Source organism: Rhinopithecus bieti, unplaced genomic scaffold (genome assembly GCF_001698545.2).
Source record: "Rhinopithecus bieti isolate Rb0 unplaced genomic scaffold, ASM169854v2 scaffold_32012, whole genome shotgun sequence".
In the NCBI taxonomy this organism is placed as follows: Eukaryota; Metazoa; Chordata; class Mammalia; order Primates; family Cercopithecidae; genus Rhinopithecus; species Rhinopithecus bieti.
The window spans coordinates 3,619,246-3,691,334 of NW_016814432.1; the positions used below are offsets into that span (position 1 = coordinate 3,619,246).

Below are 72,089 nucleotides of genomic sequence, written 5' to 3' on the forward strand. Positions count from 1 at the left end.
CTACCATCTTAATTTTTTTTTTTTTTTGATGGAGTCTCATTATGTTGCCCAGGCTGGAGTGCTGTGGTGCAATCTCACCTCACCGCAACCTTCGCCTCCTGGGTTCAAGTGATTCTCGTACCTCAGCCTCCCCAGTAGTTAGGATGACAGGCTCGTGCTACCACGCCCAGCTAATTTTTGTATTTTTAGTAGAGACAGGGTTACACCATGTTGACCAGGCTGGTCTCCAACTCCTTGCCTCAAGTGATCCACCCACTTGGCCTCCCAAAGTGTTGGGATTACAGGCATGAGCCACCACGCCCAGCCCTTAACCATTTTTAAGTGTGCAGTTCAATGTTGCAGTAAGTATACTCATAATAGTGCGCAGCCATCACCACCATCCGTGTTCAGAACTTTTCATCTTGCAAAACTGAAACTCTGTCCCCAGGAAACACTAACTCCCCATTCCCCCCTCCTGTAGCCCCTGTCACCACCATTCTACCTCCTGTCTCCACGAGTCTGACTTACTGTAGTGCAAGGGACTGAATGTTCATGCCGCACCCCCTTTCTCCACAAAGTTGCATGTTGACATCCTGACCCCCAAAGTGATAGTCTTAGGAGGTGGGGCCTTTGGGCGACAGTACAGTCAGGTGATGGGGCAGGGCCCTCATGAATGGGATTGATGGACTTATAAAAGAGACCCCGAGGGATCCTCGGCCCCTCCCACCATGTGAGGTTGCAGTGAAAAGGCAGCAGGGACCAGGAAGAGGACCTGCGCCGGGCACCCGGGTCCCTTGATCTCATACTTCCCAGCATCCGAACAATGAGAACTGAATTTCTGTCACTGAGACGCTACAGCCTATGGTATTTTTCTACGGCAAAGCGGAACAGAATGACAGATACGTGGGTGGTCAGTGGAGTGACGCCGTAGTTGTGCTCTGGTGATTGGCTGGGTTCACTGTTTCGCCCTCCAGGGTCCTCCAGGCCGCGGCGCGGGTTTCCACGCCTCTCCCGCCCGCCCCCAGCCCGCGGGTTCAGCCATCCCGGAGCGCGCCGGCTCGCTGGGCGCGGGTGCTGGGCACTGGTGCCCTCTAGCGTCGCTGGAGCCAGGGCCGCCCCGGCACAGCCGGGGTTTCTGCAGCTCAGACCCTGCCCTCTGGTGCCCTGGGGTGGATCGCACCAGACCCCTCACCTCCTTCCCGCTTCCCTGTGTTCACACAGGAGGGAGACCCGGACTCTGCACGCGCAGGGAGAGGGCTGCTGAGCCTGGGGATTTCCACACGCTTCTCTGAGACTTAGAACGTTGGCTGGCTTTTAGCAGCTTTTCTGGTTGTTTTTTGTGTGTTTTTTTCCCCCATAAGTTAACATTAAGTATTTAGAGAAAATGGGTTTATACAGCTGACATAATGTCTGACTTTGATAATGTTTGTCTGCTGGACTTTCCCGTGTACTCCACGGACCACCAGGACACCACTCAGGGCAGCCCAAGAGTGGCTGGACGCAAAGCAGCCTGTGTGCGAAAGAGTGGTTCACTTTCATTCCCGGTGAGCGCCCAGGACCAGCCATCCAGAACATTCCTTTTCTTGTTCAAACTAGACACCCCTGGAGATGCCCAGGAACAGTGGAATGAAACTTCGTCAGGGAAATGGGCCTGGGAAGGACATGGGGAGGATTAGAGACTCCGGACTGTAGTGACTATTTCCCCTCCCGCATCCCGCGCTGGCCAGCCGGGGGGTGCAATGCAGCGCTGACCCTAAGGATACCTGCAGATGCAAGCGCCTCTTCTTTAAAGAGGAGTGGAAACCAAGCAAGGCGGTGCACCTCTGCCAGCTGAGCCCTACTCCACTCAGGACGTTTTAATATATATATATATGCACACACACACACACGTATATTATTTGTGTGGTAAAATATATATCATAAACATCACCCTTTTAACGATTTTTAAGTGTGCAGTGCACTCTAGGAACCTGGAGTGGACTGGTATAGTATCTGTCTTCTTGTATCTGGTTTATTCCACTTTGCATAACAAAGGTTCATTCATGTTGAGATGTGTGACAGGATTCTCTTCCTTTTTTATGAGATGAGGTCTTGCTGTGTTGCCCCAGCTGGAACACAGTGGCTGTTCACAGGCGTAATCCCACTACTGATCAGCACGGGAGTTTTGACCAATTTCCTTCCTAAAGCAGAGTAACATTCCATTGTGTGCACAGACCAGTGAGGAAATTTCAACCGAGCGCAGCGAGTCTGTTAGAGAGGTCATCCAGGCAAATCTGGTCTCCCTTCCTTCTGCTTTCTGGTCTTTGCTTGGCTTTATGTGGAGGGGTTTCTTCTCTTTTCAGGTCTGTAGTCCGGTGAGAAGGCTGAGGTTAAGCCCTGTGGCTGGTCAGCAGATTGGGACCATGCTGAGACAAGCCAGGCAGCTCTGGCTTGTGGGTTCAGGGGACTCCAAGGAGGGAGGAAGCACTGTGGGCTGAGAGGGAACCCACGGCTGGGTGAGTTTCTTGGAGGAGGAGGCAGGGCTTGAGCTGGGAGGAAGAGGGTCGGATGAGTTGAGTAAGGGAGGGGGACACAGGGAGGCAGAGTGGCAAACTGTCCTCATAGGTGTAAGCATTTATTTCCAAAGCTTTCCTCAACGGACAGTTTAAAGGTGACCTCTGCTATCTCCTTGGTCAGTTTGCATGAAACAGCAGAAAGCCAATTTTGAGCTCCTGCGTCAAAAAAAGCTATGAGCTCTGAAGGTGGAAAGATTTGGATTTTTCTGCTATTATACTCTGCCACCTTGGACATGTTTCTTAATAACTTGAGACGTATCTATGGAATGGGCACACTCATTCCATATTTTCAGAGATTTTGCCTGATTTTTAGAGATTGAAAATGACGATCCCAGTTTGGACAACATGCCTGATTTTCAGAGATTTGGAGGGTATTAATGAATGTGAAGTTGCCCAGTACAGTGCCTGACACACAGAGATTCTCAATAAATAGTAGAAATGGTAGGAGCAGAAGTAGTGCTGATAGTGACAGGAGAGTAATAGAAGATTAATTCATTCATTTAACGCATACTTATTTCAGCCTGCTCTGAGCAGACATCAGGTATCGTGAGTGAGACAGGCAAGACACATACACTGAGGAGCTATGTGAGGAGGGAGACGGTGTGAAAGAACAAGATGATAAGAGCAACCACGATTGTAAGGTTGTGATAAATAAGATGATGCACTGAGAGTAATGCCACGCCTTTCCCTGAGGCAGATAGCTCAGGCAGTCAGGGAAGACCTCTCTGCGCTGTGATGGTCAGGGCTGGGAGGGAGAGCTGGGAAAGAGCTTGGTGCCTCTGAAGAGAAAGGAGGCCCTAGGGGTTGCTCAGGGAGCCAGCAGGGAAGTGCTGAGAGGTTGTTTGGAGGTAGCTAGTAACCAGAGAAGGAGACTGGATTGCATTCTAAATGCAGTGGAAAGCCATGATAAGGGGGTGAAGTGGGAGATGGCTATATCTGATTTATGCTTTAAAGGATAAACCTAAAACTCAGCAAGAAAACAATTGAAAAATGATCAAAGGACTTGAATATATATTTCTCCAAAGAAGATATACAGATGGCCAATAAACATATGAAGAAATGCTCAACATTACCAATCATTAGGGAAATGCACAGCAAAACCACAATGAGATCCAATTTCATACCCATCAGGATGGCTATCATAAAACACACAAACAAACAAAAAACCGCAAGTGTTGGTGAGGGTGTGGAGTAACTGGGACTCTTGTGCAGTGTTAGTAGGAATGTAACATGGGGTAGCTGTGGTTGGGAAACTGTATGGTGGTTCCTCAAAAAGTTAAGCCTAGAACTACCATAAGATCCAGCAATTCCACTTCTCAGGATACTCAAAAGAACTGAAAGCAGGGGCTCCAACAGCTACGTACCTGCTATGTTTATAGCAGTATTATTCACGATAGCCTAGAGGTGGAAACAGCTCATGTCCATTGACAGATGAATGAGTAAACAAAATGTGGTCTATCCACACAATGGAATATTAGTCTTCAAAAAAAAGGACATGTGACACATACCACAACTTGCATGAATGTCATGCTCACTGAAATATACCAGACACCAAAGGACAAATGCTGTATGATCCCACACATATGAGGTATCCAGAGTAGTCAAATTCATTGAGAAAGTAAGTAGAGTGGTAGTGGCCAGGGGCTGGAGTGAAGGGAATGGTGAGCTAGTGTTTAATGGGAACAGAGTTTCGGTCTGGGGAGATGAAAAAGTCCTGGAGAGGGATGATGGTGATGGTTGGACAACCAAGCGAATGTGCTTCATGCCACTGATCTGTACTCTTAAAAATGGCTAAGACAGTACATTTGATATTGTTTGTATCTCACCATATACACACACAGATGGGACTGGAGGGCTGCAAGTGTGGAGACAGGGTCCCAGCAGGCAGGCTGTTGCAGGAACTGAGCAGATGCTGGTAGCCCCGGCCAGGGCCATGGGAGTGAGTAGGGAGAAGCAGGTGGCCTGTGACACGGCACAGACAGGACTGCCACAGGTTGAATGTGGGAGTAAGGAGGGGACAGGACCCGAGGAGGAGATCTCAGGTTTTGAAATGGGCAGCTGTGTGGTGCCATTTGCTGAAATGATGGCAACTGGGGAACGGTGTCTTTCAGGGGGAAAAGACACCGTATCGTTGTCCATATCGTTATTTCAAAACCATTCCATTGAGGTGTAATTGACACACAATAAACTACACATATTTAAAATGCATGATTTGATAAATTTCAACATATGTACATACTAAATTTGATATGTTTATTGCATATCCAAGTGGGTATGACAAGAGGTCAGTTGGATATTTAGAGCTAGAGCTCAAGGGAGAATTTAGAGCTAGTCATGTAATTTTGGAAATGACCAGCATAGGCAAGGTATTTACAGACTGAAGACCAGACAAGAGCATGTTAGAAATAGGAAGAGGAAGAGTTCCCATTTCTTGAATACCAGTAGGTGCTGGGCACATTTAATCTAACCTACTTGTTGCAACAGCCTAAGGGGAAGGAAGTATCACCTTTGTGATGGAAAATGCTAGTTGTAAGCCAACATCCACTCTTCCCCTCATTCATAAAAATAAATTCTACTTGGGATCTGGATACCAGCCAGGTACAACCTCTCCCGGTCCTCTCTGTAGTACTTGGGCCAACTTAGCTAAATTCTTCCTATAACATGGGCCATTTCCATACTGGGGCCCATAAAGCAATGGGAGTGTATCATCCATCCTCTCTGCTCCCTCCGTACTGAGGTGGCAATGGCCACAGCTACCCTGGAAGTCATGGGCCAAAGATAGCAGAGATGCTCTCTGCCTGGGGCCCTGAATGACTGCGTGGCCCAGAACCACCTGTCAAACTAGAACATTCATCTAGACTATGATGCAAGAGAGCAACAAACTCCTTTGTTTGTTTTTGAATTTAAATTAGTTATTTATTTACTTTTTAGACACACGGTCTCTTTTTGTTGCCCAGCCTGGAGTGCAGTGGCACAATCATTGCTCACTGCAGCCTAGGACTCCTGGCCTCAAGCAATCCTCTTGCCTCAGCCTCCTGAGTCAGCTGGGACTGCAAATGCTCACCACCATGATGCCTGGCTATTCCCAAAGTTTCTCCCTAAGATGCCAGAAGTGTGATGGCATCCTAATGAGAAAGAGGGATCTTTGGTTTGTGTTTCCATGACAACCAAGTAGGCTGATGGCTGTTACAAGGTTAAAGAGGACTCCTTAGCTGGGCTGGGAATGAGCACTGTCTTGACCTTCAAGTCACAAAGTGGGGAGTGCTTCCTCCCATCACCATGATGCCATCCTCCCCAGGGAGGCTGCATGGCTAACCCCACTGTCACATGGGGCAGACACAGCTACTCAGGTCAGCACAGGAGCTGACATGGCTTCCGGCCTCAGGTGTGCCTCGGACTGTTAATCACCACTGCCTGCTTTGGAACCAAGGCCAGTCGAGGGTGCCAGGTTGGTGGTCATTGCTGGAGGCTTCACCTGGAGGATGAGAAACTGTGAGGGCTCCAGGTCTGATTCCCAGATCCAGACGATTGCAGAATTTGTTGTCCAAACTGGGATGTCATTGAGCGATGGGCTTGCTTCCCAACACACATAGACACCAATGCTATGGCATGGGCTTTTGAGAAAAGAAAAGCTTTATTGTGAATGGACTGGCAAAGAGACTGGAGAGGATACTCATATCCATCTCCCCCAGCCAAAGTCTGGGGGCAGGTTTTATAGGCAGAGGGTAACTATGGAGGAGACAGGAAGATGCCACGAGGTGGGATCCAACTGGGTCATGCAGAGGGGCAATGATGGGCCCTTGGCTCTAAAGTCTGTACTGCAACAAAACATGCACCTCTTGCTTCTTAATTTGCTCTCTGTTCTGCAGTCTGAATATTTCGGTTCCACCTGTGGTTGGCTTTTATGTTCCGGTCAGCATGGATAGAGTTTGCTCAGTTCATCTGGCACACTCAGATTATATGACTTGCAATCTGGGGTCTGTTGCACTGAAAACAGCCCACATTTCATTACATTTTGTTACGGACAGGGTTGAATTGGTTTGAACTAGTTCTGTGGTTACAGGATGACTTTCAGTCTGAAAGGGGATGGAGTTAATGATGACCCCGGGACAGCAGGATAAAATGATACTGCCCTGGGCAAGCTAGAAGGGATGACCACTATCCTCAGCACTAACCAGCTCCTGCAAGGGCCTTGAAAGGTCTCGGCCTTGACCCACCTGCTTCAATACATGAGCATCTCTAAGGATCCCTCATTAAGGTCTTTTTCTTACCTATCAGCCTTGTGGTTTTTTTACGTGTTTGCTTTGAATCAGGTTGCAATGTCACAGATTTTTAAAAAGAACACACAAAGCCTTCATATTTTTATAAGCATTCCAAGGAAACAACTGCTTTAAGTTCAGTCTTTCTTCCAGTGGTCTTGCAGGGACAGCTACCCAAGGATGATGTCAGAAAAGATGAAGCATAAAATCTAAAAAGGCAGATGCTTCTAGGTTCTCATGAACTTTCTGACTCCTGTATGGGCTAAAATCTGGAGATTTGTAAGTCTACAAGTGTGTTTCTTTGGAGTTTTGGCAGAGTATTTTGTGTGTCTTAAAATCCATGTTCAATAACGTTCCCCACAGCTAAACAGCTAGACACAGAGATCCAGGGGTGAGTGGCCCCTTGGCTGCCTGCATCACTCGTTCCCGCTTCCTGGCGCTGATTTGGCTGATGGAGGAGTGGAGTTACACTCCAAGTGTCCTCCAAGTGTGACACTGGGGACAGGTGACTGGCTCTGGCCCTCTCCTTCTTGAAACCACAGTGAATGATCACACCCTCCCTGACCTGTCTTGTCCTCCATTGTTCCCCCACCGCAATCCCACTGCTGGTGCTTGTGGCTTGTGAAGGTGCTTCCTCTTTACAAGCCACCACTTCCTGCCTCTCTTGACCAGGCAAGCCCCGAGCATGCTTTCGGGTCATTGCTCCCCATCTTTCATTCTGCACATCTTCTGCGGGTGTCCACCCAGGCTCCTGTTGGAGGTGCTGGTGCTTCATGGTACAAATGAATAATGGGCACCTCACTTTCCCTGGAAGGAATTATCTCGCAACACTAACTTTCCCGTAATACAGGCTCTGTTGTGTGCATGCTGGGGACTGTCAGTTTGCAGTTAGAGCTCAATAAATCCTGTGGCCTTGAGTTGGCCCCTGGGGTATTGCCATCCACCTCATAAAACGATTACTTAATTAAGTATGGCTCAGTACGATTGGCAGCTTCTGCTTCTGGCCAGAGCACCAGACCTGAGTGTAGATGTGCTCTGGTCTCGCCTGTGCCTCGAGGCGGGTGGGCCCCTGTGCCGCAGAGGAGCCTTCTCCACAGAGGTGAAGAGCAGTCCTCTGGGATCACGGAAAACACACACAATTGTTGCAGAGCTCCCTCCTGTGTGGTCAGAACTCAGTGCTCAGAGGTCGCTGAAGGCCTTGCTTTTGGCAAACTGTTTCATAGATGTGACATAATTAAAAATAAATAACAGAAAAACATCTTGGATTGGGAAAATGCCAGGTCAATGGTCATTTAGAAACACTATTTAATACGTGCTTCACTTTAGCAGAGCTTTGAGCAAAGGGGGTTCAGCCATTCAGACCCGATTTATCTGAATTTAAAATGACAGCTTCCAACTTTCCTAGTGATAGTAACAGATGGTGATAATAAATGTCAGTGGTTTCTGATGCCTGCTTTTGCACATCCGTCATAGAACGATGTTATATTATTAAAATCTGTAACAAGTGTAGCTCATAAGTGTGAGGCCATGTGGCAATCACCGGGGGGCTTGGGGCCAAGGAGGGGACAGGCGAACAGCTGCTGCCGGGCAAAGCAAGTTCCGAGCACCACCAGGGTCATCTTGGATCCCACGACAGGATAACTTCTTTCAGTTAACGTAATTGACTTTATATATCTTAATGCAAAAAGGGAGAGACTTCTGCCTGGATTATCCATAAGGTCCTTTCCAACTATGACGACCTTTTAGTACATTGTAAATACTTTTTTCTTCCTGGAAGATATAGCATATGCAGTAGAACATAAGCCAGATATACTCAGGTTCCAGTTCAGGGCCTGTGACCTGCTGGTCATGTGGCTTTAAAATTACGTTCTTTCTAAACCTCATTTCTTCTTCTGGAAAACGGTCTGCGATTCCTTATCTTACGAGGTGGTAGTGAGGCATAAATGAACTATCACATAAGGAGCCTTTCCTCAGTTCACCCAATACATATGGCACAAAATGTATTCCCTGATTGTTTTTTCTTTTCTTTTTTTAGACGGTCTTGCTCTGTTGCCCAGGCCAGAATGCAGTGGCATGATCCCAGCTCACTGCAACCTCTGCCTTGCGGTTGAAGCGATTCTCCTGCCTCAGCCTCCTGAGTAGCTGAGATTACAGGCATACACAACCACGTCCAGCTAATTTTTGTATTTTTGGTGAAGACAGGGTTTCACTGTGTTGGCCAGGCTGGTCTCGAACTCCCGACCTCAGGTCATCTGCCCACCTTGGCCTCCCAAAGTGTTGGGATTACAGGCGTGAGCCACTGCTCCAGGCCCCAGTGATGATTTTTAAAAATAAAGGTGTTGCCAGCTGTGTCCCCTGCCCCTGCTGTTAGGTGGCAGGGTTTCTCAGCCCTGCGGCGGGAGACGGGCCGGCCTCGGCTTCCTTTGGGGCACTGGAGCGTGTGCCAGTGCATGAGTGTGCGTGAGTGTGCGTGAGTGCGTGTTGACCGACTGCACAGCGTGTGTCTCCGGCTGCGGGTCCCACCTCCTCCCCTGCCGCCGCCGCTCACGGTGTAAGTCAGTGTGAAGCAGCAGCTCCAGCCCCGGGATAGACATGGCAACGTCTCTCTGCATGAGGGACCCCGAACCAGCTGGATCTGCTCATCTCGGGGGTGGAAGCATCTGTTCACAGTAGTAATGTACACTGTACAGAGAAGACAAGCTGCTGAAACCCTGCTTCATGTGGAATCTCCTACCTGCTTGAGGGTTTCAAGAAGTCCTGTGGAAGTTTTTGTCCCTCCTTGTGTATCAACTCCAGAATTTATCCATGCCGCTGAGGCCAGATGTCATTACAGAAACTGTAGGGGAGGCGTCAACTGAAGAGTCTGAACCAATGGATGCCTCTCCTATTCCTACATCACCAGATAGCTGTGAACCAATGAAAAAGAAAAAAGTTGGCCGTAAACCACCCAGCAATCACCAGTTTCCAGTGGGTCTCCTGAGTTAGGTATAAAGAAGAAACTGAGAGAAGGAAAAGGAAACATAACCTATTTGTGGGAGTTTCTTTTAGATCTACTTCAAGATAAAAATACTTGTCCCCGGTATATTAAATGGCCTCAGAGAGAAAAAGGCATATTCAAGCTGGTGGATTCAAAAGCTGTCTCGAAGCTTTGGGGAAAGCATAAGAATAAACCAGACATGAACTATGAAACCATGGGACAAGCTTTGAGATACTAGTACCAAAGGGAAATTCTTGCAAACGTTGAAGGACAGAGGCTTTGTATGTCAGTTCAGGGATATGCCCCAAAACATTGTGGTCATAGACGATAACAAAAGTGAAACCTGTAATGAAGATTTAGCAGGAGCTATGGATGAAAAATTATGAGAACGAGTGTCTCTGTCTGCAGAAAGTCTCCTGAAAGCAGCATCTTCTGTTCGTGGTGGAAGAAATTCATCCCCTAGAAACTGCTCCAGACCAGAGAAGGGTGTGGGTAGATTTGTGAATATCACTTCCCCTGGTCACGATGCTTCATCCAGGTCTCCTACTATCACTGCATCTGTATCAGCAACAGCAGCTCCAAGGACAGTTTGTGTGGCAATGCAAGTACCTGTTGTAATGACATCATTGGGGCCAGAAAATTTCAGCTGTGGCAGTTCAGTCACTTAATGCAGGTGCACCATTAATAATCAGCACGAGTCCAACAACAGCCACCTCTCCAAAGGCAGCCATTCAGGCAGTCCCTGCTGTGATGCCAGCTTCTACTGAAAACGGAGACAAAATCACCATGCAGCCTGCCAAAATTATTACCATCCCAGCTACACAGCTTGCACAGTGTCAACTGCAGACAGAGTCAAATCTGATTGGATCAGGAAGCATTCACACTGTTGGAGCCCCATTGGCTGTGAGAGCAGTTACCCCTGTTTCAATAGCCCATGGTACACCTGTAATGAGACTATCAGTGCCTACTCAGCAGGTATCTGGACAGACTCCTCCTCAAGTTACCAGTGTAGTCATAAAGGGGCCGGAGGTTAAATCAGAAGCAGTGGCAAAAAAGCAAGAATGTGGTGTGGAAACTTTGCTGTTGGTAGAAGAAAAACTGGCAGGTGGAAATAAGACAGTGACCCACGTAGTGGTGGTCAGTGCGCCTTCAGCTACTGCCCTTCCTGTAACTATGAAAACAGAAGGACTAGTGACATGTGAGAAATAAAATAGGAGCTCCACCATGGACTTCAGGCTGTTAGTGGCAGTACTGACATAAACATTGGCAAGGGAAGTCATCAAGAAAATGTCATTTAGAACATTTTTAATGCTTATAAGAAACAAGCAAACTTACTGGAAATAAATTACCTATCTCATGTTTCAGTGGGAAATAAACTATTTATTGAGATGCTGACAGAAAACTGCCTCTTCCAGTAGGAAAACAACTGAACCCATCGCTAAAAAAAAGGATTGAAAGGAACCAAGCAGCTCACTAAGATATCAAGTCACACTAAGACTTTGAACACTAACATTCTGTAAGAGGTTATATAGTTTTCGGTTTCAGTGGGGAGGGGTTGGGACCAGTGATTTCATTGTTACATATAGCAATTTTTGATGCATTTTATATGCATACCAGCAATTATTACTGTGTTCGCACAGTACTCAACTGGTGCTATGTGAACACTGTCCTAATATATGTATTTTAGAATGTGAATTGAAGAATGGATCCAAAAACTTCAGAAAGAGAATAGCAAAAAAAGGTCCAGTGCGATACACACACACACACACACACACACACACACATATACACACACATATAGCTTAAGCTGATTTAAAACAAAGGCCTTAGTCTAATTTTCGGTTTTCTTTCTTGAAATAAGCCAATGGCTTGTTTGTATAAAGCTTTTTTATTAAATGAAAAATTTTAAAAATCTTGTACCTAACACCGTATTGTTACAGAGTTTACATGTAAGATTTTATATGGTAGTTTAAGTCTGTCAGTTTCTTAATTGTGGACAACTTAACAGTTGGCCCTGGCCTTTTCCTGTAACATGTCTGTGTCACTCACTCAGCCCTGGCATTTGTGCAGACATATCAGTTTCAGTTCTAGTGTTACTTGGAAGTTCAGGATCAGCATGAATTTTTGTCAGGTAGCTCTAATACCTGGAGCGAGCTTTATTTCCTTCCTTTCCTTTCCTTTCTTTCTTCTTTCTTTCTCCTTCCTTCCTTCTTTCCTTCTTTTCCTTTCCTTTTCTTTTCTTCTTTTCTTTCCTCCCTCCCTTCTTCCCTCCCTCCCTTCCTTCTTCCTTTCTTTCTTTTCTTACTCTTTTTTTGTTTCAGTTGAAGTTTGTGAGGGAAAGTACCAGTGTTCAGATTTGAACTATAATAGTTTGTATATTCAACATTTGAAGTCTGTTCTATTTTGTTGGACTCTCGTTTCAAAGTGTATTCAAGTAGGTTTTCTGGAATATGGAAATGAAATTTAAAAAATAAAAATAAAGTAAATTTACAATTTGCAATTGCAAAGATATGCAACCAACCTGAGTGCCCTTCAGCCAACGAGCGGATAAAGAAAATGTGGTATATACACCGTGGAATACTACTCAGCCGTAAAAAGGAATGAAATAATGTCTTTTGCACTAACTTGGATGGAACTGGAGGCCATTATGCTAAGTGAAGTAACTCAGGAATGAAAGACAGAATATCATCTGTTCTCACAAGTGGGAGCTAAACTATGAGGATGAAAAGGCATAAGAATGATATAATGGGCTCTAGGATCTTGGAAGGAAGGATTGGAGGGGGTAAGGGACACTGCTCAGGTGACAGGTGCACTGAAATCTTAGAAATCACCACTAAATAATTTATCCATGTGACACAAAACCACCTGTTCCCCAAAAACTATTGACATAAAAATAAACATTAAAAAATAAAGTGGATACACAGGTGACTCTTGAACAATGTGGGAGCAGAGGCACTGATCCCTGCACAGTTGAAAATCTGAGTATAACTTTTGATTCCCCTATTAATAGCTTGCTGTCATCCAGATGCCTTACTGATAACACAGTCTATTGACACATATTTTGTATGTGTATGATGTACTATTTTCTTAAAGTAAGCTTGAGGAAAGAAAATGGCATTAAGAAAATCACAAGGAAGGAAAAACACATTTACTGCTCATGAAGTGGATCATCACAAAGGTGTTCATCCTCTTCATCTTCACATCCAGTAGGCCAAGAAGGAGGAGGAAGAGGAGGGGTTGGCTTTGCTGTCTCAGGGGTGGCAGAGGTGAAAGAAAATCCACATCTAAGTGGACCCATGCAGTTCAAGCCCATCTCCTGGGATGGAGGCAGAAGCACCTCCTCTACCTGCCTCTCCTCTTACACACGAGGCACTAAGGCAGGAGTGCATTGTGGCAGAGGAGACAGCTTTCTCAAGGAGCTCTGCCCGTGTTATGGCTTGACATGTGACCACAACTCTGGTTCTCCGTCCAACTTGCCACAGAGTCGGGTGGGAGCCCTCCTGGGGCTATGGTAAATAACGCAGCACAGGCTGCATAGCCGTGGATTAGGAAGCTCAAAGGATTCTTGAAGAATTCTGGCCTCATTACTGTCTTATCTCCAATCACAGGTAGCTAGAGGTGGTGGCCATGAACTGCACCCAGTCAGCAGGTGCCCTGCTGTGTACCAGGCACTGTTCCAGGCTCTGGGGATACAGCACAGGACAGAAGAAACAAAACTCCATTCGCTTGGCCCTCATGTCTGGTGGAAGAACAGGCAGTACATCAGGTCCGAAGTGGGGAACTCCATCCGTAAATATTTATTTTCTGGGACTGAATTCTCGACCACTGGGCCCTACCACCCCTGAGCGAGAGCTCTGTGGCCCATTCCTCCTCATTCTCCTCTGGCTCCTCTTTGCATCAGGCCTAGGAGATTTGAGTTTGGGGGTGCCACACTGAACAGGTGCCCGCTGAAAGGTAGCAGGCTGGCCCCGGCACATTAGGCTTGAGTTCCACACAGAAAGCCACTTTCACAGAGTAAGACCTTGACGTGGATTGTACAAAAGGCCCAAGGGACAGGACTTCGAGAAAGGCAGCCCCCCTTCCTCAGCAGAGCAACCATTTAACTGGAGAAAATTAATTAAAAGGTAAAACATAAATCAACAACCATTTAAAGCCTGTGGTAATTGTTCTAAGGGCAAATAGCAAAGGGAAAACCATCATTCAAGAAAACCTATGAAATCTCAATCGAAATAGCAAGAATCTATGGCATTTGAGCCAGGGCTTGTATGCCCACAGCCTTTTCATCAGCTCTGTGTGGTGGGGACTCCCTCCACCCTCAGCTCCCAGTCCTAGCTCCAGCTTCACACCAGTGGGACGGGCCATGTGCATCTCCCGTCTTCCCCAGGCTTGTGCTGTGGAAATGCTACCTGTTGGGCTCCGCCTGGAGGACTGGGGCTTCCCTCGTCACATACATTCCATTAGTAGGGCGAGTGTTTTGCCCAGGACGAAGAATACAGGGGCTCGATTGCCCTCCTCCAGCTCATTGGTAGGAAGGAGCTTCCGGGTCTAGCAATAGAAGACCCGTCATTAAGGGGCCTTTAGCCTTTCTGGCTCCAGGGACTTGACGCAACCTCTGACCACACACTGGCTAAACAACAGTTACTCTGACCCAAGGCTGAGTCCTAGGAAGCCAGGTCTAAAAATAAAATCATACCGATTCCTGGTCATTTGGAAGACTGTGCACACACCCAAGGCTATACCTCTTCAGGAAAGAGAAACTCTGAGCTACCAGACCCTGGCTAAAGTCAGGGCAAAATCGCGAACTCTCTGTGCAGTGAAAGCAGTCTGCAGCCACACACAGACACAGTGCTAAAGGTGAAAAGCTAATTGGCTAAGCAGCTTAAGTACAGTCTTTGACCAATAAGTGATTTATGCAGACCCAGGGTGAACCCTAGGATGCTGGGGTAAAAGACATACTCAAGGGGAAAATATCTGAGCCGGGACATCACATTGTAAGGAAAATAAAACCTCACAGATTCAGCCCAGCCACGTCACTAATCAAGTAAACAACCAAAATGACCAAAAAAAAAAAAAAAAAAAGAAAGAAAATCAAGCCACCAAATGGGATGTCAGTATCCAGAGTTACTACAAGGTACTATTTAATGTCCAGTTTTCAACAAAAAAATTAGGCTTGCAAAGAAACAAAGCATGGCTGATACCCAGCAAAAGCAACAGGCAATAGAAACTGCCTTTGAGGGGCTCAGATGTTGGACCAAGCAGGTACATCCTCAAAGTAGCATTGTAAATGTAAATGTGTGTTCAGAGGACTAAGGAAACCACATGTAAATAATTTTAAAAGAGTTTGATAGCAATGACACATGGAGAGACTGTCACTAAAGAAAGGAGTTACAAAAAAGAGCCAACTGGAAATTTTGGAGTTGAAAAGCACAATGACAAAAATTTAAACATCGCTAGAAATGCTCAACAGGCGCATGTTATTTGAACATGTTGAGTTGTTCAAATAAAAAGAATTAGCAAACTTTGAAGGTAGATATATAGGATAGGTAGAAATTATGCAGCTTGAAGAACAGAAAGAAAAAAATAACGAAAAATGAGCAGAGCCCTGGAGAAATGTTGAACACAAGCTCACCATACGTAAGGACACACAATGGGAGCACTAAAAAGGCCGTGGACGATCTCTCTCTACAAAACCGTTAAAGTGGGAGTATTTCAGCTACTCCAGGGATATTACCTATAACAGATTTTCCAAATTTAAATTATTATTATTATTATTATTATTTAGAAACAGTGTCTTGCTCTGTCACTTGGGCTGGAGTGCAGTGGTGCATACTAAAGTTCATTGCAGCCTCAACCTCCTGGGCTCAAGCAATACTCCTGTCTCTGCCTCCTCAGTAGCTGGGACCACAGACACGCACAACTGCATCCGGTGCTGAGTAATGATCTCAACTCTGATATCTCCAACTGTTGTCAAAGGAGGCATCATTCTGGGGGAGGAGTCCTGTGAAGACCTGGATGATCTGGGGATAAAATGAGGAAAGAATTGGGAGAATTGACGGACATTTCTATAACAAACCCTTTCCATTCGCATCAGCTTAATTTTGTGATGAAATTTTCCAGACGTTATATCTACAAAGCACAAAAAGTAGGAAAAGAATTAATTCCGAGCTGTGTTGCATTCTGGCAGTGGTATATTTATCCTGTTACATTTTAAAATGAGAAGATTCAAACTGGACGCAGTAGCTCACACCTGTAATCTCAGCACTTTGGGAGGATCACTTAAGCCCAGGAGTTTGAGATCAGCCTGAGCAACACAGCAAGACTCCATCTCTACAAAAAATAGAGTGAGTGTGGTGACGTAGACCTGTAGTCCCAGCCACTTGGGAGACTGAGGCAGGAGGATCCCTTAAGCCCAGGAGCTCTACAATGAACCATGATCACACTACTGCATTCCAGCTTGAGTGACAGCATGAGATCCCAACTCAAAAAAACAAAAAAAAAAAAAAGAGAGAGAGAACATTCATCACACAAGTGATACATTTCCAATAAAAATTTCTTCCTTGCATTTAGTAACACAATTTTTAAATCAGTATTTATAACATTTATTTTGTTTTCATTAGTTGCATACAGTAACAACAGTTGTAATCATGACTCAAACCAGAAAATACTTTAAACTCCTAAAGTCTTTTGGTCACAGGGAATAAATAACTTTTTTTTTTTTTGAGACAGGTTCTCACTCTGTCGCTTAAGCTGGAGTGCAGTGGTGCAATCACGGCTCAATATAGCCTCAACCTCCTGGGCTCAAGCAATCCTCCTGCCTCAGCCTCCCAAGTAGCTGAGACTACAGGCACACCGTGCCTGGTTAATTAAAAAAATTTATTTTTTAGAAATGGGGTCCCATTATGTTCCCTAGGCTGGCCTTGAACTCCTGGCCTCAAGCAATCCTCCCGCTTAGGCCTCCTAAAGTGCTTGGATTGGAGGCATGAACCACCACATCCAGCCTCCAAACCTTTTTGACTGAGAACTATAATAAGTAATACATTTTACACTGCAACAATCTAACACCTATGTGTGTGTGGATTGGAGACAGAAATTTCTTGAAATAATACTTATTCTTACTGTATATGATTTACTCCAATTTTTAAAATTCGATTTCCTTAAATTTTTTAAAATTTTATTTTTATTTAATTAATTTATGTTTTTTTTTTTTTTTTTTTTTTTAACTTTTAAGTGTTTAATTTTCCAAGAGGCAGGGTCTGTGTTCCCCAGGCAGGCGTGGCTTTTCACAGGTGTGATCCCACCACTGATTGGCACAGGAGTTTCAGCTGCTCTGTTTCCCAAGCAGCCTGGTTTATTCCTTCTTAGGCAGCCTAGTAGTCCCCTGCTCTTGATGCTGAACTTAGTGCAGACACCTGATGGGTGTCACCCGATGGGCACCGCGCCCTACAGTGCAGAACTCCTGGGTTCAAGTAATCCTTCCCACCTCAGCCTCCCAAGCAGCTGGGACTACAGGCACATGCCACTCTGGCTGGCTATTTCTTTTAAAATTTTATTTATGTTGGTGGTCACAGCACATTGCAATGATCTCAGGACCCTCTAATGGGCAGCCTGCTGGATGAGAAATGCTGTGCTGGAGGATGCCTCTGCCCACTCTTTTTTTTTTTTTTTTTTGAGTGGAATTTCACTCTTGTTGCCCAGGCTGGAGTGCAATGGCGTGATCTCACCTCACTGTAACCTCTGCCTCCTGGATTCAAGTGATGCTCCTGCCTCAGCCTCCTGAGTAGCTGGGATTACAGGTGCACACCACTAAGCCCGACTAATTTTGTATTTTTAGTAGAGACAAGGTTTCACCATGTTGGTCAGGCTGGTCTCGAACTCCTGACCTCAAGTGATCCATCCACCTTGGACTCCCAAAGTGCTGGGACTACAGGCATGAGCCACCGTGCCTGGCCTCTTCTGCNTTGAGTGGAATTTCACTCTTGTTGCCCAGGCTGGAGTGCAATGGCGTGATCTCACCTCACTGTAACCTCTGCCTCCTGGATTCAAGTGATGCTCCTGCCTCAGCCTCCTGAGTAGCTGGGATTACAGGTGCACACCACTAAGCCCGACTAATTTTGTATTTTAGTAGAGACAAGGTTTCACCATGTTGGTCAGGCTGGTCTCGAACTCCTGACCTCAAGTGATCCATCCACCTTGGACTCCCAAAGTGCTGGGACTACAGGCATGAGCCACCGTGCCTGGCCTCTTCTGCCCACTCTTAATCAATAGATGGAGAAATGCCTTGTCCTGCAGAACCAGCGGGTTCTCAGCATCTCTTGCCTGCTCTTCAGTGCTCTTGTATCCTGCCTGATTGGTGCAATTCATTCAATATTTATTTATCCCACTGGTGAATGTAACAGTGATTTGCTGAGCACTAACTGTATATCAGACACTGTTCTGGGCTCTGAGAAGACGTCATGGAACAAAATAAGCAAAAAGATCCCTGTCTTTGTTATTCTCAAATCCTGGTTGAGGGAAACAGATAGTAAGCAAGGTAAATAAGTGGAATCAATAGCTTGTTACATGGTGACAGGGACTATGAAGTAAAATAAAGCCAGGACAGAGGTTGCAGTGAGCTGAGATCAGGCCACTGCACTGCAGCCTGGGTGACAGAGCAAGATTCTGTCTCAAAATAAATAAATAAATGAAATAAATGCAGGAAAAGGGAATGGGGGGCGTGGGGTGCATGTTTGAGTAAAGACTGGAAAGAGATGAGAAATCAGCCTAAAAAGTAAGCCTTATAGGCAGAAGGAACAGCAGGTGCAAAGGCCCTGTGGTGGGACCATGTCTGGAAAGTTCAAGGAGTTACAAGGACAGAATGGCTGGGGTGGTGTGAGCAAGAAGAATAGCCAGAGAGGTCAGAGAAATAACAGGATCCAGTTACACAGGGCCTCGTCACCCGTGTAAGACTTTGCTTGGTTCGTAACTCTTGGAGAGTTCTGAGCAGTAGGCTGGTGTGATCAGACACATATTTTAACAGCATTGCTTTGGCTGCCGTTTGGAGACTAGGATGAAGGGTGCAAGGAAGGACCCAGGGACACCAATTAGGAAGCCCGTGTAGCACCCAGGTGAGAGAAGAGCGGGGTGGTCAGCCCAGGGCACAGCGGTGGAACTGGCAAGTGCTGGCTGCCTTCGGTGCCATGTAGAAGATAGAGTTACGGGACCAGTTCATGGGTCAGATTTGGGGTTCGAGAGACAGGACTCATGGAGGGGTTCCTCCTCTAATACAAGGGTACTGGTCTTGAGTCCCATTCCATTCTATATAATTTTAGCTGGTGGGGCCTGAGGGAGATATGTACATTAAAAAAGAAGGTGCTGGAAGCTCAAGATCCCATCTCCATTTAAAAAAACACAAACAAAACAAAACAAAAACAAATGCTACACATTTGTGCTCTGGGGGGACTATCTTTATGTAGCTAACAGAACTAAATGAATCCTTTCAGGGATCCCAGCATGAATTATTAGCTTTAATGGCTTCTCCATTTTGCTTAAGCAGAATTCCATCATGCAGTTTGCAACACTTGCTTCACTGGTGCCTCCTTGCTCCCCCCAGCTTCATTCTTCAGTGCTTTGCCTGAACATGGAGGGATGCCATGCTGTTCAAGACAGTCTTGCAGGGAAAAATAAACTACATGTTTTTGGTGACTGGACAGGATTAGGCCATCCCATATGCCCTGTAAAACATGTAGCGTGCACACTTTCTGCTAAGTAGAAAATGGAGAATGCAGAGGTGGAAAGCCTTGTAAAGAAAACCACATGTTCCGGCATGCAAATCACTTGCTATCCTCCCCAGAGGTGTCTTCAGTTCTGGCTTGGACATGCGGATCCATCAGTGCCACCTCCGGCAGCACTGCTGGGATTCGAATGTGAGGCACGGCCTCTTGGCAGGCAGCATGGTCTTAGTGCTCTGCACTCTCCCAGTCCCAAACCAGCAGGCTGCTTTCTTACTTCGTTAGTGTTTTGACTGGAGCAGTCCTTGATTAGTGGTTTCTTTGAGCACATTGTTCTTCAGATGGATGGGTCAATGCTTGCTCAATGAAATCATTCTTGTTAAATCAAGGTTATTCTAGATAATGCTTCCCTCCATGGAATTCATTTTTCTGTATCTAAGTGAGATGTCAAAGTGCATTATGCACTGACGAAATGCGTTTACATTAGAAGAGGTTAGATAAAGGGGCTTCCCTGTTGCTGAGGGTCTCCGCTGGTCCGTCTGGTGCTGCAGCCACTGGGATTCCCAGCCCACAGGCTTCAATACAGATCCTCTTGTGGTTTTCATGCAAGTCCTGAGCAGGAAAAAAGACTTAAGGATCTGGCCAGAGAAGGTTTTTCAGAGCCAAATATCCAGGCTTTTTTTTTTTTTTTTTTTTTTTTTTTAATTATTATTCTTTAAATGGACTTTGCTGATTTTGGCAAACTCTTCCATTTACAACACTTAGTGCATTTACAAATAATAACGTGAGCTGAGACAGGAGAGCAAGTGTTTCCTGATGATACAGTCAGATTTCATTGTTTATGATACCACCACAAAAAGAGGCAATTTCAATGTTTTGCACACATGCATTGTTTCGATAACATGTTTTTGCCAGGCGAATTAGTAGCACAGGGAGATGGGTGTTACATGTGTGGGTATGAGCGCTGACAAAATCTTCCTCAGTTGAGATGGTTTATACACTAAACTGGACCATTTGCAGATTGGTACGAAGAAAGTGACTAAGTGCAGAGAGTATTTTTAAAAACAAGTATACAAAAATATTTCTTGGAGTAATAGGCAGTAAATTGAAAACAATACAATGTGAAAAGATGCATGATTTTAGGAGCCAGTGACACTGTTCCACTTGTTGTTACCAGCTGGTGTGTGGAGTCCAGACCTACTAGTAGAGTGGGTCCAAATGAGGTGATTTGGTATGCGGAGGTGCAAAAAAACTTGAAAAAAAAGCCAACGCCAATTGAAGCATCAAAGTATATTGAAGCCTTAGACTCATGTCATGGATGTGAGGTAAAGCAGAGAGAATTCCTGTTCGGTATATGCCTCATCCAGCTTCCCTTAATGTTAGCATCTGACACATTTGTATGACAATGGTCAAAATCAGGAAATTAACATTAGTCCAATATGAACGAAAGTACAGACCTTAGTTAGTTTTCTATTAATGTCCTTTTTTTCTGTTGCAAGATGCAGTCCAGGGTCCCGTATTGCAGTTAGCTGCCATCTGTCCTGAGTGTCCTCCAGTTATCACAGAGATCAGTAATAACCACAATGACAATCATTACACTTTACATTTCTACCTCATCTCACGGGATTATACTGCTTAGGTTTCATCCTAAAGATGTAGGATTCTGTCTGGCAGTGCAGCCTCTCGGGAGTCAAAGCTCTGAGTTAATTTCTCTGGTGTGAAGCTCTCTGATAGCTTCTCTGTGTTCATGAGACTTAGCCATCAAGAGAGGGAGAGTTCTTTGATTTGTGAGACTATTCAATATCAGAAAAGCACTAACTGTATTCTACGCGTCTTCATATGGGGAATAGTAAATAAATAAACACATCAACAAATAAATAGCTACCGTTTACTGGGAATGTCAGGAAATAGGAATCTGATTTATTTTTCTGTTTTCTCTTTTTACAATTTCATCATGTTTTATTTTTTCATATAGCCCCCTGTTCTGTTTCTAATGTCTGAAAGAAAAGTCATCATGGATGGTGGCACTTTAACTTTTTACAGTTGTGGTTTCCGGCATCGACCTTTGATATTACCGTTATAATGATGATAATAAAGATAACGAAAACTGTTTTATGTGTAATTTCTATCCTGAAATTTATAGGGCTTTAATATTTCTTCCCTTACTCATCCTCAGAGCATATCTGGGAAGCAGGAGAGAAAAATGTTAGTGCCTCCATCACATGGGCGACATCTGCCATTTCAATTTGATATTTGCATCGACCTCTTGGCAATGCTTTGTTTCCTTGGCTCTTAGGATGGAACATGCTGCTGGTTTTTCCATGTCTCAGTCTCCTTCTACTGAGTATTCTCTTATTTCAGTCATGGGTGTAGCAGCCCATTTCAATATACTGAAAACACTCACCCTAGGTAAGGATCCATCCCTGTGCCTCCGATCCATTTAAATGGCAGCTGCTCTAGGTTCCAGGTGGCAGTGTTAGCACCTGTTCGTTTACTAACGGAGGTCTAGAACATAAGGTGCAGCATCTGGCAAAAGGTACGGCTCGGGAATTACCTGCTGAGTAAACCTCGTTCCAATCCTGTCCGTCTCTCCAAGCTCCAGACTACGTATCCAACAACTTGCTCAACATCTCCAGATTGACAGCTTGCAGGACTTCACACTTGGCATCTCCCAAACCTGTTTCCTGCCCACGATGCCCTTTTGTAGAAAGCGTCCCCAGTGTACAAGCCATGGTCAGGCCAGCTTCCTAGGAGTCTGACTCCGGTCTCCTCCCGTCACCTAACTTCACATATTCAATTCACTGCCAAATCTTGGTGTTTCTCTTTCCTGCATAGTTTTCACACTTATCCACTTGTCCTTCACCCTCACTGGCACCACCCAGATGCGGGACAGCACCAGCTCTCTCCACTGCAGCCGTTTCCCCGGCTTCCAGTCTCATTCCCTGTCAGTCCCTTCTCTTCTCTGCCGCCAGAGGAGAACATTTTTTTTTTTTTTTTTTTTAGAAATAGTCTTGCTCTGTCACCCAGGCTTCAGTGCAGTGGCATGATTTTGACTCACTGCAACTTCTGCCTCCTGGGTTCAAGCAATTCTCCTGCCTCAGCCCCCCGAGTAGCTGAGACTACAGGTGCCCACCATCACACCCGGCTAATTTTAATTTTTTTTTGGTAGAGACAGGGTTTCACCATGTTGACCAGGCTGGTCTTGAACTCCTGACCTCAGGTGATCCCCCCGCCTGGGCCTCCCAAAATGGTAGGATTCCAGGTGTGAGCCACCGCAGGCGGCCCCGTGGTAGAAGTTTTAAAATGCAATCTGGTCAGCATTGTGGCTCAAAAACCTTCGATAGTTTCCCAGTTCACTCAGGAGAAAGCCATATTTTTCACAGTTTTTGACTCATGTCAATTGTAAGGAAGACTTCTTACATCTAGACCCAATAAACACACACACACGCATACTTTGATGGGTGCTCAGATAAGGAATAAAGATGCATAGGATAAAGATAAATGGAAGTAAAGAGTAAAGTGCATCTGCACTGCATTCCTGTCCCCGCCACCTTCCCTGGCCTCTTGCTGCCAGGTCTGAAGGGCTGTGTTCTCACATGGTGAGACGTGAGGTTTCCTCCACCTGCAACAACCCTACCCCCTGCAAACATCCCCCTCGCCTCTTTCACTCCAACCTTTAGGGCTCATGTTCTTAAGGACATGTTCTTTCTCCATGGCAGCTGTGCCTGACATGCCCTCCCCCATCCCAGCCTTAGCTCCAGTTACCCCTGTGAACTTTCAGCCTATGTATCACTTATGAGATGAATAATCATGTTTTCACCCCATGAGGGCAGGGGCTGTGTTTGTCTTTCTCACTGCTGTATTCAGAGTGCCTAGCCTCAGACAAGGAATAGATATTTGCTAAGTTACCAGATTGATTAATCAGACTCTTTATGTGTCCTGGTCAAGCTCATGAACTTAAATCTGTGAAGATAAAAACATTGCTTCCTGATTGAAAAGGAATTATTTGGCAGTGTGAAACTGGGTTTGGGTTTTTCAGCTGGGCTTCTAAGAGTGCTGTATCTTACATAGTTCAAGAGGACATTTATAGAACTGTAAATTCATGTGCACTTAATGCTTAACTATTTAAATAGCCTTACAATAACTTTAGTACATCATAAATGTCTAAGTTAAACAGCCCTTGAGTTCCTAAGATAAAAAACAGCAAATGAGATTTTATGAACAAATGGAAAATTAAATTGTAGATCTATATAATATATAAATTCAGGCAATACTATGCTTACCTTAGTTGAAAATATTATTTCACTCATACAGTTCAGTATATTTTGAGCACCAGCATAATAACCATGTGATTATTGATAGATTATTTTTATCCTGCTAGATATATTATACCAAGATAGCAAAAGCTGGAGAGAAACTTTTAATAACAACTTTATTAATCCATTGGCCAAATACATGTCATTATTAGAATGACATGGAGACCAAGATATTAGGTTAGATATGTCTACTGTTACTATTTAGCATTTTCTTATTGTTTTATCATTGTAATGCTCTGCCTTATGTTTTATTTGTTAAAATTTCTCAGCATAATTGATTCTTAGAAATCCTCTTCATTGTACCCCAAACCCTCCATATCATCCTCTGAAGGCAATTGTCCAGCCTGTACCTCTCTCCTCAGGCATGTGTGCTGGAGCAGGGTCGGGCCTGGCTGAAGCCATGTGTTTCATGCTCAAACAGCTAGAATGATGAGAAGGGCCTCACGTATGTGGAGTTGGAATCTGGCCCCTCCCCCATAGCTTTGGCCTCCTGGCTCTCTCTCTATCTGACTTCTGAATCCAACAGAACAAGGCCAAGTCTGTTTCCGAAGCCAACTTCCCTGGAACTTGAAGGCAGTGGCTCACATCTGCTAAAATGTCCTCCAGCTGCCCTCGATTCCAGCCAGTTATCCCTAGTGTGGCATGATTTCTGCCTCCGTCAAAGACTTGGTCTCCCTTCTTGGAATCTAGGAAACCCACACTGCTTTTCAGAGGGAAAAAGGGAGTTACTTGGTCAGTGCATCAGCCAGGGCCCAACAGGGAAATATGAACAGAGAAAGTTTAATATAAAGAATTATTAGTCGGGCATGGTGGCTCATGTCTGTAATCCCAGCACTTTGGGAGGCCGAGGCGGGCAGATCACCAGAGGTCAGGAGTTTGAGACCAGCCTGGCCAACATGGTGAAACCCCGTCTCTACTAAAATACAAAAAAAAAAAAAAAAAAAAAAATTAGCCAGGCAAGGTGGTGTGTGCCTGTAATCCCAGCAGGAGGCAGAGGCAGGAGAATCACTGGAACCTGGGAGGTGGAAGCTTCAGTGAGCCAAGATCGTGCCATTGCACTCCAGTCTGGGTAACAAAGCGAGACTCCATCTCAAAATAGAAAACAACAACAACAACAACAAAAAGAATTATGAACATAACGGGACTGGAGTCCTGAAGGATTGGCTGGTTAGAAGTAGACTCAAGATTAAAGAAATAGCATATATAAGGAGTGGCCAGCCCCCCTGGGCTGAGATACATTTCCCAAGAAAGGGCTCCTATTTCCCAACCTGAGCTCCAGACCTAGTTAGAAAGACCTAATCAGACATGGTCATGGCTCCCTGAATGGCAGAGAAGCTGCTCTGGTACTGTGTGGGAGGACTTTCTGTAAATCTGTCCTTCAGAACTTGCTAGAAATCTCCCCCCAGTATCAGGGGAAAGGTGTTCACCAGGAGGCATCTTGCCAAAGGCCTGAACCCAAGGTGGGGGTCTGGAAGGGAGCTCCTGGCCACTGGGGATTGCCGGCTGCAGGAGCCTGGCAAGAGGACCCGCTGGAACCAGCATGGAAAGCCTCTTCCTCCTATAATGTTTCTCTAATGCCCTCTACTGCCAAAGCTGAGCACTGCCAACTGGCAAAAGAAGCACACTTAGTAGGCCAGCTATGTTTTGTAGGTAGGCAATGAATGGGTGAATATGGAGCTGTTGATAAACTGACAGTGGGCACAGGTGATGGACAGGTGGCTTGGGTCGTGCCATGAACACATCCCTGTGTTTGCCCCGAATCCCTGCCTCCCGCTGAAGCTGAGTCATGTTGTGCTGTGAACACTTTGGGCTGGAGGGAGCATCTGGGGTGGGCAGACTCGCATGGTGAGGGAGCATGAGACATGGCTGCTGTGTTGTGGGCTGAGAGGCTCGTGTGACCCACTGGCCCCAGATGGCCGATGTCTGGGAAAGAGTAGTGGGCTATGTGCCCACATCCCGCTGTCTCCTCACCCTGGCCACGTCCCACCCAGGTTGAAGGCCCTGCAGCAGCGGGACACTTGACCTCTGTAAGATGAGGCTCTGCTCTGCTCTGCTGAAGTCCCAGGTAACTTCAAGGGTCCAGTGAGACAGCGGGAGAGGAGGATGCAGGCGTGAGCTGCTGGCGCGGCTGTTTCCCGCTAGTAATATGAGTCGGCTTGGTCCCGGGTCTTTGTTCACAAATGACTTTCTGCTTCCGAGATAGAGTCTCTGGTGGAGGAAAATAACCTCACGCATTAAAGACAGCAGTTTTGAGGGGGTTAAGTGCATTTGTCCCTTGGCCTGGGTCTCTGACTCTCTCCAGTGATAAAGCACACATTGTGACCCAGACTCCCCCAGTCACACCCAAGGATGCCTGTCCTGTGCCTATGGAGTTGCTGCAGGGCTGCCGGCCTCGGGAAGAGCAGCCCATCTCACATAAGAAGGTTTCAGAGGCAGGAACAGCGAGTAAGGCACAATCTCACAGGCACCCAGCTCGGACCGGCAGGATCTGAGACCAGGGCCTGGCAGATGGAGCAGAGGGGAGAGCCTGTGAGTTCCCTTTTTGAAGAACTTGGTAGCAGAACTCAGACACAGGAGAACTTGAAGCGCAGACACGAAGGGGACACCTGGGGAAGCCTGTATATTGAAAACAACCACGTGGTAAGGAGGATGCTGTGAGGTGGCCTGACAGAGGGAAAAGAGCTTTCCCAGATAAAGGATTCAGCTCTGTGGCTGCAAACTGAGCTTCGCCTCCCAGGACAGGCACTCTCCCTGCAGGATGCCGCAGAGCCCCCCGCTGGCCTGTACCAGACACCCCTGCAATCCAGGCCTGGGCTGTGTCCCACAGCCCTGGCCAAGAGAGCCGCTTGCCAGTGGTTTTCTTGCTCTACATAAACCAGACACGGCCTCTGCTTGCCAAGAGCACTTTGCTGTCAGGCTGGCGGGGCTGGGGCCTGGCTCTGGGCTCTGCAGAGGGGAAAGTCGGCCTGGCTCTGGGCTCACCTGCTGCCCACCCTGACCCTGCCTGGCTGGTCCAGCATCACACATATCATTCATGACAGGAGCTTGCAGAGCTGAGTGAAATGCGAGATCCTTAATGGAACACTGAGCGTCCTATTTGTCCCTCTTTTCAGCAGGTGGGACTCATGCCTCACCTGACAGCCTGACCGCGGGAGCCAGGCTCACAGGAGAGCCATCTGTGTTGGTGCCTGAAAATCTCTGGCAGGTTTGGCCCTCCCCCCAGCACCCTGAAGAAGGGGCCCCAGGGTGACATGCACAGGCGTGACCTAGGACTCCAGCCTCCTTGGCAGGTTGTCATCACACACCTGGCGCTTTTCTTATTCTCGTGATCATGGGAGGTGGGCACTGGTATTTCCATTGTGCATGAGAGAAGAATTCACAGCATCATAACTTTCATTCTTGTCCCTGTATGGTATTTCAATTTCAGTTTGGTACATACGATTATCCAGTGTCTCGGCAAGAACATGCTGTGAGTCGGTGTTCCTGCTAAAGCAGTGAGAACTCGGTACTTGGGGAATGTGAGTTACTGACAGGTCAGTCTCCCTTTAAGGAGGTACGATGGTTTGAATTATGTCCCCTGAAGTTTGTATGTTGAGGTTTTAAGCCCTGGTACCTCAGAATGTAACTCTATTTGGAGACAGGGTCTTTACAGGAGTAAAGGAGTAAAAATGTAATCTTTAGAGTGAGTCCTAATCCCACCCGACTGGTGTCATTATCAGAAGAGGAGATGAGGATACAGACACACATAGGGAGGGGATGTGAGGACACACGGAGAAGACACCACTTACAAGCCAGAGAGAAACCTCAGGAGAAACCAATCCCATAGACACCGAAATCTTGGACTTCCAGCCCCAGAGTGGTGAGAAATAAAGTTCTGTTTGACCATCCTGTCTGCAATATTTTGTTATGACAGTCCTAGCAAGCTAGTATAAGAGGTCAGGCAGTGTTCTAGCTTTTCACTGCTGCACAACAAATTATTCCAAAACCTAGTGGCTTAAAATAACAGTCTTTTATATATACAGTTCATGACTTTGTGGGTCTGGATTTCAGGCAGGGCTCAGCCAGGCAGTTCTTCTCTGCGTGGAATTGCCTGGCATCACTTGGTGGTGTTCAGTGGGCAGACTGGCCAGCCTGGGTGGTCTGAGACTCACATATCTGATGCTGAGGGTGGGGTGTAGAAAGTGAGACACCCGATCACAGCCGGGCTTAAAGACTGGAGTGCAGCCGCAGTCCACAGCCTCAGGGTGGCTGGACTTCTTATATGGTGGCTCAGGGATCTAAGAGTGAGGGTTCCAACGAGCAACTGTGTGGCTCTTTATGACCTCACAGTAGGATGCAGCATCATTTCCACCACCATATTCTACTAGTCAGAGGAGCCACAAGCCAACTCCGCTTTAAAGGGGGCAGGGAATTGTCCCCACCTCTCAGTAGGAGGAAGGGCAAAGACCTTACTGTCCAACCACCCTATGTGGCACCCTGGGGAGATCATGCAGAGCACAGCATTTGGTGTGTACCGGCCCCTGTCATTTCAGTACAAGTTGACTGGCTTTGGGCAAATCCTTTGGGCTTTAGCTTCTACCCTGTAAAAATGATAAGATAAATCAAAGGATCCCAGAGATGTTTCCAGCGCTAAGATTCTAGGAATGGACGTACACCAGGAAAGTCTTATTCAAATGGTTTCTAAGCGTATCAGATATCTCCTGGGAAGTCAAGGGTCTGAGAAGGTCTGAGAAGGAGGGATGCATTTTACTCTGCATCTGTGGTTGAATGACTAGAACTGGATTTGGGGCAGCTTCTGCTGTCTCCTTCTCTCTGGATCTGGTGGCTCATGTGCCTGGGCCCGATATGCTTTTGGAGGTAGAAGGTGGGGCTTCCCGTGTGAGAACGGAGACAACCATTCTCATCACCACCATCAGAATGTCTGGAGCCGTGGGGCACAGCACAGGTGACAGATGAGAGTCCCAGAACAAGTGGCAGTGGTGAATGAATGAGCGACTGTGAGGTTGGTGGGGGTAGGGATGTGGAGACGCTGGAGCAGGTCTCTAGGGACACCTGAGTGCCTGGGAGTTTGGTCTCTGAGTAAGAGAGGATGTGACTATTCACTGTGGTGCTTACTTATCTCTACTTAGAAAAATAGCGAGTGCCTAATGGGGCCCATCGGAGTGGGCACAGGAACTCGGGTGTGAGCTCCTTAAGTCTGGAGAAGGCACTCTTTCCCCTTCTGTCGGGCGTGGAGGGTGAGCGTGGGGTGGGAAACGGAGCAATGAGGCTACTGGATCACAGTGCTGGGTCATCCAGGGGGACTCCGTGTGATAAGATCCAGGTCCTGTTGGCTGGTAGGAGAGGGAGCTGAGGTTTGTTGCAGGGTAGACCCAGCTAGTGAGTTACAGAGAAGTGGTTCGGGCCAGGATGGAAACCCGGAAGCCCAGAGAGAAGCTTTAAGGCTGTAAAGTGAAGTGCTCTTCTAGCACAGGATTCCAGCAGGGCTTGAGCAGATGGTGTCATGTTGGAGAGAACCAGAGCTGGGGCCCAGGCAGGACTGAGAAGTCTAAGACTCCATGGTGTCGAAAGCAAAGCCTCCAGTCTATTTCCTTTTGATTCTTGGACAGTGGGGGTGACCTTCTTGCTGCAAGTTTCAGTATGCTCCTGAGTGCTCAGGCGTCCGCGGATAAAGTGTGTTGAGCATGCCTAAGGGGGCTCTGATGGAGCAGCGACACGGGCGTGGAGACAAGAGGAAGTTCCCACAGCGGAAGTCAGCATGGAGCCCCTGTGGGGAAGGAGGACACACATAGTCTGCGGCCACGTCAACAGCTCCTCTGTCCACCTGGAGACGCTCTCTTGTTGAAGCCCATCTCTGCTTAGACCTCGGAAGTTCCAGTCTTCATAAGGGAGACTGACACTGGATGCGGGTGGCACGGGTCAGGTTCCTTTTCATGGGTATTTGGTTTCCTTACATGTCATACAAGGGTCCCTAACCCCCAGGTCACAGACCAGTACCAGTCTGTAGCCTGTTGGGAATCGGGCCACACAGCAGGAGGTGAGCGACGGGCGATTGACCAGTCCCACCTGAGCTTCTCCTCCTGTCACATCAGCGGTGGCATTAGATTCTCCCAGGAGCACGAACCCTACTGTGAACTGCGCGTGTGAGGAACATAGACTGCACACTCCTTATGAGAATTGAAGAAATGTCTGATCATCTGTGGTGGAACGGTTTCATCCCAAAACCACCCCCTACCGCACCATCTGTGGAAAAATCGTCTGCTACGAAACTGGTCCCTGGTGCCAAAAAGGTTGGGGACTGCCAATCTAATAGCTCTCTCCACTTTGTGACTCATTTTGTTTTATGTAAAACCATAGCCAATGATAAAAATGCACCAGGCCGAAGAACTTGAATTATGATCAAGTCTCTCAAGACGATTCAAGTAGGGTTGAGCTCAGAGGCTTATACAATCACTTAGCTATATCAAAAAGTATTAACTCAGTGGGCATGGTGTGACCTGTCATCTGTGCACCTTGGGGGGCTGAGGCAGGAGAATGGCTTGAGCCCAGGAGTTCCAGACCAGCCTGGGCAACAGAGTGAGACCCGGTCTCTGCAAAGGAAAAAAAAATTAGCCAGGCATGGTGACATGCACCTGTAGTCTCGGCTACTCAGGAGGCTGAGGAGGGAGGATCACTTAAGCTCAAGTCCCAGGCTGCAGTGAGTCAGGACATGAAAACACCATTGCACTCCAGCCTGGGCGACAGCAACACCTGTCTCAAAAAAGAAAAAAAAGTCAATAACTTTTTAGGATAAATCCATTGAGGGACTTTATATGGGAAGAATTCTTTTCTCTTTGGCTTTTAGGATCAGTAATTGAAAGTGACAGAAGCAGGGTTTTGTACTGGCAGGAAGCAGAAATCCCTAGCTCAGGGAGTGACCTGGCAAAGGGACTTGTGCATGGGGCTGGTCAGCGACTCCAAAGGACCTTTATTTTATTTTATTTTTTTCTTTTTTTTTGAGATGGAGTCTCACTCTTGCCCAGCTGGAGTGCAGTGGTGCAATCTCGGCTCACTGCAAGCTTCGCCTCCCGGGTTCACACCATTCTCCTGCCTCAGCCTCCTGAGTAGCTGGGACTACAGGTGCCTGCCACCACGCATGGCTAATTTTTTGTGTTTTAGTAGAGACAAGGTTTCACCGTGTTAGCCAGGATAGTCTCGATCTCCGGACCTCGTGATCCGCCTGCCTCAGCCTCCCAAAGTGCTGGGATTACAGGTGTGAGCCACAGCGCCTGGCCCAAAGGACCTTTCTTACTCCAAGAGCTCAGGATTCCATAATTCTAAGCCTCAACTTTTCTCCTTCAAAGATAAGCCTTTGGATCCCAGATGTTCACATGGGAACTACAGGCCCTGCCTGCAATGTTTTAAAAAAGGTTCTGGGGGATGTGTTTATGCATCCCCTGAGAAGAGACCAATTTAGTCCTAATTGTGGTTTCTTTACCTTCAAATAATAAATGCCAGACTTGCATGAGTCTGGACTTTTCACTCAGGGCTTATTTTCTAGGTGAAACCTTTGCACTGTGAAGAAGTACACACATCCCAGAGGGGCTGCCACACAGCAGCCACTCCACAGATCCGGAAAAACGCTTCTGCCAACCCAGGCTGTAGCCGGGCTCCACAGAGTGAGGCCCGGCACAAAGCGAAGCATGTCCCATCCTCAGATCTGGCCGTGGACACTCTACTAAGGGGCTGTGACTTTCAAGCCTTTTTTTTTTTTTTTTTTTTTTTTTTTTTTTTTTAAACTGCAGTTTACATTTCCAACCCAGCACATACCCATATACGCAACCAAACCAAAAGCTTCACAAAATAGTGACCTACTTCACTTCCCTCCCCACGATCGACTCTGATATTTCCACTCATATTTTCTGCTAGGCCCTTTTATTTTCTACCTCATTTTAAAAAAATGTTGGTCGCAGTTCACTACATTGACTTTGTGATGCACGAATGGGGTGAGACCCTTAGTTTGAAATTTTGAGGGAGACTGAATTCTGAAGTCAATCCATAGATTTAGGCATATTTTAGCCCCACTTTATGGATGGGAAAATCAAGGCTTTGATGTTAATCAGTTTGTCAAAAGCGGTCAAGGCTGTCAGCATTGCTTAGGAAAATAAGAAGCTGAGATTGATATTGATACATGTGTCTAGGTATGGGTATGGTCATTCACATTTATTGATTCAACATTTATTGTCTGGTTACTATGCATCAGATGCTGCCTGACTGTATGGATATAAAAAATATAAAAATTAGTAGTCCAGAGCTGGGTGCGGCGGCGTGTGCCTGCAGTCTCAGCTGCTTGGGGGGCCTTGGAGGGAGGATCGCTTGAGCCCAGGAGTTTGAGGACGTGGTCCCTTATGATCGTGTCATGATTGTCTGTGAATAGCCAATGCACTCTAGCCTGGGCAACACAGTGAGACCCCATCTCTAAAAAAAGAATATATCAATAAATTAATCTCTCTCCTCAGTGAACTCACAGCCTGGGAGATTAGAGCCAATTCAAGATGAAACTTTTTCTGTAGGGTCCCCTGAGCATGACTTTGGGAAACCTGGCCTTCGTGGATAGAATGGAGAGGCTGGTCCTTGGTGGGTGAGTGTCCTGTTAGTTTTGGCTGGATGTGCATAAAATGAGGAGCATTTAGTTTCAGGGCTGCCACATGCAGAACTGCAGCCTCCCTCCCTATATTCCGGAGGATAGGAGCATGGTGTGGGAAGGGGGCCAAGTTCCCTCTCTCTTTGCCCAAACCCTCCCATTTGGTGTCTCCTGTGCTCAGACAGAGGCCAGTGGCCACACAGCATTTCTTTCTGTTAGTGGGAAGAGACAAGAAGCCCCTGGGTGCTGGATGGTGAGGTGTGACCACCGGGGAGGGCCCACATGCTGGCCTGGCTCCAGAGGCCATCTGGGGACAGCCAGGCTTTGGTTCTTCTCTGATGAGCTGATGGTGTGAAGGGCGACCCTGCAGTCCCAGAAAGTCATAATAATCCCATGCCCTGGGCTCTTTGATCACTTATACAATCCACCCAACAACCCAAGGAAGGGGCAATGAGCTCCATTTTGCAGATAAAGCACCATATAGTGAATGTTGCCCAGGATCCTCAGCTAGAAATGGCAGAGGATTAGCCTTAGTTGGCCTGTGGGTGAGGGCTGAGGCTAATCCTAAGGAAGAGAGGAGCCTAAAAGAAACTGAGACTTGGCTGGAAGGCCCTGGGAGGGCAGGGTTTGCAGTTCCCTGTCCAGTCTTTGCCAGCTCCCCTGTACTGTGCCACCCTCTGCCCCTTTCTGCCCCAAGCTGGGGAAGGCTAAGACAGGCCCAGTGAGGGCACGGTGAGTGCGCATTTTTGAGATCCATGGAGCTCATGCACACGGCCCTTACTCAACCTGCGCCCTCGGACCAGGCAGCCTGGGGAGCTCTTCTGCTCTTTCCCCAAGGCCCCACCTTAATTCACAGAAACACATGAGCGGGACCTCCATCTGCAGTTCCTAGGAAAGGCAGCCTTCTTGTCTTCCTGGAAACTCTGCTTCAGGCTCTACCCTGTCAAGTGCCTCTCTGGGAATGAGGGTGTCTGCGGAGCTGGTTCTATCAGTGATGAGGCTTTGCTGCAAAATGGTTTATCCTCTGGGCTGATGCAGTGGACTCTAGACGGTGTGGGTGGAGGGGGTGCGGCAGGCGGCTGGGCTCGCTGCTCCTGCCTGTGCTCCTGGCTCACTAGCCTCAGTCATGCTCTCCCAGACCCATAATGGCATCAAAGTTTGGAAATTCCTGGGCAGATACAAAATGTTCATGCTAAATGCTCATGCGAAAGGATTGCTGGTATAGAAATACCTTTTTATCTCTACATCAAAGTGGAAATAAAAAGTTTGCTCCTTGGAGAGACCACAAAAATAGAAGCTGGGCCCTTTTCCATCTCCTGCAGATAGCTGGCCATGCCAGGGCCTTGGTAAGAAAGGGGTCACTCAGATTCTTGAGTGTGCACTTCTTGGCCCTTTATCAAACTAATACATTTAATGTGAGGATCAAACCATTATTGTCAAGCAAGGACAATGGGTCTAGGTCCCAGACAAAGCCATCTAGAGTTTCACAGACCAGAGCCGTGTTATTCAAAGTTGGACACCCCACCCCTGATTCAATTTATTTATTCAGCCAGGGACTTGGGGAATATATAATTGAAGTTGAAAAACAAGACTGAGAAGGGTATTATATGTCAATCTGGTTACCAAAAGAGAGGCTACAGTCCAGCCTTGTCTTGATACCATGTGGCTTTCTCGAGAGGCCCCTATGTAAATCCAGAGACTGTGTGCTGACAAAGCCTTTTGATAAGATCAGCCTTACACCCGAGTTTAAAAATTTCATTGGGAAAACTAGAGTTTTGCTTTGAATAAGCCATCAGCTTGGAAGAGGTCCCTCTATTGCAATGAAGTCCATCAAGCAATGAGAATATTCAGCCAGACACGCTTTGCAAGCTTCCCTGAATGCCCCAACACGGGAGCAAGTTCAGGAGGCTTGAGAAAGAGCTGAGAAAGACCTAGTGGGTGTGGGATGTGACACAATAAGATCTGGGTTTCTGTAGAGGGACAGACTTTCAGGGTTCTGGATGAAACCACTCCCATCTTTGTGTATGGAATGAACTGTGTCCTTACTCCAAATTCCTGTCTTGAAGTTTCAATCCGCAGGACCTTCGAATGGCTGAATTTGAAGATAGCGCCTTTAAAAAGGTAATAAATAAGGTTAGATGAGGTCATTAGGGTGGGCCCTAACCCAGTATGACTGGTGTCTTTATTAGAAGAGCAGATGAGGGCACAGACACAAAGGGATGGCCCTGGGAGGACACAGGGAGAAGAAGCCATCTGCAGGCAAAGGGGAGAGGCCTCAGGAGAAACCAGCCCTGCCCACACCTGGACCTTGGGCTTCCAGCCCCCAGGACTGTGGGGAAATGAAATTCAGTTTAAGCCAACCAGGCCATGGTGTTTTGTTATGGCAGCCCTAGCAACAGAATCCACTTTGTGAGGAAGAATGACTTCATTGGGCAGTTCCAGCGATGGCTTGGGGACATTTTGAGGTGACCTAGAAAACAAATCATTAAGCTTTCAGCTTCAAAAATAAGTTATTCTAATGTAATGAATGAAAAAGATATCCTCTCTCCCTGCCTGCCTCCCCGCCAGCCCCAACCCTGGGAAGTAAGGATGAGAGGGGCTCAGGCACGGGGCAAGGGAGTGCTGAAGAAGGTATGTATTAGTCCATTCTCTCATTGCTGTAAAGAACTATGCAAGACAGGGTAATTTACAAAGAAAGAGGTTTAATTGGCTCCTGGTTCTGTAGGCTCTGCAGCAAGCACGGCTAGGGAGGGCTCAGAAAACTTTCAATTGTGGCGGAAGGTGAACAGGGAGCCAGCATGTCCCACGTGGCTGGAGCACTAGGAAGAGAGTGAAGGGGGACGTGCCACACACTCCCCCCCCCCCCCCACCCCAGGACAGAGTCTGGCTGTGTCGCCTAGGCTGGAGTACAGTGGTGCAATCTCGGTTCACTGCAACCTCCACCTCCCAGATTCAAGTGATTCTTGTGCCTCAGCCTCCTGAGTAGCTGGGATTACAGGTGAGTGCCACCACGCCTGGCTAATTTTTGTATTTTTAGTAAAGATGGAGTTTTACTATTTGGCCAGGCTGGTCTTGAACTCCTGACCTCAGGTGATCTGCCTGCCTCGGCCTCCCAAAGTGCTGGGATTACAGGCATGAGCCACCGTGCCCAGCCCACACTTTTAAACCACTGGATCTGGTGAGAACTCAGGGTCAGGAGAACAGTAAAGGGGAAGTCCGCTGCCAGGATCCAGTCATCTCCCATTGGGCCCCTCCCCCAACACTGAGGATTACAATTCAACAGGAGATCTGGGTGGGGACCCGAATCCAAACCATATCAAGGTGCAGGGTCCGGCATGGCTACTGGGGCCTTGGCTTTGTAACAGGTGTGAATCTGACCACGCAAACTCAGATAGGAAAGGCTGCTCTTCTTCTCTCTTCCTTTCAAATCAAATTAAATCTGACTCAGCCCTTCCCCTGCTGAGCTGGTGGGAAATCCATCTCAGTCAATGGGGCTGTGAGCAAGGTGTTTTCATTTTTGTATTTTTTATTTCTTACATTGTGGTAAAATATAACATTAAGTTTACCATTTTCACCACTTTTAAGTGTACATCCATAATGCTGTGCAGCCACCACCACCATCCATCTCCAGAACGATTTCATCTTCCCAAACTGCAACTCTGTACCCGTCTAACACTAACTCCCCACTCTCTGCTTCCCCGACCCTTGGCAATACCCATTCTACTTTCTATGACTCTGACTACTTTAGGTACCTCACCTAAGTGGAACCGTACGGTATTTGTCCACCTGTGACTGGCTTATTTCACGGAGCACAGGCCATCCAGGTTCATTCATGTAAATTCCCTTTCAGAATTCCCTTTCTTTTTACAGTGGAGTAACATTCCTTTGTAGGGATTAATCACACTTGTTTGTCCATCATCTGTTGAATATGCTGCTACGGACATGGGTGTGCCAATATCTGTTCGAGTTCTTGCTTTCCATCCTTCTGTGCATTTATCTGGAGAAGAATTGCTGGGTTGTATGGTCATTCTAAGTTTAACTTTTTCAGGAACTGCCATACTGTTTTCCACAGTGGTGGCACCATTTCACATTCTCACTGGCACTGCACAAGGGTTCCAATAGCCACATCTTCACCCACACTTGTTATGTTACGTTTTATGTTTTTGTTTGGATAACCATCCTAATTGGTATGCCAAGTATTTGGCAAAGGGGACTGGATCTTACAGAGTCCCAAAGCACCAGAGAGACCATTCTGGTCACCGCTTGAGGTCTTACCCTCAGTGGACACTAATTCTGTTGCTGCCAAAGTGTGGTCACCTCTCCAAGGGCCGAGAGACAGTGCTCAAGACCTGGCCTCCTCAGCCATGTCATCCAGCTGCCCCTGAGTGCCTGCCATCATCCCAGAACACCGGCATCATCCTCACAGTCCCTGGCCCCTTCTCAGTGCTGGGCCCCTTGTCCTCTCTCTCTTGCCCTCCTAGAACACACACACAATCTCCTCAACAAGCCCAGGCCAGAGGCACACAGCCAACTCCAGCACCGCATGCCGCTCATCAACATGCTTTGGCTAGCTCACAACAAACTTAGCTTTTCCTTTCATGAAAATCCATGCCTGCAGTGGAAGATTAACCATGAACCAGCAGCCAGATGGGAGACAGCTTGGAATCCCTGCACTGTCTGCCCTCCTGATGGGCCCCTCGGCTGGCGGGTGTGGCACAGCCACTGACCCTAAGGACAGGGCTTTCTAAGTGCTTCCTTCCTTTGCCCCAGGCCAGCCCTGTCATAAATGGGTCTCTGTGCTGACCACCTGGAGTAGGCCTTCACAAAGGTAGGTGAGAAATGGGCTTGGGGTGACCCCATGGGGCTCTGTGATGCAAACCTCCCCACAGGCTTGCTGACCTGCTTGCAGTGGAGATTTTATAAGAATGCTGGGAGAGCAAAACATAAATTCTGTTCTCAGAAATTCACATTTTCACACAGTAATTTCACAAACAAGCAAGCTAAATAGAGTCATTTAACTTTTCCTTGTTGATAGCTGTCTCAATACCACGGCTCCCTAATGGCTGTATTTTTCTGGCTTTGGCCAGTCCAGCTCACTATCTGTGAGAACCAAGGGTCTGATCTGGGGGCATGGAGGGATTCTGGGCAGGGATATGGGGAGATGTTTTAATGGTGGGCTACTTGTAGGCCTAGACACTTCTTGAGTTCTCAAGACAGTCTACAGGCTTGAGATTTCCCTGTGCACCTATGGACTAGGTCGATGTTGTGTGCAGTAAGTGAAGAAGTCTAATGAAGACTAATCCCAGATAATAACCACAAAGACTGCCTGCTTGTGCAAGTGAGAACACGACAATGACCTCACGTAATTCTGGTGACTACCATTCAGGAACAGGATGACAACATTGAGATTTAGGTATTTATTCCACCTAGATTTTATTTTTTAAATAAACCTGTTTCTGTTTTTTTTGTTTTTTAGGGCTGTTTTAGGTTCACAACAAAATCAAGTGGCAGGCATAGAAAGTTCCCATACACTGCCTGTTCCCACATGTGCACAGCCTCCCTCACTATAGACATCCCCCAGGACAGTGGCACATCTGTTACAGTCAGGTGACCCTACATTGATACACTGTTCATACCCAGAGTTCAGAGTTTATGTTGGAGTTCACTCTTGTTAGACATCTATGACTTTGGACACACGCATGATGCATAGCATCTTGCAGAGTAGTCTCACTGCCAGAAAAATCCCCGGTGCTCTGCCTATTCATCCCACCCTCCCCTTGATCCCTGGCAACCACTGATCTTTTTTTCTGTCTTCATAGCTTTCTCTTTTCCACAATAGGCACTGGCTTTTTAAACTTTGTAGCATTTAACAACCATTAAAACTTTTGAAAGCTTTTATGTCCTTTATATCAAACCCAAATTCCTTCAACTGTCAAGGTCACATTAAATTAGTCCATTTCTTGTCTTATTTTCTGCAGACACCACACCCTGCACTGTCATCCTCATTGCTGTGATTCATACCTAGCTTAACGCTTCACAGTGCACTGTTCACAGAAGCTGACTCATTAGTCATGCGCTCACGGCTCACAAGCTTTTCCTCATCATCCACTTTTCCTGTTTTTTAAAACCAGCTTTATTGAAGTATAACTCACCATAAAAATCCACTCACTACGGACCATCCTCAGTTTATAATGGGTTTATATCCTGATAGATCCATTGTAAGTTGTTAAGTTGAAAATGTGTTCAATATACTGAACCTCCCGAACATCGCAGCTCAGCCCAGCCTACCTTAAACACGCTGAGAACACTGACATTAACCTATCGTTGGGCAAAATCATTCAACACATAGCCCATTTTATTATAAAGTGTTGAATATCTCCTGTAACTTATTGAATACTGTGCCCAAACTGAAAAACAGAAGTGTTGCATGGGTATGCAAAATATCATTTCTACTGAATGTGTATTGCCTCTGAGCCATCCTCAAGTCAAAAAAATCGTCAACTGAACCCCTGTAAGTCCAGGACTGTCTGTACAAGTGACAATTCAATGAGTTTTTAAAATCAAATGTCTAGAGTTGTGGAGCTCTCGCTGCGACCCGGTTTTAGGACGTTTTCGTCACTCCAGAACTTGCTCTTGTGCTCGCTTGCAGTCCTTTCTTCTACCCTAGTCCCAGGCATTTGTTAATCTTTCTGACTCTGCAGATTTGCCGTTTCTGGACATTTTATATACATCGAATCACACAATATGTAGTCTTTTCTATCTGGCTTTTCTCCCCTAACTTAATGTTTCTGAGACTCCTCTGTGTTAGAGGATGGGTCGTTGGTAGTGGCTCTCCTTTTCAGATTACAGCCATTCCAGTGGGCTTGCCATGTTTCTCATGGGCTTATTAGCCATTCACATTTCTTCTCTGGTGTAACACCGATTGAAATAATTCATCCCTTTAAAAATTGGATTATGGGCCGGGCGTGGTGGCTCAAGCCTGTAATCCCAGCACTTTGGGAGGCCGAGACGGGTGGATCACGAGGTCAGGAGATCGAGACTATCCTGGCTAACACGGTGAAACCCCGTCTCTACTAAAAAATATAAAAAACTAGCTGGGCGTGGTGGCGGGCGCCTGTAGTCCCAGCTACTCGGGAGGCTGAGGCAGGAGAATGGCGTGAACCCGGGAGGCAGAGCTTGCAGTGAGCTAAAGTGAGCTGAGATCCAGCCACTGCACTCCAGCCTGGGCGGCAGAGCGAGACTCCATCTCAAAAAATAAAATAAAATAAAATAAAATAAAAAATAAATAAATAAATAAATAAAAATAAAATTGGATTATGAGGGGAATGGGGAAATAATGGTCAAAGGATATCAAATCTTAGGAGGAATAAGGGTTTCTTTTGTGATCTGTTGCACAGCATGGTGAGTATAGTTAATAATAATATTAGTTAATAATAGTGTTAATAGTTAATAATGATAGTTATAGTGTAGTGTACATTTCAAAATTGCTAAGCGTCAGCTGGGTGCAGTGGCTCACACCTGTAATCCTAGCACTTTGGGAGACCGAGGAGGGTGGATGACTTGAGGTCATCAAGACTAGCCTGTCCAACATGGCGGAACTCCATCTCTAATAAAAATACAAAAAAATTTAGCTGGACGTGGTGGTGCATGCCTGTAATCCCAGCTACTCGGGAGGCTGAGACAGGAGAATTGCTTGAACCTGGGAGGTGGAGGTTGCAGTGAGCTGAGATTGCACCATTGCACTCCATCCTGGGTGATAGAATAAGACTCCATCTCAAAAAAAAAAAAATTTTTTTTTGCTTAGAGTCAATTTCAAAAGTTCTCGTTACAAAAAATGGTAAGTATTTGAGGTGATGGATATGTTACTTAGCTTGACTTAATTAGTCCACATTGTATTCATAAATCATAACATTGTTTTATGCCCCATTAATATACACATTTATACATTGCAAATTTTATAACAAAAAAAATTGGGTGTTTTCTTGTATTAAGCTGTAGGAGTTCTTAATATACTCTAGATAGACACCCTTTAATTAGATATATTATTTGCAGAATTCTCCCCCAAGTCTGTAGCTTGTGTTTTCATTTTCTTAATAGTGTCTTTTGAAGATCAAAATTATTAATTTTGATAAAGTTCAAGTTATCGAAAACTTTTTTGATTATATTTTTGGTGTCATTCTAAGTAATCATTGTCCAACTAAACTTCACAAAGATTTCCTCCTATGTTTTCGTCAAGGCATTTTGTAGTCTTAACTTTTATATTTAAGTTGATGCTCCATTTTGGGGTTTTTTGTGTATCGTGTGAGGTGAGAATATAAGTTTTTTGTTGTTTTTGTTGTTGCGTGTGGATATCTAATTGTCCCAGCACCATTTGCTGAAAAGCTACCCTTTCATCATCCAGTTACTTTGGCAAGATTGTCTGGAAACGTAAAGGTGTATTTCTTGCTTTTGTATTCTGTTCCGCTGACCCATGTGAATCCAACATGGATTCCATGCTGCCTGGATCACTGCAGCTGTATGCGAAGCTTTGAAGTGGGGCAGAGGCTCAGTTTGATGAGACACATTTGTTCATGCTCTCCCTGGCCCACTTTCTGGAACTGTGAATCTATTTACACGTTACTTACGGACTTCCTTTCTTTCTATTGTTTTCTTTTTTTTGAGACAGGGTATCACTCTGTTGCCCAGGCTGGAGTGCAGTGGCACGATCTCGGCTCACTGTAACCTCTGCCTCCCAGGTTCAGGAGATTTTCCTGCATCAGCCTCCCTAGTGGCTGAGACTACAGGCATGTACACACGCCACTACATCTGGCTAATTTTTGTATTTTTAGTAGAGACGGGGTTTTGCCATGTTGTCCAGGCTGATCTCAAACTCTTGACCTCAGGTGATCTACCTGCCTCGGCCTCCCGAGGTGCTGGGATTACAGGCATGAGCCACCATACCTGGCCCACTTACAGACTTACTTTCTTCAAGCTTAAACCAGGTTCTGGGAATCCTAAATCTGAGATATACAGAAGAAGAAACTTGCCAGGGAAGAATGTTAAGGCCCTTCTGAGTCCTGTCTCTAAGTCACTTCTATCAGAGTCAAAGAAGTCTCAGGAGGTCCACTGAGATCAATCGACCTTGGTCCCATTTATAAAGGATGGCAGAGTCCAGACCTGACTATTGTGTGGTTTAAATAAATGGAGCCCAGGAGGCCTGTCCTTTATAACTTTCTAATAGGTTAGAGACTTCCCTGATTACCTGAAATCTGTTCCCATAGAGTTAAAGAAAAAACAGTGACTCACAGAAATTTTTGAGCTTACAGGATAGCAGATAAGAAAAAAATGTGCTAAAACACTGAAATTCCCTCCACTTCTTTTTTGTTTTGTTTTGAGACAGAGTCTCACTCTGTCACCCAGGCTGGAGTGCAATGGCTCAATCTCAGCTCACTGTAACCTCTGCCTCCCAGGTTCAAGCAATTATCCTGCCTCAGCCTCCCAAGTAACTGGGATTACAGGCTCATTCCACCACACCTAGCTAATTTTTTATAGTTTTTAGTAGAGATGGGGTTTCACCATGTTGGCCAGGCTGGTCTTGAACTCCTCACCTCAAGTGATCCACCCACCTCGACCTCCCAAAGTGCTAGGATTACAGACATGAACCACTGTGCCCAGCCTCCCTCCACTTGTGAGATAACAAAACCGGCTGAAGTTGGTTGGAACCCATGTAGCCAACTTGAGTCTGTGCAGAATGAACTTGCTGACCTAACAGCTGGAATTTCTACCATATGTCTCATACAAACTCCTCTCAAATTTGTATGTGCCACCCATGAGGACGCAGGAAGAGATAACTCTCATGCCTGAGGACCTTCAGACCTTCTCTTTCCTTCCACCCATCACCTGCTAATCCCAGAAACCACTCCCTAAGCTTTTTCTAATAAAATAGCTGCCTTGAAGTCAGCACAGGAAGACAAATTGGAGTTGGATTCCTGTCTCCTTGTTAGTTGACTCACAGTAAAATCTTTTCTTTTCTCAAAAACTCAGCATCATAGTATTGACTTCTAGCACATCGGGCAGAAAGCCCTTTTGCCCAGTAACAATGACTTACCTGGAACACTGTGACACATCTGCCTAAAATATACACCACATTCAACTGCCCCGATGCCTAGATTTCACCATTGCCAGTTATTATAGTGTGTGCTGTGTTCTTGTAAAAATATGGTCTCCTTCATTCACTAAGTTGCAAGCTCCATGCCTTCTGCTTTTCGTGTTTTAGGATAACCGTCTCACGTTTGGCATACTGTAGGTACTAAATAGATTCGTGTAGGCTGATGGACTAGTTCATTTCTGATAGGTCTTGCCCTCTATCTGATTTTATTTAGGAAAAAAAGCAACTAAGTTTGCATTCAGTTTCTAAAATTTAAACTTTGTCACACTTAAATTTTCTTTACCAGGTATTTATCACTCTATAATAAAACACTCCAACATTAAATTACTTAAAATAATAATGATTTATTTGCATACAATTCTGCAATATGATACCAGCTCAGCTGAGACCCAGGTAGTACCTCTGCTGTCTCACCTGAGGTCACTGATGAAGTACAGTCATCTGAAAGCTTGACTGGGGCCGGGTGATGCAAAAAAGCCTCACCTACATAGCTGGCACCTCAGATGGGACAGCTGGAACAGCTTGGGTCTGTTCTTCTTGGCTGATCGTCTCTCTCCATGAGATCTCTTTGGCAGAGTCCTCGAACTTCTTCTTCTTCTTCTTTTTTTTTTTTTTAGATGAAGTATCGCTCTTTCGCCCAGGCTGGAATGCAGTGGCATGATCCTGGCTCACTGCAGCCTCCACCTCCCAGGTTCAAGCGATTCTCCTGCCTCAGCCTCCCTAGTAGCTGGGATTACAGGCATGTGCCGCTGTGCCCAGCTAAGTTTTGTATTTTTAGTAGAGACGAGGTTTCACCATGTTGGCCAGGCTGGTCTCAAACTCCTGACCTCAGGTGATCTGCCCACCTCAGCCTCCCAGAGTGCTGGGATTACAGGAGTGAGACACTGCACCCGGCCGTTGAACTTCTTAATATAATAGCTTAGGACTTCAAGACAGTAAGCATGGAAGCTGCAGTGCCTCTTAAGGTCTAGGCTCTAGCACTCTCACCTGTCATTACTGCTGCATTCTGTTGGTCACAATGAGTCATAATGCCATCATCCCAGCAGGGGAAAATAGGCTCCTCCTCTTGATGGGAGACGTGTATGGGCGTTCAGAGACAGGAGGAACTTTTGGCTACTATCTCTGCAGATGATCTACCACAATTCCCAACCGGAGAGACTCGGTTTCGTATGTTAAGTGCCACACTATAAGATGTGGGAACAGTGTAAATGCTCAAAAAATAGTAACTGGCTGATTGTAGAGGTGCCTCCTCAAGGTGAGAATAGCACTAAACAGGAAGGTGACATTGGCAACACTGAGCGTTAAACTTCACAATTTTTTCAAGAACTTTGTGCCAAGTCTGATGATGTTAAGGCCAACTCTACCAGTCATGATGAAATCTTTTACTGGAGCACAGGCTCTAACCAATGCTTTTAGTCCAATTTATTAGAATAAAAATAGATTAAAACAAAATCTCACTTCTCCTTTTGTAAAAAAAAGTCTGCTTCCCATGTCAGACAGCTCCAGGTCATTCTGTTTCACCCACCATCAAGTTCTGTCACTTCCACCTACCAGATAGCCCTCAAATCTGTCTGTTCTTCTACCTGGATTCCTCATCCTCTTACCTCTGACCTTCCTCACGCATCTTCCAGCCTCCAGGCATGCTTCTCTTCCACATCACTACCAGTGTCATTTTTCTAAAATGTTCATCCTACAGGACACTCTTATGCCCAGAGGATGAAGTCTCCATTGCTTAGAAGAGTGCCCAAAGGCTTTTGGGATTTAGCCCTGCCTACATCTCTGGCCACTTCTACCTCTGCTCTCCACTTAAATTATTTACCCCAGGCATGCATGTTAACTTACAGTGCTTGAAATTTTCCTTGAATATGCTTTTCTATTTTAAGTCTCTGTACCTTTGCACATACTGTCCCTCGGGCCTGAAATACCCCTCCCCAACCTCTAACATCCACCTGATGAAAACTCCTATTAATGCACACATCAACTTTTCAAAGCCTTGTCACACACTAATCCATGCAATTACGTAAAATGATTTAAAGATAACATTTCTGAGCAGTTTCAGCCTGCAGTAATATTTAATGGTATCACACAGAGTCACAGACATTGTTGATTCCTGCACAAAAGCTGGTCCTCCTTTCAATCCTTGCTAAGACTTTGACTTGGCTCAGCTTCTTACATTCTGTGTGCTTCGGGGGATGTAGATCCCAGCTCAATGGGAAAAATCATCATTGACCCAAACCACGATTTAGACATGACCATGTAATGCAACTCTGGCCAGTGTAGAGTGAGTAGAGTAGAAACCTGTGGAGGGATTTCTAGGAAACCCTTCTTCACCCTTAAAAAAACGTAAAAGAGAAAAAAATGATTTTTTTCTTTCTGCTGGATATTGCCCAGTTCACATACGATAAACCTCAACTTGCTAAGAACATGAAGATGACAGAATTGAAAGTTGAAAGGAAATTGGGTTCTTAATAACATCCCTGAGATGCAGAATTAAACATCTCTGAAACTGACCTAGATGTTGACTTTTGATGTGAGACAAAACAAGTTTCTTTATTGTTTACGTCATTTTAATTTGGATTTCTTATTGACATGTTGGCCCAAATTGAGTCACATGCTCCTGTCTGAACTGTTAACCTAAGGATGGGAATGTTGATTAACTTATTCTGAGCTACACTCTCCATCCCTGGCATCTATTATATATTTTACAGTATAATATTTTAGATTATTTTTTGATTATTAGTTTCTCATTATTTGTGGATTTTGTATTTATAAATGTACCCGCTGGCTAAAATTTATTTGTAACCCCAAAATCAATACTTTCAGCACTTTTATGGTCTTTTGTGGATGTGTGCATGTGCAGAGTAATGTAAAAATGGAGTCTCTCAGCACACAGGTACCTAGCTGAGGCGGAACAAGGCAATTCTCTGCCTCCTTATACCGTTAGTGTCCGTCTTGCTGTCTGTCTGGTGCCGTGTTTTTTATATTTTTGTGCTTTTGTTGGTAATGTTGCTGTTTAAAGTGGCCTCCAAGCATCCTGCTGAGTGCTAGCTAGCGTTTCTGAGAACACGAAGTCTGTGGTTTTCTTAGGGAGGGAACACGTGTGTGACAGAAGCGTTTTTCAGGTATGAGCTATGGTGCTATTGGTTGTGAGTTCGATGTCGACGAATCGACAATATATACTAAATAATGTATCCTGAAACAGAAACATACATAAGGCAAGGTGATGTATTGATCAGTTGGTGAAAATGTTGTGGCCAAGAGCTTGTAGGAGCCTACCCCTGCAGTTCTCTTTGGGGCAATGCTTCTGTATTTGCTAATTCAGTCTTTGCAGTGACTTTATAAGACGTAACAACCACTAATAATAAGAAGCAGTCAACTACATAAGATGTATAAGCTAATGGGGAAGAAATACAAACCATTATGTTAATGTGATGGAAACTTACCTGGGACCATTCTGGAAGACTTCAGTAGAGGAACGATCCCTCAGCTGAGTCTGGGAAGATGGGCTCACCAGGGGCTCAGAAGATGGGTGAGTGGGACCATGTTAGGAGAGATGGGAGCATGTGACTTTTCTCAGAGCTGCCAGAAGATTGGCATCAGGTCAGGGAATGCAGAGGGAGGCTGGGAAGGTAGGCTGCTGTGATGTTTCCAAAGCTCTTCTGTATCAAAGAATGTGGGTGATTTTTCGATAAAGCCACTCCTCAGCACTCTCATGCCCTAGGCATGTGGATAGGCCCCTGTGGCTGTGTTTGTACCAGGCTGTGACCCTCCTGATTAAGGTCACATAGCTGGGCAGTGCTCCATAACTCCAGAGCTGGGCTATGATAGTATGATTACTCTCCTAAGAATTTGGAATTGAAACTGGAGTCACTAAGCAGACTTAGTTAGAGCTTGAACTGGGAGGACACAAATTTTGGGAACCAAGTAGAAGCACAGAAAAATGGCCAGAGAGAGAAAGAGAGAAACAGACAGACACACGGAGAGAGTCAGAGACAGACTGAGACATGATTAGGGACTGAATTTTGTTTCCCTCAAATTCACATGTAGAAGCCTTCATCGCCAATGTGTCTGTATGTGGAGATAGGGTCTTTAAAGAGAGAATTAAAGTTAAATCCAGTCATAAGGATGGGGCCTTGATCCAACAGAGCTGTGTGTCTAAAGGAAGAGAGATACTGGCCGGGTGAGGTGGCTCACACCTGTAATCCCAGGATTTTGGGAGGCTGAGGCAGGAGGATTGCTTGAGTCCAGAAGTTTGAGACCAGCCTGGGCAATGTGGTGAAATCCCATCTCTACAAAAAATACAAAAAAATCAGCCTGGTGTGGTGGTGCATGCCTGTGGTCCCAGCTACTTGGGAGGCTGAGGTGGGAGGATCACCTGAGCCCAGGAGGCAGAGGTTGCAGTGAGCTGAGATTGCACCATGGCACTCCAGCCTGGTGACAGAGTGAGACCCTGTCTCAAAAAAATAAAATAAAAATAAAAAAGGGACATACCAGAGATGGCCGTGGCATATGAGGACACAGCAAGGAGGTGGCCATCTGTAAGCCAAGGAGGGAGGCCTCAGAGAATCCACCCCTGCCAGCACCTTGATCTTGGACTTCCAGCCTCCAGGATTATGAAGAATATAAGCCCCCTACCACGTGGTAGTTTGTTATGGCAGCCCTGGCAAACTAGTACAGAGACACAGAGAGAGAGACTGGGCCACAGAGAAATAAAGAGAAACAGGGACAAAAATATGGGATGCCAGAGATTGGTGTGGGAGAGCTGACTGCCCTGTTTGTAGAGGATTTCCATTTCCTGCTTCTCATCCCTTTTGGGGCTTCACTATACTTCTTGTCCTTGGGTTCTGCAGGGCTCCCTCTGTATCCCTGTGGTAGCCCATCTATTTCTGAAGCTACTTCTAATGAGTTGCTGTTACATCCAAGACAAAGGCAGAGGAACATGTAGGAGGTAATGATTCCAGCTTTCAGCAGGCTGAGTTTGCAGTACCAGGTGGAGCTGCCCAGTAAGCAGCTCAAGACCAGAATTCAAGGCAGAAGAGAGAGCCTACTAGAACCTCCCTGGGCCCAGCCCCATGAAGAAAAGGACCACTGTATCCTGACCCTAGCCCTAGAACACAGTAGGCATTCGATAATCATTTATTAAATGAATGAGTGAAGATGGATTTGCTACATAGTAATAGACATTGCTTTTCACATTTGAAGGTTTTGTGAGACCTCAGTGATTCCTGTGTGGAGCAGCAGCTCTCTTCTTAAAGCCCTGATAATGGAGGAACAGAAGGCACAAGGGATTGGGCTTTTCATGTATAGACTTCAGAAAAGTCCCTGGAAGATTCTTTTTTATTTTCTTGCAAATTCCTTTCACAAAATCCCCAACATTAGCTAATTTTCTTCTGATATTTTTTGTCTTTCCTAAAAATGGAACAGGATAACCCATTGTAGTTCAAAGTCTCTTTTAAGCATTTGATCCTTAAACGTCAATAAACATACACTCTGAACTATTGGAATTTATATATATATTTTAGAATTAACATTGGTTAATGACAACCTCAGCTCAGGAATGAAGCTCATTTGAATTGTTTTTTAGGCTGCTCAGTGCATTTCTGAGACTTACCTGCTTTCCAGGTATTTTTGGGCCTAAATACCTAAAATGTAACTTAAAAAACAAATAGGGAGACATGTACTTACCTATAAATTTAGTTGGGTGCAGAGGTTTGGGGTAACTTTATAGACCTCCAACTACACCGAGAGAAAAGCTGAGGAAGATTAAAGAGACCAAATTCCAGAAGTAACTGATTTGGAAAAGACTCAATGAAAGATTGAAGGCCCTAGTGGTTGTTCTGGGGCTTAGGAAACATAAGTGCTTTTGGCCACTTTACTTGCTTTGAAAACCACACAAAATAGTTTTTCCATTTTACTTAGGGTTTGGAACCTCTATGTTCAAAATAACTTCAAACAGATGTGTTTGATGTCAAACATTCTCCCAAAAGACCACGCCTGCTCCTTTGCAGGGGAAAGTGACACGTAACCCCTGGAAAACAGAGTCTCTTATGTGATAGTGCCATTCATCTTCTTTCTCTCCAGACTCGGAAATAGCCAAGCCCAAGTCAAGTTAGCCACAATTGGCTTTGAAAACATAGGCTGAGTTTCATAAAAACTGAAATACAAACTTGAGTGTGGTCACTCAAAGACTAAGAGTTTGAGGGAAGAAGGCAGGAGAGGTAGGGAAAGGGTAGAATATTTGAGGGAGAAGACCTGCTTGAAAGGCTCTGGATTCTGTCTAACTTGACACTCTATGTAATTGTGTATTAATGTCCTTTGTAATGAGGATTAGGCATGTTTGTCTCATTCCAAGGGGCTAAGTGTAACTAATATATGTATACACATCACCACTACCTCCACCTGCACCATTGTGACTGTCACCACCACAATACTACTTTCACCACAACCACTACCACCAACATCATAACCATTAGCACCACCACCACCGCCACCAAGACCACTACAACCATCACCATTGCCCATCACCACCACCATCACTACTATCACCACCACCATCACCATCCCTACCATCACTATGACAACACTATCACCATCATCCCCACCACCAAAATGCTACCTTTACCACCTCCACCAACATCATAACTATTAGCACCATCATCACCACTGCCATTACCACCACCATCACCATCACTATCATCACCACTACCACCACAATACCATCACCACCACCACATCACAATACATCATCACTATCACCACCACCATTACATTACCACCATTGTTACAGTCACCACCATCACCACCACTATCACCACCACCACCACCACCATCACCATCCCCACCACCACTATGACAACACTATCATCACAATGATCACTATCACCACCCCTACCATTACCACCACCACTACCATCATCACCACCACCACAATACTACCTTCACCACCACCATCATAACCATTACCACCATCATCACCACCACTACCATCACCTCCATCACCACCATCACTATCATCACTATCACCACCACTACCACCACAACAATAACCATCAACACCACCACATCACAATACCACCACCATTACCACTATCTTTACAGTCACCACCACCACCACCACCACTGTCATCACTACCACCACCACCACTACACCACCATCACCACTATCATCACCAATACCACCACCACCATCACCAGCACCACCACCACCATGACCAAAACACTACCCTCAATGTTTGAAGCACAAACCTCAGGTTAAAAGCAAGGACAAAAAGTTTGCATGTAGAAGTCAGCCCACCCAGGCTTTGTATTTACTAAATCTGCTTAAGAGGATTAAAATCCTAATTTAACAGCCACCTGTTACAAAATTCCACCAATTCATTACCTCTCTTATGTCAAGGATTATACATCAAAGTCAGGTCATGTTTCGCATCTTACCCCACAATTCAGCCAAACGCTTCTTGAGGAATTTAATTTATTTCAAGACTACATCTCATTGATGTTCCTTGCATTCTTACCTAACTATGTTCTTTGTATTTACTTTGGCTGATGCATCATCACATAGTTAGATGAAAGGGAATAGCTGTATTTTCCAAGTTGCTAACGCTAAGGGGAGCACTTAATCTTTACAGTGTTTTGAGGAGAAATCCAACTTCAAGATACATGCCAGAAAACACATGGATTCTTTGTGCTGAAATTTTCAGGGATCATGACTAATGTCTAGGGCAGAGCACACTTAATGAATAGAAATCACATAGCAGAATTAGCCTTGTTTCAACATTGGAAAATGAGCATTTGGTGCGATTTCAGAGTTCTTTGTACTCTTTGAGAAGTGTGTTTCTTTTTCCTCTTGGACACTATGATAATAGGAATAATAATTAATTAAGTGCACAGTTTATCAATTATCTGCTTGATACAGGTATTTGGCCAGGCAATTTAAGATTCATAAGCTCATTTAGTTCTCCAAGATAAGTGAGCACTTTGCACAGTGCCTGACACACAGAAGAAGCTGGAGAAATATGAGCTATGATTACAACTATTCTAATGCTCCAGTGGGGAAAATTATATTACATGCTCCTGGTCCCACAGTGATGGGTGTAAGGGGCAGAATTCAAGTCTGGTTCGATGTGACTCTGAAACCCAGCTTTCCAACTTACCAGGAATTCTCCCCTATGACAATGCACACACTATGGGTTATCAAAGACGAGTATGGATCCACTCCATCCTCAGACCCCTTTAAGACCACTGGGTGAGAGGACATTCCGTAGCTTTGGAACAAAACTAAGTTAGATCGAAGGGAGTGGACTTGGAATCTTGGGTAAGCCCAAGCAGCACTGCGATCTACCTGGAGCCAACTCTGGGGAAAGTAAACAGCTGGTAATGTTATCTGAAGCAACCCCGCCCCCGTAACCTGCACACAGGGATGCACATGCACATGTACACACACACACACACAACACACATGCACACAGGCATACACCCATCCCCATATCTCCAGGTGTTGCCTTTCTTTCCTCCTCAGCCTCCCAAGGCCTAGTCATGATTCTGACTAATATTAGAATTGGGAGGTAGAAAGTTCCCATTTCCAGTGGGAAGACAGGAGCAGCCGGAGTGGGTGTTGATGACCCACAGCTGAGCAGGAGCTGATGCATTCACGTGAAGGGTGGCCTCTCCTCTGAAAGTCTGGTGGAGAGGCCCTTCTCAGGATATCACTGCTGACTCAAAGGATCTTGATATACTTAACAGAGTCTTGAATATCTAGCCAACTAACTTCTAGATTTTTTTTCAGAAAATCTTTAAACTTTTATTTTGGAATCATGATTGGTCCACAGGAAGTTTTAAAAATCAAAGGCCTGTGTACCCTTCTCCAACTTTCCCCCAAGAGTAACAGCTTACATGACGATTGTACAGAGCCAGGAAATAGACGTGAGTGTAATACTGCTAACTAGTCCACAGACCTTAGGCAGAGTCCCCAGTTTTCCCCTGCATTCATTCGTGTGTGTGTGTGTGTGTGTGTGTGTGTGTGTGTGTGTGTATAATTCCATGCAATCTTGTCCCATGTGCAGTTTCCACCACAACCCAAATCCCAACTGTTCTATGTGCACAACGTCACTCTCACACTGTTTTTTTTTTGTGTGTGTGTGTGGACATTTTTTTAAAAAATTTGACTTTAAGTTCTGAGATACATGCGCAGAATGTGCAGGTTTGTTGCGTAGGTATACATGTGTCATGGTGGTTTGCTGCACCTATCAACTCATCATCTAGGTTTTAAGTCCCACATGCATTAGGTATTTGTCATAATGATCTCCCTGTCCTTGCTCCCCACCTCCCAACAGGCCCCAGTGTTTGATGTTCCCCTCCCTGTGTCCATCTGTTCTTATTGTTCAACTCCCACTTATGAGTGAGAACATGCAGTGTCTGGTTTTCTGTTCCTGTGTTAGTTTGCTGAGAATGATGGTTTCCAGCTTCATCCATGTCCCTGCAAAGGCCATGAACTCATCCTTTTTTATGGCTGCATAGTATTCCATGGTGTCTATGTGCCACATTATCATTATCCAGTCTGTCATTGATGGGCATTTGGGTTGGTTCCAAGTCTTCACTATTGTAAATAGTGCTGAAATAAACATACATGTGCATGTGTCTTTATAGTAGAATGATGTATAATCCTTTGGGTATATACCTAGTAATGGGATTGCTGGGCACACTGCCTCTTTACAGTCACATACTGCTACACACGCACATTCCCCCCTGCATCCCCGTCCCCTGGCAAACANTCATAATGATCTCCCTGTGCTTGCTCCCCACCTCCCAACAGGCCCCAGTGTTTGATGTTCCCCTCCCTGTGTCCATCTGTTCTTATTGTTCAACTCCCACTTATGAGTGAGAACATGCAGTGTCTGGTTTTCTGTTCCTGTGTTAGTTTGCTGAGAATGATGGTTTCCAGCTTCATCCATGTCCCTGCAAAGGCCATGAACTCATCCTTTTTTATGGCTGCATAGTATTCCATGGTGTCTATGTGCCACATTATCATTATCCAGTCTGTCATTGATGGGCATTTGGGTTGGTTCCAAGTCTTCACTATTGTAAATAGTGCTGAAATAAACATACATGTGCATGTGTCTTTATAGTAGAATGATGTATAATCCTTTGGGTATATACCTAGTAATGGGATTGCTGGGCACACTGCCTCTTTACAGTCACATACTGCTACACACGCACATTCCCCCCTGCATCCCCGTCCCCTGGCAAACACTAATTTCTCCATCTCTATAATGATGTCATTTCAAGAATGTTGTATGACTGGGATCACGTAGTATGAAACCTTCTGAGATTGGCTTTTTTCACTCAGCATAAAGCCTCAGCACTGTGCTCCTTCTGACTGCTCAGTAGTATGCCACAGTGCAGATATGCCACAGTTTAATAATGCATTCTCCCAAGGACATTTGGATGATTTTCAGGTTTCGATTGTTGCAAATAACGCTGCTACAAATATTTCTGTGTGGGTTTTCACATGGACATGAGTCTCCGCCTCTCTGGGATAAATGCTGAGGGGCGAGTTCTGCACCATGCGACAAGTATACGTTTAGTTTCATAAGAAACTGCAAAATTGTTCTTCAGAGTGTCTGCACCACTTTGCCTCCCCACATGCAATGTCTGAGAGATGCAGTATGTCTGCCTTCTTGCCAGTGTTTGGAACCATCACTATGTTTTTCTTCTAGCTGTTCTGATAGGTGTGTAGTGATGTGTCAGATATCTCATTGTGGCTTTAATTTGCATTTCCCTAATGGCTAGTGAAGTTGAGCAACTTCTCATTGCATATTTGCAATCTCTTCTTTGGTGAAATGTCTGTTCAGGTTAGATTATGTTGGTGGGGTGATCTTTACTTGACTTTAATTGCATTTGTGTAATCGTTACCACATAACTGAATAAAGGAAAATTAAAGTGGCGAGTACTTATTCTATTATCTGTTTTTGCCTCCATGGTGCTGTGTTTGGAGTCTAAGGCTCTGCCAGTTATAAACAGAATGCGCTATCCTTTTACATTCTGTTAAGGAAAAACATGCTGAAATTAAAACAACCAATGCTGATTTTAGAGTTGCTAAAAGTGAAGGCAATGTACATCTTACAGCAGGAAAAGAGGATGTATTACTTAGACCTCACTTTCATAGGCAGGCCCAGTGAGGTTTAAGGTGTGAGTCAAGGTCATCCTGGTGGTGGAGTCAGGCTTTGCAGGTTCTGGCCTGAGCAGAAAGTTCCTTCTGCTCTTTGGCCTCAGATGGTCTTGTGTATATTGGTTCTGTCTTCTGAGTTTGTTAGAAGCTTTTTGGTTTCGAAAAGTTAATCAGCGAATTACTATATGATCCAGCATTACACTTCTAAGTATATACCCCAAATAATTGAAAAAAGAGACTCTAACAGATACTTTGTACCTATGTGCATAGCGTTATTACTCATAATAGGAAAAGGTGGAAACCATCCAAGTCTCCATCAACAGGTGAATGGCTAAACAAAATGTGATGTATCCATACAACAGAATACCATTCAGCCTTGGAAAGGAAGGAAATCCTGACACCTGCTACAGCATGGACCTTGACATTATGCTAAGTGAAATAAACCAGTCACAAAAGGACAAATACTGTATGATTCCACTTGTTTAGGTACCTAGAATAGTAAAATTCATACAGACAGAAAATAAAATAGTGGTTGCCAGGGGCTGGGGAAGAAAGAATAGGGAATTATTGGTTAATGGGTGCAGAGTTTCAGCTTGGGAAGATAAAAAAAATCCCTGGAGATAAATGCTTTACAATGATTGCACAACAATGTGAATTACTTATACCACAAAACTATACCCTTGGTTATAGGGTTAAAATGGTACATGGTTAAACATGTTAAAATGGTTAAATGTTACATTTAACATGGTTAAAATGGTACATTTTCTATTATGTATATTTTAACACAATAAATAAAAGCTTCTTGTGGACAGAGACTGTGACTCAGGCTCCCCAGAGCTGGAAACACACAGACACTCAGTGAGAGGTGCTCGTGTGGTGTTCAGGAAGGAATCCCTGTCCTCAGAGAGCTCACACTGTCCCTGGAATGTTCTCCAGACACACAGACTCATGAAACCAAGATGAGCCACAGCAAGTGTGTGCAGGTGTGGAAGAGGCTCTGCAGTGGGCCGAGGGGGCTCGAAGTGAGGGGAAGGCATCCTTCACAATGGTGCCGGTCAGGAGGGCTTTGTGGAGCTCTGTCTTGGACTGCGCCTGAAAGGAAGCGTGGGGATTTTAGTAGCTGGAGTGGAATGTGTGACTTCAAAGTGGACCAAAGAGTCAAAGGAAATGCCTGGAGGCCCCTGAGTGCCGGGGGTGGTCAGGGGATGGAGAGGGCTGGGGTGGGGGAAGGGGACTGTGGGTGAGAGATAGCACAGGATGCACCGCGTGGGAAAGGCAGGCTGAGTGCGTCCAGAAGGCAGGAGTGAGGGTCTATCTATCAATCATCTATGTATGTATGTATGTATGTATGTATGTATGTATGTATGTATCTATCTATCTATTATCTATCTACCTATTATCTAACATCTGTCTGTGTATCTATGCATCTATCTAGTCATCTAGTCATCTATTATCTATCAGCTATCTATGTATCTATGCATCTACCTATGTATCTATCTATTGTCTATATATCTATTATCTTTCTATCATTTATTATCTATCTATCTTCATCTATCAATCAATTATCATTTGTCTATCATCTACTTATATCTATCTGTCTATCTATCTATCTATCTATCTATCTATCTATCTATCTACAGCTGTGTTATAATACACTCAATCCACCATTTCAACCATTTAAGGTGTACAGTCTGGTGGCACTAAGCACATTGACACTGTTGTGCAGCCATCACCAGCACCCATTCCCAGGACTTTTCCCATCTTCCCTAACTGAAACTCTGAACCCATTAAACACCAACTCCCGATACCCCGCTCCTCCCAGCCCCTGGTGAGAGACGTTTGATTTTGAAGTAGCAATTAAGAACAAGGTCTCGTGTCAGGAGGCCTGACGTGTGTGTCCTACGGTGTTTAGGTCACAAAAAGCAAACTCCCCCTTAGCTGGTTCAAATGGAGGGGCTCTGTGACAGAAAGGCACAGAGGGCAGAAGGCATCCTTGCTGTGACCCCAGAATGGAGCCACAAAAGGGAAGACAAGGTGTGGGGGTCCCAGGTCAGGAGTCCTGTCAGCCCTGGGGCTTCAGTCAGCCCACGCAGACACACCTCTAGTGCCTTCAGGGCGACTCAGCTCCCCTCTGTTGGTCTGGCCAGCTGACAATTCGTCTATGCAGGCGCTGAATAGTAGCTGGCCAGAGACTGTGGGGTGACTGAGGCATGAACACAGCCCCAAGGAGCCGGCAGGAAGAAGCAGCCCTGCTCTGGGAAGGGGCAAAGGGAAACGGGTGCATGTGGTGTTCAGAGAAGACTCTTGCCCATTTGGGTTTCAGAAGGACCTGGCAGCCAGGGAGACCCACTTAGGGCTGATACAGTGTCCCATGTGTGAGAGGGAGGGCCTGCACCAGGGGACAGGTGAACCCCAAAGGTGTGTCAGGAGAGGACGTGCTGAGAGGCACAGCCTGGACGGGCAAGGGGCCATGCCGGGTTGAAGTTTGAGCTTGGAGGATGTGGAGTGTTATCTGCAGGGAATGAGGGTATTCTCTAAAGAGTCTGACATGTAATTTCTTCCTCTAGACTCAGGTAACAACCCTCACAACCTGTGACAGGTAACAGTCCTGTCACAACCCTCTAGACTCAGTTAGCGCCTGATCTTTGGTGGATGATGGTTCTGAACTTGAGTCCTGGTCCTGCCATAGCAGCCTGACCTTGGGGAGTCATTAGCTCCTCTGAATCTCAACGTTGTAAACTGAGACTAACCAATTCAAGTTCGCCTGCTCGCCACGCAAGAAACAAGGTACAGTTAAAAATAAAAGCAATGTTATTTAGGTGCTAGCAGTCAAGAAAAACCAGCTGCATGCCTCTGAAAGACCATTTCATATTTTCTGGCTCAGTAAAGGGTTTAAGAAGGGAAAGCCGGTAGGAGAAGCATGTGGGAATGGTGCTGGGAATGGGATCTATGTGTCTTGTTTCAATGGCTATCTTGAGTTATGGTCCACCTGGAGTGCAGGCTGGAGCCATCTGGACAAGGGCTGAGCTGTAGAGTAACCACCACGAAGTCACCTCTAGATGGGAGGGTTCTGCAGCTGGGTCTCCGCAGTGCAAGGAGTGTCCAGTGGGAGGTTAGGGAAACAAAGAGTTTCAAAGTATATTTCAAGGCTAAAACTAGAGAGAAGAAAAGAATGTTTTTAAATGCATTTTGGAGCTAAGCTACTTGGTTACAGATCAAGTCACAGGACCTACCTCATGGGATTGTGCAACGGATCAGCTCTAGGCTGTGTTGGGTGGTTCTAGGCTGTGTTGGGCGGCTCGAGGCTGCGTTGGGCAGCTCGAGGCTGTGTTGGGCAGTTCTAGGCTGTGTTGGGCGGTTTGAGGCTGTGTTGGGCGGTTCGAGGCTGTGTTGGGCGGTTCTAGGCTGTGTTGGGTGGTTCTAGGCTGTGTTGGGCGGTTCTAGGCTGTGTTGGGTGGCTCGAGGCTGTGTTGGGCGGCTCGAGGCTGTGTTGGGTGGTTCTAGGCTGTGTTGGGCGGCTCGAGGCTGTGTTGGGCGGCTCGAGGCTGTGTTGGGCGGCTCGAGGCTGTGTTGGGCGGTTCTAGGCTGTGTTGGGTGGTTCTAGGCTGTGTTGGGCGGCTCGAGGCTGTGTTGGGTGGTTCTAGGCTGTGTTGGGCGGCTCGAGGCTGCGTTGGGCAGCTCGAGGCTGTGTTGGGCAGTTCTAGGCTGTGTTGGGCGGTTTGAGGCTGTGTTGGGCGGTTCGAGGCTGTGTTGGGCGGTTCTAGGCTGTGTTGGGCGGCTCGAGGCTGTGTTGGGCGGTTCTAGGCTGTGTTGGGTGGCTCGAGGCTGTGTTGGGCGGTTCTAGGCTGTGTTGGGCGGTTCGAGGCTGTGTTGGGCGGTTCTAGGCTGTGTTGGGCGGTTCGAGGCTGTGTTGGGCGGTTCTAGGCTGTGTTGGGCGGTTCGAGGCTGTGTTGGGCGGTTCTAGGCTGTGTTGGGCGGTTCGAGGCTGTGTTGGGCGGTTCTAGGCTGTGTTGGGCGGTTCGAGGCTGTGTTGGGCGGTTCTAGGCTGTGTTGGGCGGTTCGAGGCTGTGTTGGGCGGTTCTAGGCTGTGTTGGGCGGTTCGAGGCTGTGTTGGGCGGTTCTAGGCTGTGTTGGGCGGTTCGAGGCTGTGTTGGGCGGTTCTAGGCTGTGTTGGGCGGTTCTAGGCTGTGTTGGGCGGTTCGAGGCTGTGTTGGGCGGTTCTAGGCTGTGTTGGGCGGCTCGAGGCTGTGTTGGGCGGTTCTAGGCTGTGTTGGGTGGTTCTAGGCTGTGTTGGGCGGTTCTAGGCTGTGTTGGGTGGTTCTAGGCTGTGGTGGTTCTAGGCTGTGTTGGGCGGCTCTAGGCTGTGTTGGGCGGCTCGAGGCTGTGTTGGGCAGTTCTAGGCTGTGTTAGGCGGTTCGAGGCTGTGTTAGGCGGTTCTAGGCTGTGTTGGGCGGTTCGAGGCTGTGTTGGGCGGTTCTAGGCTGTGTTGGGCGGCTCGAGGCTGTGTTGGGCGGTTCTAGGCTGTGTTAGGCGGTTCTAGGCTGTGTTGGGCGGTTCTAGGCTGTGTTGGGTGGTTCTAGGCTGTGGTGGTTCTAGGCTGTGTTGGGCGGCTCTAGGCTGTGTTGGGCGGCTCGAGGCTGTGTTGGGCAGTTCTAGGCTGTGTTAGGCGGTTCGAGGCTGTGTTAGGCGGTTCTAGGCTGTGTTAGGCGGTTCGAGGCTGTGTTGGGCGGTTCTAGGCTGTGTTGGGTGGCTCTAGGCTGTGTTGGGCGGCTCGAGGCTGTGTTGGGCGGCTCTAGGCTGTGTTGGGTGGTTCTAGGCTGTGTTGGGCGGTTCTAGGCTGTGTTGGGTGGTTCTAGGCTGTGTTGGGTGGTTCTAGGCTGTGTTAGGTGCCTGGTAAGGCACAGAGGAGATGCTTAAGGAACAGCAGAGTGTTATTAGGTATCGTCAGTGCATTAGGTCAGCATTTTCCAAAGCTGTCAATCCTTGTTTGTCCTGGGAAGAGTTCTAAGAGGGCCTGTGAGATCTGAGAGCCGGGGCCCTGAGCGCTCACCCTGATGGCTCCTCTCTGGGGTATGAGTGGGGCCGTGGACCTGCTGGGCTCTCACTTCTGTGTTTGGGCCACTACTTGGTTGTTTGTGATAATCAGAAAGAAGACTGACCTGCTTGCTATCTTCGGCTGATATTGTGTTATTCTATCCCTTGCCCAGTCTATATAACTTTTTTCTATTTTTCAAACATTTCAAAGTTTGTTCCCACATTTAGGGCAGCCACGCATAGAAATAACACCGCAGTCTCTCTCCCTCTTCCCCTACGGCAGTCACCCAAGGTTCTTGCACCTCTTTATAAACCCTCCACAGCTGCCAGCTACTTCTGTAGTTACGCCTTTTCATCTTGATGCTCATTTTGATTGTTTCCACTTAGAAAACAACTAATTTTGGAGATGAGACAGAGTATGTTGGTGTCGGTAAGAATTTCACTCAGCAAATAGGAACCGCTGAAGGCTTCGGAGGGGTACATTTGCCAGTTTCAGTGGAATCAGAGAGGAGCTGTCTCATCAGCAATGTTTAAGATGGGCTGAGAAGAGAAGGGCCCACAGCCAAGTGAGAGGTGTTAATTGTTCCAAGAATAGAATCACGTACAAAAACCCCTCTGTGAGGTGATCTGTGGTTTCTCGTGATGATTTCCAGCCGAAGCTCATTACAAACAGGCAGGGAAGGCCTGTGCATTAAGGTAAGTACAGCCCCCAGGGGAAAGAAGGGCTCTCTGGAAGCTGTTTCCCTCTTCCTGGGATGGCCAGGAGATGGAGGAACCACAGAGCAGAACTTTATTTGTGACTTTCTCTAGTTGTTCTTGGGTGGTCAGTTTGAAACGAGTGATTTCATGATCAGTACATGCTGTCTTTGTCCCCTCGTCCCTCAAGGATTCTGACAAAACCCTTACCCCTTCCTCAAGGGTCTGGTTTGTAAAAAGTGCACAGTTTCCCAGAGTCCCACAATGGCTTTTCAAAATCACTGCTCCAGATGCTTTTTGGAACTGAATACTTTTGTTAGAATTCATAAAGCAAATCTTTGGGATCAGAGGAGTAAAGGAGGAAGCTTAGAGCTCAGCAAACCAGGAGACGTTTAAAAGAGAGAGCCAGGAAGGAGGTGAGGCTTCGGGGTGTGACACAGATGGTTGGGTGGAGTGTCATGCGGGGGCCCAGCACTTACAGTACCTGAGGGAATCCTTGAGGGAAATGCCGCAGCCCTGAAATAAGAAAAATGTCCACCTAGACTGGTGAAATCTCCACCTTATTTGTTCCAATGAATATGTATTTGCATATGTTATAAAATTTCCAAGAATTGACTTCGTAAAGAACGTTTGGTGGCATTGTTCTATTGGTCTCTGTGGTAAAGACGTAAGCAAAGTAAATGTCCATTAGCCAAGGATGGTTGACTACATTGGGATAAGTCCCCTCTACGAAGTTTTATGCAGCCATAAGGAATGAGTGACAGCTGCCCTGCCAACTCACCTGGTGGGATTTCCACGAGGAGTGTATGAGCAAAGACAGGAAGGCGTGGGGAAGTGTGAATACTGGAACCCAAAATGTATAAAACACCGACAAGCCTCGGTCTGCCTATATGTCGTACAGTTCATAGATCCCGATGGTTACAGGGGCATGGGTGAAGCTCTGAAGGACAACACCAGGTATCAGCTGTGGTGGAGGCAGGGGGAGGTGACATAGAGAAGAAACAGGTGGGGGCAAGCAAGCAAGGAAAAGAAGCCATGTCAGCAGCAAAGCTTGGTCTATACGATGTGACTCCATTTATGTCAACTTCCACCTGTCTCTCTGTGAAAGGAAAACAGGATGTCAAGACCCCAAACTCGCTAAGCCAAAGGGAAAAGCCAAGCTTGGGAACGGAGTCAGGCAAATACTGCTTGTTTTTGTTCCTAAGTAGATGGCTACAAGGATAAAAGGCCGTAGAAGACTCCCCAGGGCCAGTGGCTCATGTCTGTAATCCCAGCACTTTGGGAGGCCGAGATGGGTGGATCACCTGAGTTCAGGAGTTCGACACTGGCCTGGCCAACATGGGGAAACCCCATCTCTACTAAAAATACAAAAATTAGCCGGACATCGTGGCACATGCCTGTAGTCCAGCTACTTGAGAGGCTGAGGGAGGAGAATCGCTTGAACCTGGGAGGCAGAGGTTGCAGTGAGCGGAGATCACACCACTGCACTATAGCCTGGGTAACAAGAGCGAAACTCCATCTCAAAATAAATAAATAAAAATAAATAAATAAATAAATAAATAAATAAATAATAAGGCTCCCCAGAGGGTCTCCCACACAATTTACTTACAAGGAAATTCCTTGTGAACCCCAAGATCTTTACCCTAAAATGGTTCTGTTAAATTTCACCCTGATAGTGTAAATCAGCGGCTTATCTTCACAGGTAGGGAAGGAAGGCAGGACTAGAAGTCACTCATCTGCTCACCTGAGACAAATGCGTGTGTGACTGCCCCCTCTACTCTGTGTATCTCATGTGAAAATGCAGATTCACTGAGTGTAACTGACTGATCCTCGACCCCCTCCCTCTCACATGCAAAACGTGGATTCCCTGAAAGCTGATAAAAGCCTGGAAAGAAGGCAGCTGCTTGACCCTTATACACTCCCCTTTCATTTGCTCCTCTTTCCCCTACTGCCCACTCTTTGCCTTTAAATACTGAAGTCCCCAAACCCTCTGGAGAAAGCCTGGATCACAGACATTCCTGTAATTCTGTGCTGCTTTTTCCAGGCCGTATCATCCACCTTGGCAAAACAAACCTTTATTGATTGAGACTCACTTTGGTCATTTTCTTTGGTTTTATATCTATCTGCAAGAAGAAATGAGATAAAGGACCCTGGCCTTGCCATTGGTAGGAGGTACGTTAAGTGAAATATGTTAGATCAAAAAGGCTTGTTGCCCATTAATATGTGTAAGCCAAAAATAAAATCTTACAGCCCCCACCAACTGGACAGATCCCCCCCAACCTTTGGCCAAGAGGACCCCAGAGAAACCTGAAAAAGTGAAATGTAGGCCACGATGGGAAGGAAGATTGGACACTCCTCTATTTTGCAGTTTAGGCAGAACTGACCATCATTAAAATAGGATTAAAAAATAGGATTAAGATAGAGATCCTAAAGCTGGCAGAACAGAGTTTGTGGCAATAAGATACCGAATTCTAACCTGACTCTGGTATGGCATCACGTGACAGATGGCAGACCCTGAAGACAATCCAAATATTTTACCTTGGCTGGGAGTGGTGGCTCATACTTGTAATCCCAGCACCTTGGGAGGCTGAGGATGGGCAGATCAACTGAGGTTAGGAGTTTGAGACCAGTCCGGCCAATGTGGTGAAATCCCGTCTCTACTAAAAATACAAAAATTAGCTAGATGTGGTGGTGGGCACCTGTAATCCCAGCTACTCGGGAGGCTGAGGCAGGAGAATCGCTTGAACCCAGGAGACGGAGGTTGCAGTGAGCCAAGACCGTGCCATTGCACTCCAGCCTGGACAACAAGAATGAAACTGTCTCAAAAAAAAAATTATCTCAAAATATATTTCCTTGACATATTTTGAAATGGACCTATAAAGCTGTCTTTTGTGGGGAAATTTTGTATCTGTGGATAATTCCCTTCCCTTTCTAGGTCTTCCCCAGATCTAAGAGATTAATTGAGTCTGACACCTTTAAGGTCTAAGAAGAAACATTTACTATATTCTCTCTAAGGCTGGTACCTGGAGGCCTTCATTACATAGCAAGAAACTTGGCTTCTACCACCCTCCTTATCTTTGTTTGTTTGTTGGTTTGTTTTTGAGACAGGGTCTCACTCTGTTGCCCAGGCTGGAGTACAGTGGTGTAATCTCGGCTCACTGCAACCTCCGCCTCCTGGGCTCAAGTGAGCATCCCACCTCCATCTCCAGAGTAGCTGGGACTATAGGCATGCACCACCATGCCTGGCTAATTTTTTTATTTTTAGTAGAGACAGGGTTTTGCCCTGTTGCCCAAGCTGGTTTCGAACTCCTTGGCTCAAGCAATCCGCCTACCTTGGCCTCCCAAAGTACTAGGATTACAGGCCTGAGACATGGTGCCCAGCCAAACCCTCCTTATCTTAACTTGATAAATTGAAGCATTTACTTCAATTCTTTAGACGAAGCTTAACTCTTTCAACCAATTACCAATCAGTAAATCTTTGAATCCACCTGTGACGTGTAACACCACCTCCCCACTCCACTTTGGAATGTTTCAACCTTTGCTGGCCAAACCAATGTATACCTTACATGTATTGATTTATGTCTCTGCCTATAACTTCTGTCTCCCTAAAATGTATAACGCCAAGCTGCAACCTGACCGCCTTGGGCACATGTTCTCAGGACCTCTTGAGACTGTACCAGCCCTTTGTCACTCATATTAGCTCAGAATAAACCTCTTTAAATATCATCCAGTTTGTTTTCTTCATCAACATGTGCATACAATGAGTCTAGTTCCATAAAATGATAAAAGTTCCATAAAAAGAAACAAAATCTCCATGTGTACAGATACTTGTTGTTAATCTGTTTATAAGCAAGGGGAAGGTGTGGACACACGTTTTCAGGTTTTAAAACAATGCCTTAGTTTTGTTTTAATATACCTTTGTCCTCTGAAATGGCCAGAAACCATGTGAGGCACATGGAAAAGTTCCACTCATCCTTTAAGGAAATCAAAATATTTCACCCCTAGATACACGTCTTTGACGTATTTTGAGGCAGCTGTTCAGAGCCTGCACACAGACCCCGCCTTGCAGCGCCGTCTTGTGGGGAGATCAGTCTCCGTGGAGAATCGGCGTGGACACAGCCAGGCTTCCTCTGCGCCCCTCCCTTGTCCAGATCTAGGAAAGAGTAACCAAGACTCTGCCGTCTTAAACTCCCAAAGGGACATTTACCTCTATTCTCTCTGACGGCTGCTACCTGTGAAGTTTTCTTTCTTTCTTTCTTTCTTTTTGAGACAGAGTCTCACTCTGTCGCTGAGATCTTGGCTCACTGGAACCTCTGCCTCCTGGGTTCAAGTGATTCTCCTGCCTCAGCTTCTCAAGTAGCTGGGATGACAGGCGCTCACCACCACGCCCAGCTAATTTTTGTATTTTTAGTGGAGACAGGGTTTCACCATGTTGGCCAGGCTGGTCTCGAACTCCTGATCTCAAATGATCCACCCACCTCAGCCTCCCAAAGTGCTGGGATTACAGGGGTGAGCCCCCATGCCCAGCCTATTTATTTATTATTTAATTATTTATTTTGCTTGGCAAGGCCACTTTTGCTAGCCAGGCCTTCTCTTCTCCCCCTCCCATAACCTGTCTTGCTGCCATCCAATCCCTTATTCTTTTTATAACCTCTAGATACGTCTGGCTACTTCTTTGTGTGCTTACATTTTGTGTGACCGCCATGCACGGTAAGACCTTGGTATGCCTTTTTTCCTTTAGTCTGCCTTGTGTCAGTTGATTTTTCAGCAAACCTTCAGAGGGTGAAAGGGGCGTTTTTTCTTGGCCCCTGCACTATCCGACCATCTTGCCCAGAAAGAAGGCACTGGAACAAGGTCCTCAAGTTTGAGATAAGGCAGCTACTAGAAATTAATTAGGTAATGCCCCATGTCGACAGAAGATCATCTTTTTAAACTGAAACCCTTTTCCTACTGAGACTGTTCTGTGTTACAATTCCCATGTGACCACGAGGTTCACAGAACAGGCAGCGGCATCTAGTAAACTAAGCTTCAGGGTAAATAGAGTGTTGGCTCCAGCCACTTCAACTCGCACTAGTGAATATGTCAAGCAAGACTTGTTCTCCATTTATTAACCATTAGCTAGAATGGAAGTGTGTGCATATCTGAGCCTGCGTGGCTGGCATCTAAGCTGTGGCTCATCACGGGATTCCATAGCTGATCCTGACATCAGCTAGGGTTTCGTCGACATCTGGAAAGTCGGAGTTCTGGAAGGCTGACATTTTTGTGGGCTGGAATATAAGGGTTGGGATTATGGTGGCCATTTGGAAGATTCCTCCCCTGCTTATTGTGTGGGGTTAACGGATGGATGGTCTTTTTCAGCATCTTGAACTCTCCTAGGTTTCTGTCTTTCGGGCACACTGTTTACTCTTCTTTTGGATGATGACACCCAGGTCAGTAATTGCTACCTCAGTGCATGACTGAAACTTTAAAAGAGTTTATTCCGCATTAAGCGTGCAATGGAAGAAACTGGACACTTGTGACTGGTCTTCGTCAACACGACGTAAGTAAAGAAATGTGTGCAGAGTGCTGACTTATTTTATTTAGCATTCTGTGCACATCCTCTGGGGCTTTCAAGTCCCTGCCGTGGACAATCTGCATGTGACAGCTGAGACAGGAGGAAGAGGTCCCAGGGAATGTGTTCCTGCTACGGCAGAGCTGGCTGGCTGCACAGTGGAGAGTGTTTGCTGGAAGCTGCAGCCAGCCATGGGGCACCCACCCGCCCAGCCACCCTTGCATCCAGGTGGGGCTGTGTGAGTGGCTTTGGCCAGTGGCTACCATTTCATGATCTAATGTGATTCAGAGTGTGTTATGGGCTAAGTGATGTCCCCACCCCCAAATGTATATGTTGAAATCTTAAGCCCCTATATTTCAGAATGTCACGATTGTCATATTTGAAGATAGGGTTGTTAAAAAAATAATTAAGATTAAATGAGGTCATTAGGGTGGGTCCTAATTGTAGAGTCCAAGAAAAGCTGTTCCTTCACCCTCTGAAAATCAACTCACAAAAGGCAGATTAATAGGAGAAATGGCATACAAATGTATTAACATACATGGAGGGAAAATCACAGAGTGGTTACCCCAACCCCCTGATGGTGTACAGAGCTGGTATAGCATCCTTTTTTTTTTTTTTTTTTTTTTTGAGAGAGAGGGTATCACTCTGTCGCCTAGGCTGGAGTGCAGTGGCACAATCTCGGCTTCCTGCAACCTCTGCCTCCCAGGTTCAAGTGATTCTTGTGCCTCAGCCTCCTGAGCAGCTGGGATTTGTATATCATCTTGAGGTTCCAAAAAGAATAGGGGCTCACAGCATAACCAAAAACAGGTATGGTGGTGAATGAGGTTACGGTGGCAAGACAGGTTTTGGGAGAGGAGCAAAGGCCGGGCAGTGGTCTTGTCATGTAGATGGAGTGTCACGGGTAGCATCCTTTAGAAAGAAAAGGTGGTAAATGTTCCTTCCAGACCTTTAAAGGTATCAGCCTTTCAGTTAATCTTTCCTAGATCAGGGCAAGGGAGGGCCTCAGAGAAAGCCTGGCTGCATGGATGCAGGTTCTCTGCAGATGCAAATCTGTCCACAAGACAGTTTTGCAGGATGATTTCTGTCTGTATGCCCTCTGACAGCCACCTCAAACTATGTCAGAGAAGTATTTTCTGGGTGAAATATTTTGGTTTCCTTCAGTCCCCATTTTGAAACTGTACTTTCAAAAAGTTTCCCATCAAAGCCAAGTTGATAGCTGTGGGTTAGGGTTGTTAGATAAGAGACAGGCAAAGGAAGGGCAGAACACATTGGGATAAGCAGAAAGGAACAAACTTAAATATATCATCCCATATCTCCTTGAACCATTCTCTTTTTTTTTGAGATGGGGTTTCGCTCTTGTTGCCCAAGCCAGAGTGCAATGGCACCATCTCAGCTCACTGCAACCTCCCCCTCCCAGGTTCAAGCGATTCTCCTGCCTCAGCCTCCTGAGTAGCCGGGATTACAGGCGCGTGTCACCACACCTGGCTAATTTTTTGTATTTTTAATAGAAACAGGGTTTCACCATGTTGGCCAGGCTGGTCTTGAACTCCTGACCTCAGATGATCCGCCCGCCTCAGCCTCCCAAAGTGCTGGAATTACCGGCGCGAGCCACCGCGCCCTGCCTGAACCATTCTTTTGGTCCTGAGAATAGATCAGTTCAGTTAAATAGCTATGTCTCATTCCAGGAGGCGGCCTTGCAGGCGAGCTCTCAGACCTAGGCCTCTACAGAGGATGCAGGCAAACAGATCTCTAGGAAGAGGCATTTCTATGGAAACAGAAGGAAAACAAAGGTTTATGTCTGGGATAGTCTAGTAGACCAGTTTTCTTAGAACCTGAAGCATCTTCAGATTTCAGAGGCAATCTGACAGATTTTTCTGGATTACAGTTTGAATCATGTGTTACAGTCGGCTTTCTGAGTAGTCCTTGCATCCACAGGAACAAAGGCTGTTTATATGTGAGTTACTGTAGGAATTTCTCCCAAAGTTTATATTAAGTTGCCTAACTTCAGTTTCCAGGGCTTTAAGAAAAGCATGGTTTTATTTTCTAGTGATTCCAAGTCAGAAAAAAAATGGGAGAAAACGTTGAAAATGTTAGTTTGGAGGCTTATAGCCAGGAAAGGATTCAGGATTTAGTCCAAATTGTAGGTTAAAATAAAACTCAAAACAACGGACAAGGCTATAATCTAATAACAGGTATGCTACGGTTTTCTTCTGTTAAAAGACAAACTTCCACCGAGTTCAATGTAAAGGAGTTTTAATCAAACAATGAACAATTTGAGAATCGGGCAGTTCCCAGAATCACGGCACATTCAGAGAGATTCCAGGGGTGCCTCGTGGTCAGAACAAATTTATGGACAAAAAAAAGTAAAGTGACATACAGAATTCAGAAGTGAGGTATAGGAACAATTGAACTGGTTACAGCTTGGTGTTTGCCTTACATGAACAGTGTGAACACTCAGCAGTGTGTGACTGGCGTGGCTGGGATCGTCTAAGACTCAGCCATGGTTACAGGCAGGTACTCCTAGGGTAGGTTTTCAATCTTGTCTATCTATTAGGTCACGTTGCAGTTCATCCACCAGGACTCAAATATAGAAGCACAGAGTCCTTCTCAGGCCATATTTAGTTTGCTTTAACACTTCTGAATCATAATTTGTCTCTCTCCAGTCCCACATTTATACCAAGAATATTATGACCAGTTTATTTGCAAAATAAGTTTTAGTTGTACTTGGCCTGTTTATTTGCATAAAGTGCAGCACAAATAGTAATTGGCCACATAGGCTCCTTTTAAGTTGGCTTTGCTGAAGTATTTTCATAAGGAATCTCCAATCAGACTTTCAAAAGCCTCTTGAGGCTAGAAAGTCAAGTCAAAATTTCTTCATCAGACTGTGTAATACCTGAATAAGTCAGCCTCCTGGTAGCTGCTACTATAGGCACAGGTCATTAACCTGGCTAATTAAAAAAACAAAAAAATATATATATATTTTTTTATAGAGATGGGGCCCTGCTATATTGCCCAAGCTGGTCTCAAGCAATCCTCTTGTCTTGGCCTTCCAAAGTGCTGGAATTACAGGTGTGAACCACCACACCTGGCCATGCCACAGCCCCCCACCACAGGATTTTATAATGAGACTAATTTTAATAAGTAGTTTCTAATTTAATCTCTGTTTTCCAACTGGGCAACTGAACCCATTAACAGACCCAACAAAGAATTTGCAGTTTTCAGGGTCTAATATTTAAATATGTGAACACCAGGCACAGCTGAAAGGCAGAGCTTCTAGATCTTTAAATATCAAGGATCCTGCTTTTATGCTGGATCTTGAGTCCCTCCAAGCGGGAAATTCCACAGGACTGTGTTGCACAAAGCTCCACGGTACACCTGGCTGCAAAGACGACCCAGTGACCATCAGCCCACTCTGTGGTCAGCTCATCCCCTGTGGGAGTCTTATTCCTTCATGGTAAGTGCTCCATAGCCTCTGAGTTTCAAACCACACCTTTCTCATATAAATGCACAAAGAAACGAATAACTCCTGCAGTAATAACCATTCACTGCAAACACTGTCAGCCACCTCCAAAGCTGCAGCCCTTGACAGTGACCTGCCAACCATCACACATACAAAGGCCAAGTGCTTCTTGGCCTTACGGTACAAAGTCATCTCTGGTATCCACAAAAGCCAAAGAGACCTGGTGATGCAATAGAAAAGAGAGCAGGGCTTTTAGACCTGGGAAGAACATGGACCGTGCCTACAAGAAGGAAGACGGAATAGTGCATAAAAGGATCAAGTCGAGCCTTTTTCTGTGTTCCTCAGGGGGTCGCAGAGTCATCAGAAGTCCTCTCTAGAATGCTGCATGTGGTGCTGAGGATAGCAAAAGGAAGGAGAGGCAGCAGTGGAAGGAAATGAAAGAACAATTTCTACAGAAGCCAATTTGAGGATATTTAAAATTTTCTAAAAGGCCAATGAAAATATTACATTTTTCCCTGCAAACGTTATACCAGCAAGGCAGGAAGCAAACAGAAGGACTAAATATCCTTACAAAGGGGGTGTCAGTCAACTGAAGAAAGTTCCCAGAAACAGGATCTCAAAGAGAAAAGGCAGAGAGGCCTCTACGTATACATAGCTTGAACATCAGCTTTTAATTAAGCTGACTTCTGACCAGAGAGCTCTTAAAAACTGTTTTTTCAAATCTTTTATTATCTTATTTTAGTTGGGACCGGTTCCCTGACTTGGAATTGAACCCAGGCTGTGACAGTGAAAGCATGAAATTTTAACTGCCAGAAACTACAGGTAGAGTAGCCTTCATTGTGAATTCCACAGGGTGTTTAAAGCAGGTACTTCGAGTGTACAAGGATTTAAAAAATGCTTTAGGCTGGGCGCAGTGGCTTATGCCTATAATCCCAGCACTTGGGAGGCCGAGGCGGGTGGATCACCTGAGGTCAGGAGTTCGAGACCAGCCCGGCCAACATGGTAAAACCCCGTTTCTACTAAAAATACAAAAATTAGCCAGTGTGATGGCACATGCCTATAGTCCCAGCTACTTGGGAGGCTGAGGCAGGAGAATCGCCTGAATCCAGGAGGCAGAAGTTACAGTGAGCTGAGATCACGCCACTGCACTCTAGCCTGAGCAACAGAGCAAGACTCTCTCAAAAATATATATAATAAATAAAAAATGCTTTAGGTCTTTATTAAATTTTTTTTTTAAAGAAAGGGGGTCTTGCCATGTTGCCCAGGCTAATCTTGAACTCCTGGGCTCAAGTGATCATCCCACCTTGGCCTCAAAATGCCAGGATTAGGGCATGAGCCTTTGGGTCCAGCCAAAGTCAGATATTTTTGCTCTTTAATTTTATCAAGGGAATTTCTAAGGCTAGCCATGACACTATTATTTGTCTTTCTTTTAATTTAATCTTAAAAATAAGGCAATTGTTTAGAAGGAGAGATCTGTAAAATCTCTCTCTCTTTTTTTTAAATTTAGAAGTCTAATTTTAAGGATCCATCTTTTTACCACTAACGATTAGAATTTCCAATAGTGTACTTATTCCAATAGCAACTCAATCCAATAGACTCTTCACTGGAAGCCCACGAAGTAATTTTCCAGGTTTAGATTAAATTTTTAGCATATGTGCAAGAGGTGTTTCCTGGAGAGGGCAGAGAAGCAGCAATTCCAGTGCTTCCCAAAAGGTCCACTCCCAGGAATAAGCTAAGATAGCCAAAGCTTTTGGTTGCCACAGATGGTTAAGGATAATGTTTGTGTGTGTGATGCCTCCAGTAGCCCACAGATTTATGGGGGGGGGGGGGGCACTGGTCACAGACTCATTAATCTCTGACACTGTGTAGACCATTTTAGGATTGGACTTTCCCAGGATTACCAGGTTGCAAGGGTGGAGATGACAAAAACCCCTTATGGATGGGACCTCTTGGTAAGACAGCTCCCCGTGAGAGCCTGACACACTTGGAGTGAAACGTGTGCTGCTTTAAATCTTACCTGTCTCAGATTCTCAGCCATTTTCAGATGACCCACCTGATGGGACCCAAAAATCTCACCCCATGGGTGGTGGAGACCGAGAGAGAGCTCCCACCTGGTCACAAGTCAGGTTCGTAGGGACATGATGCAAGATGACAGGGAGCCTCATCCAACCTTTATTTAGGTCCCACAGTGAAGTTTTGTCTAAATAGATACAGGTCTGATTAGATCGGTAAAACTGACCAGCCTGCAGGGCTTAGGCCTGTGTTCTACCCTGTGATGCCCTTCTTAATGAAACGACACAGAAAGACAAAGACAAAGGAATAGACTCAGGGAGAAAAGGGATCCAGCAGTATGAACACTCACACTAAAAGTACTACAGAGCTGCTACACCCAAGACTAGTCACAAATCCTTTGCCCCTATTAACCAAAACTTTTCGGAGAGTGATTTTTACCACCTGCTCAACCAGATTCCACACAGAGAGACCGAAGCTAGCTGGTAAATTTTTCGCCTTCTGCCTGCCTGTTAGGTCCTGGGTTCCCTTGACTGTGGCTTCCAGAAGAGCAGAGCTTTGGAGTCCTGATGACAGTGCCAAAACTGTGGGGGCCAAGAGATAACTCTCCCTTCACCCTCTGAAGTTACACTGAAACATCAACCGACAAAACCCAGATTAATAGGAGAAATGGCATACAAATGTGTTAAGGTGCGTGGAGGGAATATCACAGAGTGGTTACCCCAACCTCTCAATGATGTACAGGACTTCTATACCATCCTGAGTTTCCAAAAAGAATGAAGGCTCACAGCATATGCAAAACCAGGGATGGTGGTGAGTCAGGTTCTGGCGCCAAGACGGGTTACAGGAGCTAGAGAAGAGGAGGTCTGGCCAGCAACGTTGGTCTTGTGGTGTAGATGAAACCTCACATTAGCAGCCCTTAGAGAGAAGGGAAGGCAAATGTTCCTCTCTGACCTTCACGGTGTCAGATTCTCATGTAATCTTTTCCAGGATCCTTCCCAAGGAAGGGCCTCAGAGAAAGCCTGGCTTCGTCAAAGCGGCTTCTCTGTAGAGGCAAATCTCCCCACAAAAGGCAGCATGGCAGGGCTACCTCTGTCTGCAGACCCTCTGACAGGCACCTCCAAATATGTCCAAGGAGTACATTTTCAGATAAAATATTTTGATTTTCTTCATCATCCAATATGACTGATGTCCTTATAAAAAGAGGAAATTAGGACATAAGTCCACAGAGAGGAAAGCCCTCATGACAACGCAAGGGGGAAAGCGGCCACGGGCAAGCTAAGGCGAGCGGCCTCAGGAGAAACCCACCTGGCCACACCTCGATCTGGACTTCAGCCTCCAGAATGTGAGGCAACAGGCCTCTGCTATCTGAGTTCCCCGGTTGGTGGTACTTCGTTACAGTAGCCTGAGGTGACTCCTGAAGACTGGGTGTGTGACTGCCTTTGCAAAATTATGACAGTAGATAAATCTGACACAGCTGACTGCATCTCGCTTCTGGCCTCCATGTGAGACAGAGTAGAGGTGGAGTTTCATCCCCACAAGAGCGTTCCCGCCGATCACAAAACCCACAGCACTACTTCACTGACACCGTGTTTAACCATGCCTTTT

The 72,089-nt window shown here is 45.9% G+C and overlaps 1 long non-coding RNA gene and 1 pseudogene across 3 annotated transcripts; both read left to right on the forward strand.

Moving 5' to 3' along the window:
• The first annotated feature begins 7,763 nt into the window (after positions 1-7,763).
• On the forward strand, positions 7,764-11,007 carry LOC108514218 (ETS-related transcription factor Elf-2 pseudogene; annotated as a pseudogene).
• Positions 11,008-26,152: 15,145 nt separating this feature from the next.
• LOC108514258 (uncharacterized) lies at positions 26,153-27,637 on the forward strand. Of its 3 annotated transcripts, none has more exons than XR_001881175.1 (4): positions 26,153-26,433; positions 26,907-27,083; positions 27,221-27,326; positions 27,475-27,637. It is a non-coding gene; the product is annotated as an uncharacterized LOC108514258 (long non-coding RNA). The 3 variants fall into 3 exon arrangements; XR_001881176.1 differs by having other exon boundaries at positions 27,513-27,637; XR_001881177.1 differs by having other exon boundaries at positions 26,907-26,998.
• Positions 27,638-72,089: the final 44,452 nt, after the last annotated feature.